The sequence below is a fragment of the Alexandromys fortis genome, unplaced genomic scaffold, assembly GCF_014885135.2.
Source record: "Alexandromys fortis isolate MF-2015 unplaced genomic scaffold, M_Fortis_MF-2015_v1.1 scaffold_35, whole genome shotgun sequence".
NCBI lineage: Eukaryota > Metazoa > Chordata > Mammalia > Rodentia > Cricetidae > Alexandromys > Alexandromys fortis.
In genome coordinates, this window is record NW_026067913.1 from 10,063,007 (window position 1) to 10,135,095 (window position 72,089).

Genomic DNA, 72,089 nt, shown 5'->3' on the forward strand with positions numbered 1-72,089 from the left:
CAACAAATGAACAAGACTGGCATAATTATGGATAATTTTGAAAAGCTATTGCATATATGGATCTACAAATCATTAGAGAACTAACAATAACCTTAAAACATGTCACAGGGAAGTGCTAAGTGCCCAGAGAGGGGAGGAACAAAGTACATATAATCGGGATGGCACACACACTTGTGTCACTTGCACAAGGAAAATGCACAACATGGGGGTAAACCCTCTGCTCATGTCCCAGTGTCTTTCACATCAGTGACAGGAGCTTCCCATAGCTCAGCACACCAGCATGCCCCTCACCTTTACTCTTCACCGGTTAAGAGAACAGTGACCCTCAGAGAATCTGAAGACAATATGGACTTGTGCTTCTGTCAAGAGCACAGTTTCCTGTGTTTCTTGGACACAATAATGCACGTGTAAGTCTGTAAGTCACGTGCAGTCCATGGAAATACTGAAGCATTTTAATTTTGACCTGTAAGGCCCTCCTAATGACTATATCATATGCCAATTTCTACAAGCTCCGACTCTACCTCACCTTCGTGGTTACACAGATTACAAGAGAGTTTTGCAGGGAGGAAGCTGCCCGTTGTCTTCCAAACATCCCTCACCACACCTTATCTTCCAGGCTTCTCTCTGTTTCTCTGCCTGGCACATCATTCTTGGTCTTCTCTGGTTTTATCATTCATCCCATCTGTTTTAAAACTACTTAAATTTTGTCAGTCTCGTGAAGTCTTTCCAAGTCCATGTTCATTGAGGAGAACTTTCAACTGAGTTGTGTGTGTGTGCGCGTGTGTGTGTGTCCATATGCTGTAGGACATGTAATACTTTCCCTCACACTCGGAACAACACAACATCCTTCCAAAGCCAGGCACAGCAGTGAATGCCTGGAATCCCTGGACTTGGGAAGTGGAGGCAGGAAGATCAGGAGTTCAAGATCATCCTTAGCCTCGCAGCATGTTCAGTGTCTATCTGGGCTTAAGTGAGACCTTGTCTCAAAAATCCCCAAATAGGGCGGGAGAGATGGCTCAGCGCTTAAGAGCATTGCCTGCTCTTCCAAAGGTCCTGAGTTCAATTCCCAGCAACCACATGGTGGCTCACAACCATCTGTAATGAGTTCTGGTGCCCTTTTCTGGTGTGCTGGCAAACACGCAGACAGAATATTGTATACATAATAAATAAATAAATATAAAAAAAAACCAATTAGGGGCTTAACAGGTGAGTCAATGACTAAGGTCACTTGTTCTTTCAGAGGACCTGGGTTCAGTTTCTAGCACCCACATAATGGCTTCAAACCCTCTATATAACTCTACTTATACCTTATCCTGACCTCTGGGGGCACCAGGCATGCACGTGATGCAAATACATACATGAAGGGAAAACACTCATAAAACAAAATAAAAGAATCTAAAAATTAAACTAAAAAATACAACCAAGTAAGTATTCTACCACAGGTAAGGACAACAAAACAAAACAGAATACATTTAGTCAGTTCTATCTGGTAGAGTAGCCTTCAGAAATGCAGAGCCAAAGAAACAGGAGAAACTGCATTTTTATGCTTCAGTTAGATGAGAAATGGACAGTTGTATGGTTTAATATGATTAGACAAAAACGGATATGAGCCCACGACAGTAAACTGGGGTGAATTTAGCAGGGCCTGTCATTCAGATTCCTCATGGTGAGCATCCTGTTACTGTTCCTTGCTTCAGGGTACAAGGCTGGACACTGGTTCTCTAAAGTTTAAAAACAACGTCAAAGGCTTCTGCCGCCGGGGTCTCTGGAAGTCCCAACGTGCTGCATTGGGGGCACCATTCTGATGTGGCTTCATCACTTACTGGCCATTAGCATGTATTCTCTTCTGTCCACAAGTGTCAAGTCTGCCTACCTGGACGGCAGCCCTGTCATTTTGTGATATCGGCCTCCGAAGCGAAACGCTGCAGCTACGGACTAAACGCTTCTTCAGGTTGTAGTAAAGTCTTCCAGAAAGCTAACAAAAACCCGCTGAATTTTCTGTAAATTCTGTAAATCTCTGACATAGGGACCTATTTAAAAACAAAACAGCCTTTCAAAATTGTTGATGTGTTGGGGAATTTGGGAGACTCACAGTCATTTGCCACTAGATGGCGGTAGTGATTTTAGTCTGGGACAACTTCCCTTTCTTTGCCTTGCCCTTGGTTATTGTTAGCAATGTACCAGACTGTCCATGTCTTCAAGAAGATTGGTCTTCAAATCACATGAAGGGTAGCTTCTATCTTTCTTTTCAAATTCCCATCCTTGAAAAAGGTAAAACAAAAGGAAAGTAGATATAACCAGGGTGTAATGAAGCGTACTAAATAAATGACTTAAATACACCTTTAGTCTCAGGGCAAACTTCCACATGATTTCATTGTACATTAGCATAATTGATGCCTTTTCATGATGAAATAAATCAGAGTGCTGATGTTTTATAGACCCTTAGAGACGCCATTGTCTTCCCCAGTAACAGACTGCTTGAGGGCCTTCGTAGCCTTTGTTACATGTTTATAACACGCCTGCGCCTTTAGACATGGAGTACATACACATTTGCTTTCACTGACTTCGGTTTTGAAAAGCCCTGCTTTGTGTGTGTGTTTTCTTCTCCCAAAGGGTAAACTTGAAACTCAAAAGAAGGCGAAGCCATGTAACTGTGAATATCACTCCACTAAGGGCAAAATTGATATCATTGCAGTCGGGCAGAAGGTAAAACCCCTCACCTCTCTTGGTTTCTTTCTTTCTTTCCCTTTTCTTTGGTAAATGTTGTTACGTTTCTATAACGGTAGCAGAAATGTTAGAATTATCATAAATGAGCCTTTGCGCACGCTGTTATTTCATCTTCTGTAAAAAAAAATTCAATCATATTCTTAATGTTTCTGTCTCCAAGCCAACTGTTTAATGCTCGGGGCTTTATTGCAGGCTGCAGTTCAGTCTTTTCATTTATGCTAACAGTACGGCTTGAACAATACTGTAAATTAAAGAAAATGTAATTTTAGGATTTGTCTTATAATTTACCATTTTCAAAAAGCACTCTCTGGAGAAATTAATAGCTTAAATATTACCGGAATAATGAGGATCAAGTTTGAGGAAAATATAGCTTGAAAGTCTATTACTGAAAATGACAGAAATAGGCATTTTTGTATTGCTATCTGAGCAAATATAATACCATACCATTTATCTCTAATTATCCCAAGAAAATGCAGAAGAAGCACTGAAGAAACAAAGAGTAAAGATTTCAATGGGTCTGCTATTGTCTTGCTTTCCCTCACCTACTATTTCTGTTATAAATATTAACAGAAATCAGCAAATAGGCGCCGAGAGTGGAAACAGAAGACTGATGCATTCTGGGTCAACAATGAAGTCGGGGCAGCACATCGAGCAATCTTAGGCCTGTTATTCTGGGGAAATATTCTCACAGATAAACCAAATGTTCATTTCCAAATCCATTCCTGTTCACTGAAGTGTGCGACGCTTTTCTATTCAAGTTAAAGAAAGCCAGATTGAGAGTTTATCTAAATCCAGATAATTATATCTGGTCAAGCCCTGTCCTTGGTGCAAATATTCCCCACATCTTAAAACGTTTGTACTTTTAACAGGCTGAGGCTATAGGGGCCATTGGTTGTGGGGGGAAAAAAAAGAAAACTGAATTGCCCTGGCAATACAGAGTGATGGGTGGACCTTTATATCTTGTGTTGTTTTTCCTGTCTAAATAGACGGTGGGATTTATTCAACACATGCATTCTACAAAGGTAAAACAGGGACAAACAGGGTCTGGTTCAGTGTGGTTAGCTCCTGTCTGCAGCTTGCTGAAGTTCGGAATGACACGCTCCTTCTGACAGCCACCTGTGTTGTGCGTCTTATGGCACAGCCGTCATCTTAGCCGCATAGTTTTACCATAGCTCAATTAATTTTAACATTATACCACAAGACATTGGCACAGCATCTTGTTTTGCTTATACCCATGATCTGGAATCATTGAAGCCTCTCTAACCACTGCCCCTCCTAACTCGTGAGCAAGGCTTCTCTCCTGATAGATGCTTAGGAGGCGGAATGGAAACAGGCAGAATTTTATTCCTCTTCTTGCCCGTCCGTATGATTCCATTAAACGTGGAAGATCCAGGTGCCCCAATCAATATAGTTACATAATAATCTTTACCTGTAAGCTAATCACATCACACACCCACTATCAAAAATGTAACAATAAAGCTATTTTTATGATTTTTCTCTTTCAAAGTAATTATATGTAGTTGAGAAACTAGACTGCATTCAGACTAATGTAGTTTCAAGCATTACCTTTCTCATTATGGAACTTCTTACTTTGGGAAGAAAAATTAGTTATAGTGCAGAGACAAAATGGATTTCTCAGGTAGTCACCCGGTACCGTTAGGAAATTGAAGCTGGCATCATTAGCTCCTTGCGTACCAGACAGCAAATGCTCAAGGAAAATCCATCTAAATCATGTTTCGTACATACAGTTCTTTCAAAACGACTTGAAAACTCACAGATTCCAAGAATAAAAGCGAGCTTAGGTAGCAAATGTAAGCACCAGTAAAAGTTCCATAAACCAAAGGACACGAGGATGACTTTTTGATTTTGTAATTAGTTAGCTTTGGAAATGCGTGTGCCTAACTTCTGGCCATGTAAAGGATTCAGTGGTAGAAGAGGAAGCCGTGTAACCTCAGAGGGCACGGGTTTGAATCCAACGCAGGTTGCCACGGAACGTCAGTGTCATTTGACAACTGCTTTGTGAAATGAGCTGGTCTCCGTCCAGTGGACAGATGTCTGTACTACAGAATGCTCTAATTGGCAGTCCGAGCAGGAGAGCCAAGAATTGAATGGACCTGGAATCTGAACCCTTGTCACATTTTCAAGAGGGGCAAACAGAGGTTCACATCTAAGGGATGCTTAGGATTTTCTGGGGGCAAGCTACACACATTTTACAGATAAACAGAGAACTTTGTGTTTCAAAGTCATGGATCTGAGTTTTCAATATATGTAAGCACTTTAAATCAAAAACTTTCAGGTTGAAGCAAATGTTTATTACTCTTTTTCTATAAGTTTATTATCACAAATTAAATATCATTAAAGAAAAACTCAGAGCTGGACAGCAATGTGGCAAAAACAGAATAATATTTTATGCAGGGTTATTGTAATGAGAGGATGCTTCACAGTAGGCATGGGCTCCATTCTGAATACAGCACAGAAAGAAGTGGAGACTTACAGTCAAGGAGCTGAGTGGAGTTAGTGGAGGTAAAATGACCAAGAGGAAACACCTGGGAATGGGGGATTCTGAGTAAAGACAGACTTTTGCTGAAGTAGGGCAGCGTAGGAGTGATTTTGTATTAGCTGGGGCCTGGATGATCTTGGCATAGCAATTTCCTCTAAGATAAAACATTCTGTCTTGGAAGGAATCTAAAGCACAGACAGGATGGTCTAAAGGGAGGCAAAACATGCCACCCTGCAGGGAAGCTCTTTAAATTTAGGAAGTAAACAACTCCTAAGCTTCAGGAAGCACCTGAAACTGACAAGGTTCTCTAGGTCCTTCAGTCTCAAGTGTACATAAGCAGCAAGGACTGCTGAGAGAAATCGGACAAGCTGAGCTTCCTGGAGGAAGCAGAGGCCAGCTGAGCTGCCTAGAAGAGGCACCACTCCCTCCAGCTCACACAAGCTGTCACCCAAGCAGAGTGACGATGAGCGGTCTTTGAGTCATTTCTGCTCCTAAAGCAACCTCTCACCCACATTCCTACATGTAAAACCAACAAATTCATTGATTTTCAAGTTGAACAAGTTAGTGGTATTCTTACTTGGCATTTGTTGTTAGTTCCCTGCCTAGGGTGAGTTGACATTTGTTTAAGTTTCCCTACTAATTTTCTGAAGTGTCCAAAGAGATGAGCTATCAAGGGTGAAGGATTTTCTTTTTCTTTAAAAACATTTTTATTAGTACCCTGAGAATATGGCACAACATGCTTTGGTCATATTTACTCTCCCCAATTCTTCTAAGATCCACCCCACCTTCCCTACTGATGCAACTTTATGTCCTTTTAATATTTTTTAAATTAAACACATCAAGACAAAATTGTGTTACCCACATATTCTTAGGTGTGTGTCCTCCAATCGAACATGGTTAATTTCTGAAAGGTTCCACTTTCAGAGAAAGCTGACTCTCCCTCTTTCAGCAGCTAACAGTTGCCGATAACTCCCTAGCTAGGCATGTGGTTTTGTGCTGACCTCTCCTCTCCTAGACAGCATTTGGTCTGTCTTGGACTTGCACATGTGTTGTGAATGCTATCCCAACCATTGTGAGTTCATATATGCTGCTGCCGTGCTGTGTTCAGAGGACACTGTTTCTCTGTAGGCATCTACTCTTTCTAGCTCTTACACTTGTTCTGCCCCCTCATCTGCAACAATCCCTGAGTCTTGGGAGGAAAAGTTGTAGCATATATATTTATAACAAATAAATAAGTATATTTGGGCATGAGAATTCTGTAGTCTCTTATTCTCTCTACCTTGATCCATTTGGATCTCTGTGTTAATCATCATCTGCTGCAAATAGAAACTCTTTTGATAAGGCCTTTGAGATGTATTTTTTATTATTTCTATGAAATAACTTTTCAAGTAACTTATTTGAAGTCAGTTTAATACTATGTCAACCATAGTAGGTTCTTCTTTTGGGCCAATAATCTGTCTAGTCTTTTTTGTTTGTTTGTTTTAGAATCAATGAAAGCATCAGGTATGGGTTTTATCTTATGGAGTATGACTGAAATCCGATCATAAAGTGGCTGATGACTGTCTTAGTTAGGGTTTTTATTGTTGTGAAGAGACACCATGACCACAGCAACAATGATAAAAAAACATAATTGAGGGGGCGCACTTACAGTTTCAGAGGTTCAGTTTGTTATCAACATGATAGGAGGCATGGCAGCATGCAGGCAGACACGGTGCTGGAAAAGTAGCTGAAGTCCTACATCTTACAGGCAACAGGAAGTCAACTTAGACACGCAGCAGCATCCTGAGCATAGGAACCCTCAAAGCTGTCCCCTGCAAGGACGCCCTTTCTCCAACAAGGCCATACCCACTCCAACAAAGCCCCACCTCCTATAGTGCCACTCCCTGTGAAACTATGGGAGGCAATTACTTTCAAACTACTACATTCTACTCCACGACCCCCACAAGCCTGTAACAGTATCATAATGCAAAATGCATTTAGTTCAACTTCAAAAGTCCCTATAGTTTATCAGTCTCAACAATGTTTAAAAGTTCAAAGTTCAAACTATCTTCTGAGATTCATGTAAACTCTTAACTGTAATCCTTGTAAATTCAAAATAAATAAAACCAGATCACACACTTTCAACATATAATGGCACAGGATATAGAATACCACTCCAAAACTCAGGGAAGGAAGCATAGTGAGGAAACACTGGACCAATGCAAGACCAAAATCCAGCTGGGCAAACTCCAAACTCTGTCTCTCCATGTCCAATGTAGAAATGCTCTTTAGATCTCTGACTGTTCAGCTTTGTTGACTGCAACACGCTTCCTTCTCTTGGGCTGGTTCCACTCCCTGTTAGTAGCTCTCTTTGATAGATATCCCACAACTTTGGCATCTCCAACATCTTGGGTTCTTCAAGGCAATCCAGGGTTCAACTTCACAGCTTCACAAAATGGCCTATCTGCTAGGCTTTTGTTCAGGGACACCCCTGACAAATACCTTGCCTCAGCGACTTTGTTTAGGCATGGTGGAGGCAAATTCCGTAACCCGTTTCTTCTATCCTTAGCTCTAAAGCTAGAACCATGTGGCCAAATGTGCAAGTTCTGCTGCTTACTGTGCCTGGACATGGTCCCCTCATTCAATTACATCTCTGCCAGCTTTCTGCCCTTCACTGTCTAAGCTTGGCTGTCCTAAAACTTGTTCTGTAGACCAAGATGGCCTCAAACTCAGAGACCTCCAGCCTCTGCCTTCCCAGTGCTGGGATTAAAGGTGTGCTTGACCACATTTGGCGTCTAAACTTTTCTTTAGTTTCTTTCCACAAATTGGAAATTTAGCTGAGAGGGATCTTGCCATGAGGCCACCACTCCCTTTATTCCATTTCTTAATTTCTTTATCTCCTCGAACACAGGATGTAGCTCCTTTCTGCTTCTGGTGCTCTTTTTCTCATCAAAATTTTCCTTTTGTAATTTGCCCTGCTCAGCTTTCCCCTTTCCATTATAAATCTTTATAAGCATGAAAACTGGTCATCACTTGACAGAGCCTATAATAGACTGTTCTGTTTTGAGATTTCTTCTGACAATGGAGTTAATATACTTTAGCCTCAGGTATACTCATTGTACAAAGCAAAAAGCAGTCCCTTTCCTCACCAAAATACCCAAGAATGATCTCTAGACCACATATTAATATTCTCTTCTGAAACTTCTTGGGCAAGCCCCCCCCCCCAGTTGTTCAAATCGCATTAATACATTTAATTAATTCCATTCACCTGCTAGTCTGGCCCATTAAGCAGCACTTAAAGAGTTCAATTGCTTTTCTAATTCACAGTTTCAAGGTCCATATTCCTTCAGACAAATGTGTGGTCAGGTCTATCACAGCAACATCCCAATCACTGGTACCAACTTCTGTCTTAACTTGGTTTTTATTGCTGTGAAAAGACACCATGACCACAGCAACTCTTAAAAGGAAAACATTTAATTGAGGGGACTCACTTACAATTTAGAAGATTCAGTCCACTATCATCATGATGGGGAGCATGGAAGCATGCAGCCAGATGTGGTGACGGAAAAGTAGCTGAAGTCCTGAGCATAGAAAACCTCAAGACCCTCCCCACAGTGACATACTTCCTCCAACAAGGCCATATCGACTCCAACAAAGCTATACATCTGTAGTAGCAGAGGCTGCTTTTTCGTCCCTGGCTGCCCAGACCATGATAGAATCACATCGAAACTATATTATTTGCAAAACTGTTTGACCAATAGCTTAAATGTATTTCTGCCTAACTCTTATATCTTAAACTAACTAATCTCCATTAATCTGTGTATCGCCGTGTGGCTGTGGCTTACCAGGTAAGTAAAATTCTGTTGGGCTGCTGTCTCTGGTGGGGCTACATGGCTTCTCCTGACTCTGCCTACTCTCTCTTTATATCTCTTTCAGCCTGGCTTTACTCTGTTAAGCCTTTGGCCAAAAGCAATTTCTTTATTCATTAACAAGTAAAGACAACACATATACAGAAAAACTTTCCACCTCATACCTCCTAAGAGTGCCACTCCCTATGGGCTTGTAGGGCCAATTACATTCGAACTGCCACAGGTTCTGTCCTGTAGGAAGCTCCTCCAGATCAACAAACCTCACCCAGGGACAAATCTGCCACACTCAAAATAGGTGGAGAGTGGTGGCAGTAAGTAAGATAATGTCTTCCAAGATTCAGTCTGAGCTACTCCAACCATATCCACCTAGAGCAACTGGCAGCCCTAAGTCTGAATAGCAGTGGGTTCAGTGAAGTTCTGTCTTGCAGTCATAGCCATGACATTTGCAGGGAAGTTTGCTTCGTAAAAATTCAGAATGGGCTTTGGGCAGCTGTAACCTCAAACTGTAATTTCCTTGCTTCTACCTCTTGTGCTGTGCGCCTTGCCAAGTCAGTGTGTTCCTGATAAAAACTCAAATTTGGGCAGCTCATCAAGATTCTACTTTTTTGAAAAAAATTACTTAAAAATTTTCATTTATTTTAGAAACTGACCAGTGTTTCTCCTCCTTCTCCTCCCAGTCCCACTTCCCTGCCTCTGATCTACCCCACTCCCCATCTACTCCTCCTCTGTCTTGGTTCAGAAAGGGGCAGTCCTCCCATGGGTGCCTGGCACATCAAATTGAGACACGACCAAGCTCCTCCCCTGCATCAAGGCTTGGCAGAGCATCCCAGCAAGGGGAATAGGTTCCCGAAAGCCAGCTCAAGAGCCAGGGCCAGGTCCTGGTCCCACTGCTAGGGGTCCCACAAACAGATAAAGCTGTACAACCATCACACAAATGCAGAGGGCCTAGGTTGGTTCCATGCAGACTCCCTCACTGTTGGTCCAGAGTCTGTGAGCTCTCAGGAGCTCAGGTCAGCTTTCTTTGTGGGTTCCCCTGTCATGACCTTGAACCCCCTGGCTCATCAATCCCTCCTCCTTCTCTTTAACAGTACCCCCTGAGTTTGCTCCATCGCTTGGCTGTGAATCTCTGCATCTGCTTCCATTAGTTACTGGATAAAGGCTCTATGATGACCCATCTGATCACAGGAGGTGGCCAGTTCAGGCACCCTTTCCACTATTGCTAGGAGTCTTATATGGGGTCATCCTTGTGGATTCCTGGGACTTTCCCTGCCACCAGGTTTTTCCCTAACTCAGAAATATCCTCTCCACCAATCAAGACATTTCTTTCATTACTCTCCCCTTCCTTTCTGACTCCAACCTGCCAACATGCCCAACCAGATCCCTTGTACTCCTGCCCCCAGTGCAGGAGTGCAGATTTACAACAGGGTCTTTGATTTGATTCCATTGGTTTGCCTATTTGTTTTTATGTCAATACCATCATGCTTTTATTGCTATTGCTTTATAGTAGAGCTTGAAGTAAGGGATGGTAATACCTCCAGAAGTTTCTTTATTATACAGGATTGTTTTAGATATCCTGGATGTTTTGTTTTTCTATCTGAAGTTGAGTATTGTTCTTTCGAGGTCTGTGAAGAATTGTGTTGGGATTTTGATGGGGATTGCATTGAATCTGTAATATCTGCTTATGAGTGAGTACATACCATGTTTGTCTTTTTGGTTCTGGGTTACCTTACTCATAATGATTTTTCTAGTTCCATCCATTTGCCTGCAAATTTCCATTTTTTTTTACTATGTTAATCCTACCAATCCATGAGCATGGGAGATCTTTCCATTTTTTTCCCTTCTTCAATTTCTTTCTTCAAAGACTTAAAATTCTTGTCATACAGATCTTCCACTTGTTTTGTTAGAGTTGCCACAAGATTAATACTCAGAGTTCTAGCCCATCAATAAGATATCAAAAGGAGATCAAGAGGGATACAAATTCGAAAGGAAGAAGTTAAATTTTTGCTATTTGCAGATGCTATAATAGTATGATCCCAAAAATCTTCCAGGGAATTCCTACAGCTGATAACAAAGCCACAGAGAAACCCTGTCAAAAAAAAAAAAAAAAAAAAAAAAAAAAAAAAAACCCAAAAACCCAAAAAACCAAAAAAACCAAAAAAAACCTCCCAAAAAACCAACCCCCCTCCCCCCAAAAAAACTTCAGTGATATGTCTGGATACAAGACTAACTAAACTAAAAATTCAGTAGCTCTCTTGTATACAAATGATAAACAGGCTGAGTAAGAAATCGGGGAAGCAACACCCTTTACAATAGTCACAAACAATAAGATTCCACTTAGTTTAAACTACTTTCTCCCCAGAATTTCCACTTCTTTCCTTGAGGCTGATCTTTGATAAGTAACAAGTTGCTTGATCTCCATAAGTTTCTTTATTTATGAGATTTTTTCCCCTGTCAGTTTTAAATTTTGTTGCATTGTGAGCAGATAGTATACAAGGAGAGATTTCAATCTCTTTGAATTGGTAAAGGTTTATTTTGCATCCAAGGCTGTGATCTATTTTAGAAAAGCTGTCATGTCCCACTGAGTAGAATGTGTATTCTTTGGTGTTTGGATAAAATATTTTGTAAATATCTGCCTAGCCCCTTTGATGTATGATGTCAATTCATTCTGATGTTTCTCTGCTCATTTTTTGTACAGATGACCTGTCGTTTGGAGAAAATGGGGTATTGAAGTCATTCACTCTTTTTTTTTTATACTTTTTAAAACTTTTAAAATTGTTTTTATTGAACTATATATTTTTCTCTAATTCCTTCCTTTTCTATTCCCTCTCCTTCTACCCTCTCCCATTGTCCTCATGCTCCCAATTTACTCAGGAGATCTTGTCTTTTTCTGAAGTGGTCCTGAATTCCTTGCTCATGTTCTCCTTCCTTCTGCTCTTCATCTGGACCTTGGGAGCTCATTCCAGTGCTCCAATGTGGGTCTCTGTCTCTATCTCCATCTGTCGTTGGACGAGGGCTCTATTCAAGGTGATATTCAAGATAGTCATCAGTCTGACTACAGGACAAGGCCAGTTCAGGCACCCTTTCCTCCACTGCCCAGAGTCCTAGCTGGGGTCATCTCTGTGGACTCCTGGGAACCCTCCAGAGCCAAGCCTCTTGCCAACCTTTAAATGGCTCCCTCAATTAAGATATCTTCTTCCCTTCTCCCATATCTGCCCTTCCTCCATCTCAACCATTCCACTCCCCCAAGCTCTCCCCAACCCTCCCCTCTCCCTTCTCTCTCCTCCTTTCCCCTTCCCCCCATCCTATCCCACCCCTGTGCTACCAACTTTTGCCTTGTGATCTTGTCTGCTTCCAATTTCCAGGAGGATCTATATATGTTTTTCTTTGAGTTCACCTTATTTCTTAGCTTTTCTAGGATCATGAACTATAAGCTCAATATCCTTTGTTTATGGCTAGAATCCACTTATGAGTGAGTACATATCATATTCATCTTTTTGGGTCTGGGTTATCTCACTCAGGATAGTGTTTTCTATTTCCATCCATTTGCATGCAAAATTCAAGATGTCATTGTTTTTTACCGCTGAGTAGTACTCTAATGTGTAGATGTGCCACACTTTATCCATTCTTCCATTGAGGGGCATCTAGGTTGTTTCCAGGTTCTGGCTATTACAAATAATGCTTCAGCAGCGGTCTTTCTCTGTAAACTTGCTTGAGTAACTTGGGCACAGCAAACTAGGGTACAGTATAATTTCCTGTGATCAATTTTCTTTGAAATGTTAATGAGATGAGTAAACACAGTTCAAGTGCTTTAGGTCCAGGTCCTTTTCTCTTGCAATGAGCAGCGTTCCTGTTTGGGATTGTCATGGAGTTCTATGGTCGTACAAGGGACAAGAAGAAAAATCGTTTTCCAGGAAAGGGTCGGTGAGAGTGAGCTCAGTGCTGGCTCTGCTGATACGACTGAGTGACTGGCCTGCACGACTCAGGCCAGCCGTGTTCAGCCTTGCCTGCGCATCAGAATATTGTTGAAATCGGAAGCACTGGTGCCTGAGCCCTTCCCTCACAGGTCTGAGGAGTTTAACTGATGTGGGCAGCACTGAAATCACGGAGATTTCTTTAATCCCCTAGGGATCTGGGCATCCAGCCTGAGTTGGGAATCACTCTGGAGAATCACACGTCTTAACTACGCTGCCACACTCGTGCTGATAGTGCTAATACGTCTCCAACCATGCAGGGATCTGTTATTTACTATTTGACCAGGAAGAGGTAGTTTGTGCTGGAACCACTGACGAGTCACCGGTTGTTGCCTGAGCTAGAATGTAAGCCAGGCTCTGCGCATGACCCGATGCACGGCTGCGTCATGCAACGTGGAACCAGATAAAAGGCAAGCCGCTACCGAGTCACTGCAATTTCTGTCATTTTTCAGAAGCTAAAATGTTTTGATTTTATTACCACTTAGTATTCCAAATCTGGGCTGATGAGGCGGCTTATTCGATAGAGGTGTTTGCTGGCAAGCCTGAAATCGTGACTTTGATCTCTAGAACCCATAAGAACCCTAGAAGGAAAAAAAAAAAAGCTGACTCCAGAAGTTGTCCACATATCTCCATATGCATGCCACAGCATTTGTGTGCTCAGACACACACATTTACACAAATAAATATGTAAATGTAATAGAAACACACATATACACCTGATTTTAACAACCAGGAAATCATATAAGATTTCAGGACCAAAACCAAACTGCTGATTGAGAAGTCAGCACTTTCTTATTTGCAAGAATGCTTGAAAACTCATTGACTCCAGGCCTAGTGAGATATATTTTTGTGGTCCATAAGTATTTCTTAATAGACTTAAATACTATTAGCATTTTGGTCTGTTCTGGATGCCATCACATAAACATTCATGGGCAGAGGGCTTGCCTGGCATAAATGTGTGAACCAGTAACAGTAATAACAGCGCGGTACAGGTTAAATAACACTGCGCAAATGTATCAAGCTGGAACTAGCCTGTGGAAATTCCTGCAGTCATCATCTCTGGAAAACGACGGGCTTTGCTTCTCACTGACTCAATCAAAATGGCATTTCTACCCTGCCAGGTACGATGTATCTGATAATGCAACAGAGGGGATGTCGCACACAGCACACATTTTTCTGTCTTGACAGGAACTATATGAGATTGGATGCAGCTCACATTCCCGTGTTGGTGCTACAGAAGCTTGTAGCAGCGTTAGTGTTCTCTCTATAGATATGACTGTTAAAAACAAGGTTGTGTGAAGAAAGATAAAAATAGAAAGTTGTAAAAGTGGGGGGGGGAGAAGTATTTTAGCATCATGGTAGGCAATTGGATCGCAGAAATCTTGGATTATTGCGTAGTATTGAGATATTTCTAGTATTCCAGCTCTCTGAAGATTTTAGTTTGTTTGGATTGCTTTCACTATAAGTACATGTTTGCTATAGCCTTACCCAGAAGGACCCTGCTATGCGATACACAACAGAACTGCCCATGGGTGGATGACCTTAACTGTCATGGTGATGACCAAATGCTTTCTGATTGGTTTCAGGATTTTTTTTTCCCCACAAGGTCCTTTAAAGCTGGTTGAAATCCCTTGGCTTGGGAGTTCATAGGCCCTAGTGGAAAAGCTATGACAGGGTTTTGCTGCATGGACTTGTGCTGCGAAATCTTAAGAGATCTACACGGTCCCTCTCACTATCTGCGCACCGTTATGGGCAGCGTCTGGCCTGCATCAATATGAATCCATTGGTCCTTTGATCTTAGACTGTGTAGTCTCTGAGCTACAAGAGAAAAACTCCTGCGTATCAGCCACCTATGCTCTGACATTTTGCTGTTACTACCTGAGCAGATTTAGGTGACTGATGACATTCAGTTCTTCCAGGTGACATAAAATTTAATGTTCTATCTATAGTTTTATGTTAACTTGACAGAAGCTGAAGCCAGCTGAGAGGAAAGAACCTTAATTAAGAAGGGAGGAGAGCTTTGATGGAGACAACCATTAGGGCTGAGTGTTCCAAGGTCTCTTACTCTCTGCCTATTGTCCCACTGTGGATCTGATTTTGTTCCCATCTACCGTAAGAGGAAGCTTCTCTGATGATAGTTGAGCAAGACACCGATCTGTGAGTATAGAGAATGTTGCTAGGAGTTGTTTCCTTGCTGTGTTCCTTTAGTAGAACAACAGTGTTTGGATTTCCTCTAGGTCCTTGGCCTATCTAGCCTTAGGTTCTTAGCCACCCAGGCAGTGTCTGGTATGGGTTTCATCTCATGGAGTAGGCCTTAAATCCAGTCAGATATCGGTTGGCTACAAGCTTCATGCTACTGCTGTACCAGTGTGTTTGCAGGCAGGCACCACTGTAGATGGAAGGGTTTAAAGCTGGGTTGGTGCTTACCTTTCTCCTCTGGTAGTGTGTAGAGTACCTCCCATTACCATGAACACTAGTAAGTTGGTAGGGGTGAAGGCTCTAGGTAGCTACCAGCTCAACTTCTCAGTGTTCAGTGACTTGTGTGGTGTGTCCTCAGCTATAGGGCCTTACTCTAAGTCTGTGGAGAACAAACAATAGCCTGGGTGGATGGGAGAATTTCCATGGGACCCCTTTGGCGAACAACGTGATTAGATATAAGCTATTCTGGAACTGGGGGTTTCATTTGGTGACAAGAGATGTCTACTCGGGGCTTTGTCTTCCCCACTATTTGGTAGCTCCATTGAGGTTTATTTCTTATATGTACATATTTTAAGAAACTTCTTGTGTTAGGTTTCCACATGACCCTTAGTTTTAGCTGATGGGAAATGAGTACTTTGCCAATGGGAAGGAGTATTTTGCCAATGAGAAAAGAACACTCTATCTAGTAGAAAGAATACTATCAAACCTCAGGAACACCAAGGTAGTAAGTAAGGCTACATCTGAGCAGCAAGCACATGGCTGAGAAAGGGTCTCTGTGGTAGGATGAAGTGTCCTTTGGGCAGATACCAAAGAGTGGTATCTTAGGGTAGATCTAGTCTCATCTTCCTAAGAACCACTACGCTGATTTTCATGGTGGCTGTGATATAAGCATATCACATGTTCTTTTGGAGATAAGAGTCTCTGTAGCCTCTTCCATCTCAGCCTGTCATGATGGAAAATCAAGCTTTTGAAGTCCTCTGCAGCTAGAGTTATAGACTGTGAACCACAATCGCAGGTGACTATCCAGAACACTGATGAATAGCTGCACAGTTTATTGTTCATATGTACTCCAAATAAGAAGACGGTTGTTGCCATCCAATGTTGACTTTGCAGTGACAATTTTAGTCACATCTGTTTTCTTCCTTCTTTAAAATGTGTTCTGTTTAACAAGGAACTTTAAATTTTCTTGGGCTTGTGATGCTTCTCAGAACTGTTGATTCCTTTTCAAGGGTCATGTTTTTGGTGTCAAAAAACTATAGTTTTTGATGGAAAAATTTTGTGTGATTTTTATAAATCAACATGGTTGTCTGGTAGTTGTCAAATTTTCCTCCACATAGTAAGTGACCTGTTTTTGTCCTGATGTCTCTTTCCAGACTCAGGCTCCTCCTCTACTGTCAGCACACAATGTAGGAATGTAGGTCTAACTTCCGAGTTTATTTTCTCACAGCTTTTGCTAAAAATCCATTGCTGAAATCTCTGTCAATGCTCAGCCAATCTATTTTCTTTCACTGAGTGCAGTTCCTTCTTTATCTGATTTCTTATTACAAATGATTAAAGCCTGAGATTGCATTGAAATTTCCATAGTTTCTACAAACACGGAACTAAACGTAGGCATTCTGGAATCCTGTGCAAGGGCTGTTCGTGGTGTCCGTTAGTGCCACATACCACATTAACAATGATTGCTTCTGGCTCTTGGCATTCTAGGCTATTGTTTTTCACTTTCCATCTTTTAATCATTTCCGATTTCTTATGCCAGATATTTTTTTAGTCAGCAATCAGCTATGGTGTGTTAGAACTTGGTAGAACTTGTTTTTCTTGTTTCTAGGACTAGATCACATATACCTGCCTAGGTTCCCATCTGGTGACCTGGTGTTGCTAATTTGAGTTCAGCTGTGTGAGAGAATTACTGCCATGGAAATTGACAACATGGAAATCAGAGGCTTGGCCTTTAGAATGTGCTCCACAGCACACCACAGACAATCAGAACTTCTGTAAGAGCCCAAAGAGTGGACTTTGATTGTCTAAAAGCAACTAAAATCCAACACTTTCATAGATCACTGATTTCAGGAAGACTCAGTGTTGCACAAGCTTGACAGTGGTGGGCTCACCGGAAATGGTAACAGCAAGTTGCATGAGGTTTGGTAGTGAAACTGGGCATAAAGAATAATTAAAGTTTTCATTTCTTTGGCTCTTAGAAATAAGGCCACCAATTATGAATTACTAAGTTTCTTATGAGAAGACCTCTGATGTTCTAGCTACCTTTATTGAGGACCAAGCTTATTTTCAGCAGGACTTGCAATTTGAGTTATGTATTTATTAAGTCTTATAAATCACTAGAACACAGACAACATCAATCAACTCAACTGTCCTTGTTTGGAAACTATTTAGATGCTGCAACAATGACTTTGAAAGTTTTTTCTTTCTTTTTCTTTCTCAGAAGAGAAATTATAGAGTGTGTGCGTTCACGGCTTCTTTTGTACCTACAATTTTTTAAAGTATGTTTTCAATTGAGTCAGAATTCCATCATCTCCTCACCCTCTTTCCTTTCTTTTATAGCTTTCAGCAATCCTCCTGTGAACCCCTCCGATGGGCTCCTCAAGTTAATAACCTCTCTTCTTTTTCTTTGGTTATTAGTGTTATGGAATATATGGGCATATGCATGTATGTGATGCATAAATATGCAGTCTAACCTGCTGAGTCCATTTTTGTTGGTGGTCTGCATATGGTTTTCAAGGCCGACCACTCTTCATTGGACAATTGGGCATAATCTTTAAAAATTGAATTATATTTGCCTAAAAATAAGTCATCAGGGAAATGCAGGTCTTTCTATGTTGTTTGTTCACCTTGACATTTTCAGGGAGTGAGACCACTGCATGACAGCCGTCGTTCTTATTCCCAGGAATGGTTAATAATAGACATGGTGACGCTTGCATTTAACACCCTTATCAAAGCAATTGGAAACTGTGGAAGAGGAGAAGTCTCAATTTCTAAGCACAAAAGACATCCAACCAAACACTGCGCAGGAAATGTGTTAAAATGTACTGATTAGACTGCTGTGTTTAGAAGGATTTTTCACTAAGATTGCCATTTGGTTCCATTAACAGACCTTGGTGCTGTGCTGTTTCATGTGGGGGTTGCAGTTTTATAAACTGGAGATTCCTAAGGATGAATGCAGTATGGGCTCCTGAGGTCGAGGCAGAGCCAGATGGATTACCCTGTGAACAGAAAGAGCTGCCATTGTTTAAGATTTATCCAAGTCTTAACTCCACCAGCTTCGTGGCATTTTATAACGTGTGCCTGGCTGCTGAGGTGATCAGAACTCTGCGAAAGCAGGCTGCTTGGTTGTCTGCCATCATCATGTGATAATTAGTACGCATCACATATTTTTACATGACAAAATGATTAGTAAACTCAGGAAAAATCCAGTTATATAATATAATTAAAACATTACTTAAATTGTTTTGTAAAATTCAAAGCAAACAGGAAATCATTTTAATAAAATGTCTGCTGAGTTTGTGCGAGTCCATAGTTGTTTTTCTGATTATTACTGGATCCTTGATGGAATGACTAACATGAACCACGGAATCTGAAAATACTTCCGTTGTGATAGAGAAGGTAGCAAGATAGACATGGCATCTTGTGCAGGCCACGGAAGTGACAGGAGCCACCTATCGAAATCTAGACAGGAGGAGTCATGGCTTGGCTTTTGCATCCATGCTATTCTTGTTTTGAGAAGTTGATCCTGTACTCTTAGGTCAAGGGCTGGGTGATGAGAAGAACACAGCTAAGCTGTTTTCTATGAAGAGAATGCGAATTCAGAAAAGATGTATTTATTTTTTGGTTTACGTTTATAAAGAAGAGGTTAGTTGTTTTCTGTGAGTGGGTGGGTTATTAAACATATTTTTCTGCATTTCTTGAGGGTTCTGTGTGGTAGGCATGGTAATTAATACCACTTAGCTTCTTAAGGAGGCAGGGAGTAAAGAAACCATTTCATAAAGGATTGGAGATACTGAAGGAAAACTAATTTTTTTTTTTTTTTTTCAAGACAGGGTTTCTCTGTGGCTTTGGGGCCTGTCCTGGAATTAGCTCTAGCAGACCAGGCTGGCCTCGAACTCACAGAGATCTGCCTAGCTTCGCCTCCTGAGTGCTGAGATTAAAGGCGTGCATCACAATGGCCCAGTTTGAGAACTAATTTTCATAAGAAAACCAAGCAGTATTTAAAAGTTTTTTGTGTTCTTTCTTGATCACCTCACTTTAGGAGGCTCTTGGGTTTGTAACACCTTTCCCATCCATAGTTCTGATTACACAGGAGCCAGCCTAGATGGGCAGTTTCAAAAGGTAGTGAAGTTCTGTGCAATAAACCAGTTTTATTGACTTACTTTTTGGACAATGAAGTACAGAAGAGAAAAACCAGATCAACAAAGATGCTCAAATTTGCCTGGATGAAACTACAGATACAACTCCTCTCCTCTCCTCTCCTCTCCTCTCCTCTCCTCTCCTCTCCTCTCCTCTCCTCTCCTCTCCTCTCCTCTCCTCTCCTCTCCTCTCCTCTCCTCTCCCTCTTCCCTATCCTTCCCTTCTCCTCCCCTTTCCCCCTTCTTCCCTCCCCTTCCCAGCATGGGTACCTGGAAGTCGGTAGGGATAACGACAATATTAGTTACTTTTCCTGATGCCGTGATAAACTATCCTAACATAACAAAAGCCACTTAAGAGGAAAAGGGATTATTTTGGCTCACACTTTGAGGGTACTGTCCATTCTGGCAGCGCAGTGATGTCAGCAGGAGCTTGAAGTGGTCAGTCACATGGCCTCTGCAGTCGGGAAGCAGAGGAGGAGATGGACACTGTACCGAGTTCTTTCTACTTTTATCTACTGTGCAGCACATGGAACGGTACCACTCACACTTAGGGTGTGCCTTGCCCTCTCAGTCAACCCAATAACCTCTCACAGATGTGCCCAGAGGTTTGTCTCTCTGGTGATTTTCCATCTTGCCAAGCAGACAACTAATGCTGACTGTCACACCTTCTACCTCACAGTTACAGGCTTCTTGCCTACACCGTCCTGGTTTATTCTTGAATATACAAATCATTATGTCATAAAATCATGAGAAGGGGAGAAACAGAGCAATCAGTTCACCTGCAAGGCTCACCAGGAACTAGTTAGACTTGTTGACAGTTGGGAGGACAAACAAAATCCAGAGCTTTTTGGCAGCATCCTCCCCACACCCCTGGGAGGAGACCAGTGATGACTTGGTCTAGAGTAACGTTACCTCTTCACTGTACCCAAGACTTTTCAGGGCAACGCCTGAGAACTTGGGGGAAGCCTCTCCACAGCAAGTCAGATTGAAGACGGCATCAGTTTCAGTATCCATTTCAGAAAGTCTGTTGGCGGCTCATTGTGTAGGTGTACTGTCGATGTACAGATACAAATCTAGCTTCTAGTTCATCTAATTAGTTCTATGGGAAGAACTCCGAGGCGTTTAAAAGGAAAGTATGTTTTTTTTTAATGTTCAATGCTGGTGATATTTATAATAAGTAGACTTCGAATAAAGAATATGTTTGTATGCATGCAAAATGGTATTTTATTGAAGAATGCAAGGTAGGTTGTCATGGAGATTAAAAGCCTTGAAGTGCTATTCACTGGGGCTAGTTGTCATTGTTGGGCACTGTGGTATTAGGTTCTGGCACCCTGAATCTTCCATTGTTGTAGAAATAATTGTACTTTTATCTTCGTTGTAAAGGCTACTCAGGCAGGATAAATAAATACAGACACACGAGCAAGGCTAACTTAGAGGTAAATATAGCAACCTTATGACCCATCCTGGTGCAAAATTATGCAGCTGTGGCTACTATACCATCAAACTGCTTGATTTTCATTGCAGGACCATTGAGGCTGTTTATAAGGTGAAATTACAAAATGCACAAAATGTACACTTACATTAAAAGGCATAAAAAGAATGAAAGCTATTGACCATTACCGTGGTCACTGTTAAAACACAAAGGTTTCCCTTTGGAAGCAGAGCAAACAAATAAAAAGCTTGTTATATGTTTTGCTAGCATTTGCTTGAAATACTGTATTTATATGAAATTTCCAACCTTACTTTGACTCCATGTAAAGCTCAAAGTGGTTTTTCTGGTGTTCCTTTTTTTTCTCTGACAATTAGATGAAATGATCTTGACAAGTTTACCTTGGCAAGCAAGAAAGAGAACACTTATGCCTGCCGCATCAGAGTGGATATTTTCTTAACCAATAAATCAATAGAGAGGCTAGCAGTATAGCAAACTATGAAACATATACATTACAACACTGAAGTCTGAATCATAAGTAATATTATAAGTAGTATTCATAAGTAATAAAATTTTCAGAACGGCCTTAAGTGATGAGTAAGTAGAATTATATATATTTATATTTAAACCGACACCACAGAATCCTTTGAAGTCCTGACAGATACGTGGAATATTTAAATGTAGTAATTACAGTTGCTAGGCCTCCTGGGGCTAACCTGCTGGAGAGACAGTGACATCTTCCACAGAAATAAATGACTTATATCGCAGAACAAAAAAAACCCAAATTGAAGTAATTCCACTTATATTTTCTATAACCCGTTGGAAGGTAAGTTCATTGTCACTAGTGAATTGGTGGTATTCTGTAATAAGCAACCACATGATCAGTTTTATGATTTGTGTAAATATGGGCACAGAATTCTGTTTTCGTCACACGGATCATTGGGTTTCACAACAGAGCACAGTCCCTGAAAGCCAAACAGAATGAGAACAGTAGATGAACTCCCGCTTGATGCTGATGGTGGGTCGGCATTTTGGGCTTATGTTTAGGCTCCATGCTCACCTATTTCCCAGTGCTGGGATGATGCTGATGAGCAGGTGCTGGGAGCCATGTGTTTTCTTCAGGGGACAAGGCCTGAGAATAGCACAAGCAAGTTCTCCTTGTGGCAAGGCCATGGAGAATTTAACCTATTTTTGGCAAGGCCGATGGATAGTTTGTTGCAAAATTCTGGACTTGGCCCAAGCAGCCTGTGTGCTACCTGCTCTTCTTGCCTCCCTTATACAAATTGTTACTGGCAGCCTCTAGTTTCACTGTCTTAGAACTATGGATGAAATGACTTTTACATAGGGAAAACTTCTCTCTGATGACTCTCCTCTGGGTGAGGAGGAAATATACAGTAGACCTGATTTAGCTCCTAAAGCCTTTGGTGTTTCAAGGGCGAACATGAATTCGGGATTCCAAAGCACAGGATGCTGTCTTTCCAACACACCTCGTGATTAGCCTGAAAGAGTCACAGTAAATACTTCATGACATTACTAATCTGCAGAACTTTTTGGGAGAGAATGATTTTAGCCACCAGGGTCTAGAAGAAATACTGATCGTAGATGATATCGAGAGTTAGTGGGAACAGTCTGAGAATAGGAAGTGAAGCAGGATCGTAGAAACCCACAATGCCCTCACTTCTGTAGCTGTGCCAATACTCTAGGAGCCAGCACTGTAGGAAGCTGAGAGGAAGGGGACATGAGAACAAGAGACAAGCAGTGCCAACTATTACGAGTGAGCTTCTTAGTTATGTAGTTTACAGAAAACCTGGTGTATCCACCATAGGAGAAAGAATGCTACAGAATGAAGAACAAATTGATTCAGTCTTGGCTGATTAGCTGATTGTGAGAGCTTAGACTTCACCAGAGGTAAAAAACATTAACCATTAGAGGCAAAACTTTGTTTTACTTTGCATGACAACTGCAACCGCAAATGTTGCCAACTGGGCACACTGGTCCACCTGCAGGTGTGCCTGGTTAGAAAACTTCCTTTGTTGCTTGCTAGACTGCTTATGCTTTTAATATTAAAACTATGCACCAAGTAGGTAATGGTTACCCGGTGGGAAAGTTGGGGGACAGAAGAAGAATGAAGTAAGGAAGCAAACTGTAACCATTATTAGAAACTTAAGAAAACAAACTTGATTGAAAAGCTGTTCATGCAAACTGTTGAAACTGTAAAACTAAAAACCACTCAGGCTATTCAGGGCCACTTGTTTGAAACAGGTGGTCTGAGTTTTGTCTTTGCACTGACTTCACACATCTGTCCTAGGTCATCGGACCCACTGGGAATTAGGAGTTAGTCTCCTAGCAAGCAGGAGAATTAGAAAGGAAGATAGTGTTGATAGGCTTTCCTAAAAGTCAGTTATTTAACAAGACACAGTGCTGCCTCTTATCTGTAGATAGAAGATGTGCAGTAATAGAAACTGGCTGTTGTCCTGATGCTCAGAACTTCTGGAGAACCGGGCTGGAGAGACAACTCAGTGGTTAAGAGCTCTTGCTGCTCTTGCAGAGGGCTGGAATTTGGTTCCCACATCCACATATAGATAACTTTGGCTTCAGGGAATCGAATGCCCTCTCTAGACACCTACAAACACATGTGCACACGCACATGCATGCACACGCACATACACATAGACGTATGAAATATTAAAATGTCAAAAACCTGAGGAAGTTCTTTGACTTGAGCAATACAATATAATAAAGTATTCTCATTAACTTTCAGAGTTGATTTTAGTGAGTTAATAAAATATAGTCTTTATGTATTAAAATATGTTGCGATAGGAGTGGCATGGCTGCGTCCCCGGCACCCGGCCGCCCGCATGGCTAGGTTATGCCCCGAAATAATTACACGGAAACTGTATTCTTTCAAACACTGCCTGGCCCGGCTAGTTCCAGCTTCTTATTGGCTAGCTCTTACATATTGTTCTAACCCATTTCTAATATTCTGTGTAGCCCACGAGCTGGCTTACCAGGGAGGATCTTAACCTGCGTCTGTCTGGAGTGGGAGAATCATGGCGACTCCCTACTCAGCTTCTTTCTCCCAGAATTCTCTTCTGTATACTCCGCCTACCTAACTTTCTATCCAATAAAATGGGCCAAGGCAGTTTCTTTATTATAATTAACCAATGTCCTTCCTACATCAAAAGTAGAAAAAGAAGACAAAATATATATTTAGATGGACACTTTGAGAGTGTAAGGCTCCCTGGCTTTTCAATATCATATTGTGTCTCAAAAGATTTCAAGTGTTTTTCAAAAGTTGCTGAGTTTGGTTATCCCAGCCAACCGAATGGTTTAGAACAATGTGTTCGCTCCAATGATAGAGCAAATTTGACTATGCAATGCTAATTTCTACTGTGGCTGTTATTAGTAGCACTGACGAGAAGGTGTACATCTCTAATGAACAACCCATGCCAGTATTTCCCAGTCTCATGGTCTGAGTCCCTGCACTGTACAGCCTCGTGATTCTCTTGCTAAGGAGGGATAGACTGTCTTCATGAACTGAGCAGCCACGTGAGAGTCAGCCAGCAGCAAAGACCAAGATAAACAGAGACCACAAATATCTTGAAACAGATTCTTACCCCAAAATGACCCCAACGCACTGGACTGAAATCTCAAGGTCCAAGTCAGGAGCCCAAGGAGAGAGAGCACGAGCAAGGAACTCAGGACTGCAAGGGGTGCACCCACACACTGAGACAATGGGATGTTCTATCGGGAACTCACCAAGGCCAGCTGGCCTGGGTCTGAAAAAGCCTGGGTTAAAACAGGTCTCACTGAACATAGCGGACAATGAGGGCTACTGAGACCTCAAGAACAATGGCAATGGGTTTTTGAGCCTACTGCACGTATTGGCTTTGTGGGAGCCTAGGCAGTTTGGATGCTCACCTTACGAGACCTGGATGGAGGAGGGTGGTCCTTGGACTTCCCACAGGGCAGAGAACCCTGATTGCTCTTTGGGCTGATGAGGGAGGGGGACTTGATTGGGGGAGGGGGAGGGAAAGGGGAGGCGGAGGTGGGGAAGAGACAGAAATCTTTAATAAATTAAAAAAAAAGTCACTCAGAATATAAACCTCTAGGCATGTCCGTGAGGGAGTTTCCAGACAGGAGTAGCATCATTTTGGTAGTGAGCCTAACCTTTAATGCGTGAGCCATCTCTCTGCAGGAGTAACTAAGATGAGAAGGCCTTCCGTAACTGTGAGTGGGGCCATTCCGTGGGCTGAGGTCCAGGACTGCACAAAAGGAGAAACATGCTGAGTATCTTCATCCATTCCTCTTTCCTGCCTGTGATGTAATACAGCTAACTCCTCTGCACTGTTGCTGTGATGTAGTGCAGTTAACTCCTCTGCACTGCCTGTGATGCAATGCAGCTAACTCCTCTGCACTGCTCCTGTGATGCAATACAGTTAACTCCTCTGTACTGCCTGTGATGCAATGCAGCTAACTCCTCTGCACTGCCTGTGATGCAATACAGCTAACTCCTCTGCACTGCCTGTGATGCAATGCAGCTAACTCCTCTGCACTGCCTGTGATGCAATGCAGCTAACTCCTCTGCACTGTTGCTGACATGATTTTTCTCAACCCCATGGAGTTTTCCTTCAAATGGTGAGCAAAAGGAAACCCTTTCTTTCTTAAGCTGTCTTTGTTGCAGCAATGAGAAAAGTAACTAATAAAATTCCTTTGCAAGAGAATGAGAATCTTGACAGATGCATTCTGGTTGACTCCATTTAGAGATGGCATGCTGTGATGGTCTAAAATCTGAAGTTGGTGTGTACTATAGGTGGTTGTACTATAGGTGTTTTTTTCGAGCCCTCAAATGCTAGCATCTATAGATATTTGGGTAAGGGATGATCACTTTATTACTTTCTTCCAGTTTCTTGCTTGAAGGGTATAAACTTGGCTGCCAATATTCTGGAGCCAAATGAGGAAGGGTTCTGAAGAACCCTGTCATGTAGCAAATGGACTTTTAGTCAATTTCTTTTTAATTATAATATCTTTGCCCTTTGTGGATGTTTTAAGACAAGAGTTCTTAGGTTAACTCCCCAGACAGTAATTATGCTTTTTCTGAACAGTTGAGTTCTGGGTTCTAAACACCCATCTGGTGATACCTCCTTTTTTATTTTTTATTTTATTTCTATTTTGCATTTGTAGACTGTCTTCCTTCACTGTCATTCAGAAGAGAGTTAAAACAAACTTGAACTTAATCTGGCGTGTTTAAGAGCAATGTGGTTTCTACAAAGTACTCACTATAATTATTGTATCGTAATGTGATAGTTTAATAAAATACATAATCTAATTTCCTTCCATCATTTAGAATCTTGTTGTAAAGGTACACTCCATAAACTCAGAGAACATTTTTTTTCAAATGATTTTGCAATTGTTTTCATGGTGTTAGTGCAGCGTGTACCTTTAGGCATCTTTGTTTTTCTAAAGTCCCTCTGCATCAGATAATTGCTAAATTAATGAAGGCATATTTACATAAAACATTTTTTTAGGTAAAGAGGAAATGTTGTCTTAAAAATGTGCTCAGGTAAAGCTGCTGGAAGTTGGAAGGACAAGGACAGAAACCTCCAGGCTGAGTTAACCTTCACCTTGTGGAATAAGCTGACAGAGAATAATGAAATTGAGACCTCATGGTACTACAGATTTAAGCTCGGCCAGTCTAAACCTGACAGTGGGACTTAGCTTGGGCACCAGGTAGTGAAGATGATTGGATGACTCAGAAATCATTCAACATGTCAAGGCTTGAAGAAATATAACAGGCTTAAAGAAACAACTGAAGATCATATGTGGTTTTTCTTCTCATGACTTCTACCCTACTACCAAATGTTTTGTGGCACCCGTTCTATGTACTACTGAGTAGACTAAGTCAACTGAGAGTCTTGGCTCTCAGGGTGGTCCTGGGCAGATGGTACCATTCATGTGTCCTCCCAAAAGCATAGTCATCCTTTAAACAGAATCAGAAGTTGCTTGTAAAATGGAGTTTTTCAGGACAGAGCACAGTCTCAAAAATTATGTTTTGTTATTGTCATTGTTTTTGTTATTCAAAACAGAGTAACTTAGTTCAGGGCGCAACCTGATTTCAACAGCCAGGTTTATGCTTAACCTCTGATATACACTTTTAAGGAAATGTCCCAACTCTTAAACTATACCTTCTTGAGCTAACGTGGCTATAGAACACTTGCTTAGTTTGTGAGCAGCCTGAGTTTGATCCTAAAACTTCTTGCTATCATTCTTGTTTGTATTGCTTATTGTTTTTATTTAAGCGTATCTGTTTGATATTCTTGCTACCAGTTTTGCTCGAGTTGGTATGCATTGTTCAAACTGCTGTTCTTTATTACAGTGGTCAGGCTCCCCCACCCCCAGGTGTCTGAGGGTTCTTGCTGTTGAGATCAAGTTGTTTGGGGTGGATGGAGTGACTGGAGTAACTTCTCCCTTTTACAGTGGCAGGGTCAGCCATCATTCTGTATTTCTTCTGGAGAGTTTGTAAAATACTAGCTGAGTCCTTTGGTAAGCATCCTTGGGAACGTCAAGACCCTTGGCCCTTTCCGGCAGCTCTTCCTATGAGGACACATCTTTCTTATGTTTTCAGGAGCAAGCCAGTCTCCATCAGCTCTGAGATTTCGAAGAGATGCTCAATCGTATGCATAACTCCATGTCTTCCTACCCAGAAACGTCTCCAAGCAACCGTAATATGTCCTGCTTTTCCTGGCAGTCTGAACACAGTTGCCGCATGTATGGGGCCAGCAGACATTCTCCTGAGGTGAGGAAGAGAGAGAAAGGAAGAAAGTGGGAAAAGAGCTCACATGTTTGCTAAAGGAGACTTTCTACTTTGTGCAGCTCTTGTCTAGGGACTGCCACACTCTGCCATCTCCATAACAACCGGTTCTAATCAGCTGAGGTGGCTGAAGGACCACGGACAGGTGACACGCACCCTACTTCAGTGACATCACATCTTTACCAGACCTGCCTCAAACCTTACCTAACTGATAAACATGTCTTATTTTGACTTCAGGATTTGTTACCACCATAGATAAAGATGGGGCCCCTCTCCATTTCCTAGCATTTAAAAGTCCCTGACCTTTATCATTAAGGAGGCACCCAGTTTGTTTTTGGTTTGTGTCATTTAATTGACGGGGTTAAATCCAATCTGTCTTGTAAGGGCTCCTCGCTGCCCTCCGCCCCAGCTGTAATTATGTTTCTTGACCCAGTTCCTAGGTGCTTTCAGTTGACTCTGGGTTCTTTATGATTTTCTCTCTTGGCTCTTACTTTGCTGAGTTTTAATATTCTTCTCAATTCTTTTCTTCCCCCAAGTGGATGGACTAAACTATTTCATTCTTTTGAAAGACTGGAGATTTTTTGACCTAATAAATAAAATTCCTTCCTATGCCCCAAGAGAAGTTTTGGAAGTACCGTCTTAAATGTCTATTTTCATACTCTATCTTCTTTAGGACCATGAAGCACCAGTACCTTGCCTCTAGGGCTTCTACCACTTGGCGTGTTCATGTCTCTATCCACTTACTTTTCTGTAATAAGTACATGACCTAGCTCATGACAATGGTGACTTTGCAGCTCACTTTACAATAAAGAGGCTTTAGCACCTAAAATGATGACCTCTATGCTAGTCACCTCATTTGTGCTCCTTCATTGGCAACTACGGGTCAATTCAGTAGGTTTTTGTTGTTGTTGTTGCTAATGAGAAATTTCATTTCCAGCTTTCTACTCTTTCACCTTTGGCTCATGCAAAACACCACCGAAGTTAGGCTATTAATAAAGTTGGCTGAGTTTCTGGCTTATGGTGTTATAGGAGATCACAACTATTTATTTACTTTATGTGCATGCATGTTTTGTCTGCATAGAACATGCACATCTTATGTGCATGAAAAGGGCCTCAGCTTCCTTGAAACTGAAGCTACAAGTCATCGTAAACCACCTGTGGTTGTTGGGAATCTAGCTGGGATCCTTTGGAAGAGCAGCTGGTGCCCTTAACTTCTGAGCCATCTTTCCAGCTCCCAAGATCATGACTTCCACATAGTTTTAATGGCATCTTGAAGTGTGGAAAGAAGAGGTAATATATGGTTTTGAGGTTCTGGTATAAAACAGGGCTTTCAGTGTGTGGGGTTTGATGAGAGGGCTGGGTAAAATTACAATGTAGTTTTACATTGGTAGGTACAATGAGCTGAAGGTTTTTGAGGTGAAGTTTAAAGAGTCAATAGTAATTTGATGAGCTTAGTTGAACTGCGTACTGTCCTGAATCAGGTGCTTATTGTTGTAGCAAGGACAAGTTGAGCAATCTACTGTTTGAATTGCATTATTTGCAACTTCACTTCCCTCGGCAAGAGTTTCCGGGAATAATGGCCAAAATAAAGTGCACAGAGAGGTAAGTGGGTATACATGGTTTCATTTCTGGAGTTCCCATTCCTCTATGATTGTTCTTCCACTTGCACAAACAGGCTAGCAGCATCGGAGACAGCCTTAACTAAAAGGCATACGTCTGAGAATGAGATCTTTGTGCTCATTATAGATAGAAAGGATTCATTATGTTGGCATTTAAAAGCCCTGTAGACCATAATTCGCCTTAGTGGGTGCCCTAGAGTCACACATTCCATTGGCGAGTTTTATGTTTTAACCACTTGGCATATGGAGTCTTCATTCATGCCTTTGCTATTCTATTGAAAAGTCATTACTATCTATAAAGTTATCTAGATTTCCTTCAGCGTTATCTTCCAGGAGTTTTGTAGTTTTGCATTTTACATTTAGTTCCATAATTCATTTTGAGTTGGTTTTTGTGAACTATGTAAGGTATGTGTATTTTTATATGCAGATGGTCAGTTGTTTCAGCAAAATTAGTTGAAAGTATGATATTTTACTAATGGATTGCCTTGGTTGGCTGTATTTGTGTGTGCATATTTTAGGGTTTTCTCAGATGCTGTTCCTCTTATTTATTTGCCCATGCCTTTGGTTATTCCGTGTCAACTGATTACCATCCCCTTCTTGCGAGAACTGAAGTCATAAGGCGTCAGTCCTCTTAACATAGCTCCCCTTCGATATTGTGTTGTCCCTTGAATGCTATCTCTTCGTGTCACAGTTAGAAATAAGTATATTTATAAAACACATCGCTGGGATTTTTGCTTGGGATCACCTCAAATCTATAGATTGAAGTTGGGAAGAACTGACATCTTGGCAGCCTTGAGTCTTCCTACCATGAACATGGGGCATTGCCTCATTTACATAGTACTTTGGTTCTCTTCATCAGAGTTCTGCGGTTGTCTTACATGTTTTGCATTTGCTTTGTTAGATTTATACCTATATGTTTCATTTGTGGATCTATTATATTTTCATCTCACATTTTCCTTGTTCTTTGCTGAAATACGGGGAAGTTACTGACTTTGTCTATCTTTGTAGCTTGCAACTTTGGTCTAATCAGTTATTAGGGTTTTGTTGTTTCGTTCTTCTTGTCAGTTATCCTGATATCTAATAACGAAGGCAGTTTTGTTTTCACCTTTTCTGTTTAATTTGGTGGACTGTTGTTTTGCACTAGCAGGCCTTTCGATATGATGTTGTAGGGGGCTAATGAGAAGGGTCGCGGTGTTCCTATTGTGACCATGGTGAGGAAGCCTTGAGTTCCTCTGCAGAATGTGGCATTAGCTGTAGGTTTCTGTAGATGTTCCTTACCAGGTTGAGGTGGGTGGCTGCTCTTGCTAGTGTGCTCAAAGTTTCTTTGTCTCCTATAAACGTTGGACTTGTAATATTTCATCTATTCATATGAGTGTGTGTTTTTTTCTTATCTTATTGACGTGATCAATTACCTCAATTGGTTTTGAATATTGAGCTAATTTTGCATATACTCACCATCGAGCCCACCTGGATCTGCTGCTTTCTGTTTGGAAAGGTTCTTCATTACTGATCCAATTTCTTTACAAACAGGACCTGTTTAGATTGCCCTGTGTAAATTCTAGCAGAAAATGTTCTAGGAGTTGGCCCATTCTACCTATTTTTATCAGATTTGTGGGCTACAGCTTTACAGCATCTTTACTGTCTTTTCAACACCCTTGGGGCCTGCATGCTGTCTTTTCTTCCTGGTACTCAAACGTGTGTCCTCTCTATTTTCTCAGCCTGGCTGAGGCTGCCAATTTTATTCATCTTTCTAAAAGACCAGCCTTTGGTTTTGTTCACTTTCTTTGATTTTAATTTTATTGACATTAAAAATATTTATTTATGTGCTTTTAGCCTTCACAGTACTCAAAATTTTAATTATTATTTTGTTAACTATTACTAATGACTTTTCTTATGCTTACTTTGGTTTAAGTTTCTGTTCTTTTTAGTAATTTCCCAAGTAGATTACTGGCACTTCGATCTTTCATATCTTTTTAATGCATGCATTCAGTGCTTTGGATTCCCTCTAAGCACAGTGTATGTATACTAAATCAGACAATTAAAAATATTTATTTATTCATATATGTGCTTTTAACCTTCACAGTATTCAAAATTTTAATTTTTCAACCTATGGCCTACTCCTTAAAAAGCTTATTATTCAGTTGATATGTACTTTGGGAACTCTCAGTTGTTTTTCTGTTGTTAATTTGTGGTCTGAAGACAGATTTATTTGATTTCTTCTTTTTTAAAAATTTGTTAAGATGTGTTCCTGAACGTAGTGATCTGTACTTGACAAGTAATCCAGGTGATTATTGCATTCAGCTATGTCCTTTCTGGTTTTATATCACTGCACCTGTCTGGTTTGGGGACAGATAAGTTGACCTCCAATCATAAGAGTGGGTCAGTCCATTTCTTCTGCTGTTTCATGAGTTTTTGCTTTACGTAGCTTACTGGGCTGCTGTTAAATGCACATTGTCATGTCTCAGGAAACGGACCTCAATATTAGGTGCAATCTTCCCCATTGTTGACCTCTTTGCTTACTTCAAAATCAGCTTTGTCTGAAAATAGAATAACTTAGGTTCACTCCTAAAAACTAGTGCATTGTCTATTTTCTCCATAAATTTGTTTTCAGCTAGTATGTGTTTAAAGATCTTTTTGTTTGTTTGTTTTAGACAGCATGTAGTTAAGTTTTGTTTTTCTTTTTTTTCTACTTTGACAATTAGTCTTTAAATTAGTCCACCAGACTGGTCACGCTCAGACCGACACAGAGTGTCATCTACCATGCTTGTTACAGCTTCATATTTTTGCTCTTGTTCTTGTAGTTTTGATTTCAACAGTTTTTCTATTTTTTTCTTAGTTTTTTTTTTTTTAAAGCACATTAAAGCGCCTGCACAGTAGGATGTTTCGTGAGTCAGGAAAGGGGCTGGAGATTGAAAAACACACAGAGACACGGGTTACTCTTGAAACCTTAAGAATGACAATTTTATTGTGTTCCAGGTCAGCTTATATAGGGCTCTCTGTAACTAATGGTCATGCCCCGGCTCTTGGGATTTTCATCTGTAAACCCACCAGAAACCACTCCCCTGCCATCAGGAACTCACGAGGGTCTTGTGCTCAGAGCAGCTGTAAGCACAGGAAAACAAGCTGTTCAGTCTGGCAGGCAAAGGGTCATAGAAAGTTCAGGGTCTTAGGGTCTGCAGTCCCCAACAGCACATTGCATTTATGTAGTTAAAGTTTTATATTTATTTATTCACTTGTGTGTGGTAGGTAAGTGTCACGGCACATGTGTGGAGGTCAGAGGATAACCTGCAGTAACCAATTCTCTACTTCCACCATGTATGTTCTGGGCCTCAAACTCAGGTCATCAGGCTTGGTGGCTGGTGCATTTAATCCACCGAGCCGGCTCTCTGTCCATCTCCTGCTCCCTACCTATTAAGTTTTAACTGAGCATACTATATGATTCTCTTTTCTGTCTTTTATTAAAACCTGCCCCCACCCCTCTCCTGTTATCCTACAAATCCATATGATACTACTATATTACTCTCTGGAAGTTACTAAATGTAGTGTAACAGAACAAAATAATCCTATGTCCCTCATCCTGTGCCTTATATAATGGTCATCAATATTGTTTGGTTCTGAGCACTCTCAAGGCATGTATGTGTACATGCAATTAAACATATTATTACTGTGGTTGTTTTGATAGACTTTTCTCTGTCGACCAATCAAGGATAAGGAAAATGAAAGTTTGTGTTTCCTATTATTCTCCCAGATTATTTCTTTATTATTATTATTTCCTATGATTTCTTAGCAGATGTTAGTTTATGGTCTGTGTAATTTTCTTAACTTAAAAGGACTTGTTTTTAATGATACCTGGGAGACAAGTCTGCTGACAACAAACTTGCTGAGCTGTGTCTTGTCTGAGGAAGTCTTCATTTCTGTCTCAGCCTTGAAGCATGGTTTAGAGTATAGTGCTTTAGATTGGAATGTTTTTCCCCTTAGTTCTTTAAATACCTCTGCTCTCTCTTGCTTGCATGCTTTCTAGTGAGAAGTCACATTCAATTCTTTTTTTTTTTTTTCAGATTTAGTTCTTATTGCTATTTTGTAACTAAGATACTTTCCCTTTTGGCTTTCTTTGGGACTTTCATCGTCTTTAGTTTTTTATTGTTTGATTATGACATGCCTGTATGTATTTTTCTGCTTGTTCTTTTACATTTATTCTGCCTTGGGATGTCTAAGCCTCTTGTATTCATAGTTTCATGTTTGGCATTAATTTGGGAAAATTCTCAGTCATTATTATCTAAAACACTTCTTCATTTTTCCTCCCTTTCTTCATTCCCCTATTGTTATGATAGGCACCCTTTGTAGCTGTCCCAGTCCTTGGATAGTCTTTTCTTTTTGTTTGCTTATCTTGGTTTTCTTTGTTTTTCAGTTTTGGAAGTTTCTAATTTTTTAAACTTTATTTGTGTTTGTGTGTATGTGTCTCTCTGTGCATATGACTGTGTGATGTGTGTTATATATATGATGTGTATGTATGTGCATGTGTGTGTGTGTATGTGTGTGAGAGAGTGCGGAGGGGTGGGTATGCATGCAATGGCATTTATGTGCAGGTCAGAGAACAACTTGGTGGAACTGATTCTTTCTGTCTTTATATGGTTTCTTGGGATTAAACTCAGGTCACTAAGCTTTTATAGGAAGCCCCTTTACTTGTGAGCCATCTTGCTGGTCTAGAAGTTTCTATCCTAAATTTCTCTAGTTTTCTTGGACTTTGCATCTCCTACTCATACTCAATTATCCATTGAGCATGTTTAGAGCTCTTAACCATTAACAATGGTTTTCCCTGTTTGGTAATTTCATTGTCTTTGCCATGCTTGGGTCTAAAGCTTGCTTGGTTACTTCAGATTGTGGGGCTTTTTTCCCTTGCCTGGGTTTGCCTGGAAGTTTCATTCACAGTCTTTCTATTTATTTTACTTTTTAAAGATTTACCTATATATTTTTAAAGATTTTTATTTATTATGTAGTCAATGTTCTGTCTGCATGTATGTCTGCAGGCCAGAAGAGGGTGCCAGATCTCATTACAGATGGTCATGAGTCACCAGGTGGTTGCTGGGACTTGAACTCAGGACCTCTGGAAGGGCAGCCAATGCTTTTAACCACTGAGACATCCCTCCAGCCCCCTGTTTTACTTTTTATACCCAATTTTTACATTTAATATCCTTGAACCATTTGCTGTGTATATTGGGGTTTTTGCAGTTTATTTTTGGAAATGACACTAAATTCCTCCGTGAACTTCTACCTGACCTAGGCTTTGAGAAGGTTATGACAATGGCGCTTCCTGTAGAATGCTGCCAGAAATGAAAACCAACCATGACAGTTTTTCCTGTTCTGAGGTACGCTTAATTGAATGTTGAGCATTATCACCTAGCTAGAAAGGTGAGAAAGTAGGTCAGGAGGCAAGAAAGGGCAGAAGGAAACTTAGGAACAGCAGAGAAAAGAACTGTAGGGCAGTCATTTGTTTCAAGTTGAGATTTGAGGTACTTTGGAGAGATCTAGTTTTAAGTTGAATTTTTTTCCCTTTTGATTAGTCAAGGAATGCTTTAGCAAAAAATTTAGAATCTGAATTCTTAAGGAAGTTCTTCATATCACAAAACCAGACCACGATGGCACTTTTTGTGGTTGCTCTGTGATACCCTTTGCCTCAGTCACTTTTTTTATTGCTGTGAAGAGACACCATTGGTCAAGGCAATCTATAGAAGACAGGTTTGCTGGGGCTTACAGTTTCAGATGGTTAGAGTCTGTGACTTTGATGGAGGGGAGCCTGGCAGCAGGCAGGCAGACAAGGCATTGGAACAGCAGCTGAGAGCTCACATCATAATCCACAAACATGAAGCAGGAAGAGAACTAACTGGGAAGGGAATGGGCTTTTGAATCCTCAATCCCCACCTCCAGTGACACACCTCCTCCAACAAAGCCACACCTCCTAATCTTTCCAAAACACTTCCACCAGGGAGGGAGGGACCAAGTATTCAAATCTATGAGCCTATGAGGGCCATTCTCATTCAAACCACCACATCCTTCAAATAAACAGTTTTGCTTATAAGCAGAGTAAAATGAGTGCAGTAAATTCAGCATCATGATACAATGCTACTTGGTAAAAGTAAGTAAAGGGTTTCAGTATCTGTTGATGGATAGAAAGGTTAGGGAGAGACTCTTAGGAACAGTTTAAGACTGAGGAAAGATTTCAGGATGTCATGAAAAGTGACCCAAGGCAGAGTTGATCTGAAGGATGCTACGCTAAGAAAACATTATCTGAGTGTCTGCATCTTCAGAAAGGGTCCATGAACCCATATTCTACTCTTCCCACAGAACTTCTGATGGCTAAACATAAAAACCCAAGGAGATGGATAAATTAAATCGTAGTAATTAGTCAGCGTTCCACTTAGGGAAAAATGATTTGTAAATCCAGATAAGAAATTTCTATATTTGGTTTTTGTAGTAGTTTGAATGCGAAATGTCTCCCATAGACTCAGGCATTTGAACGCTTGGTCTCTGTTAACGGTGCTGTGTGAGGAGACACAGACAGAGGGTGCAATCTTGCTGAAAGAAATACATCAACGGGAGTGGGCTTTGAGAGTTTATAGTCTTGCCTCCCTTCCAGTTCATTCTTTCTGCTTCATTTGTTCTTTTCTTAATTTCCAGCTCCTGCCCCTTTCTCTTCCCCTGGAACCCTCAGCTCAAGGGAACTCTGTTTTTTAAGCTGCCTTTGGCCATGGCATTGTATCACAGCAACAGAAAGAAAAGTGATTAAGACAGTGCTCTAGGAATAAAAATAAACAATATTTGGGGACTTTATTAGAAAGAAAGGAAACTGAAGTTCAAACCCAATGTTGGCACACCTCACCTCTATAACAAGGAGACACACTGGGAAGGGGTTCAAGGTCTTTGAGGAACACTGTTTTCTTGTTCCTAGTCTTGACCTCTGCTGTCAGCCGAGCTCCAGTGCACGTTGGTGGCAGCTCTAAGACTGTCGAACACTGGCTTCCCGAAAACGCTGCTGAGATACGTTGTTCAGAAAGCACAGCCAGTTTTATTGGTTACTCCATGGTCTTGGGGACAGTCTTGCTAAGGGTATCAGTAGCGTATGTGTAAAGTGTGCAGGGTTTACCCCAGAACTCGTAATTCCTGGTTAGCTCTGACAAACCTAGTTCCCGAAAGCTTGAGTTTCCAGGCAAATATTGAAAAGGAAGCCATTATCTGAGGAGTTTAATTAGGGTATCTGGCGTGAGAGAAGGTAAATTGATTTAGTGGCCAGATGGGTGGAATTTTGGTACATTCCCAATAGTTATAGCAATGATAATTATAATCTCCCTGGCAAGCGCTTCCTGTAACAGTGAGTTTATGTTAGTGCAGACAGTTGAATCGCTGCGTGCTGTGGACGGAAAGTTGTACAGAGGGTTTCAGTTGTCAATACTTCCCCCCAACACACACACAGTGTTTTTTCTTGTTGAGACTTTGGGAATTTCGGTTCAGGAGGCATATGAAATGTTGCATCAGTTTGCAAAGTTCTTTCTGTTTTCGGTGACACTTTTTCGTTTAGTTGACTTAGAATTTGCTTTATTCTGTTGTCAGTTGAGATTTATTTTGTAAAATGAAATTAAAATGCCAACAGAGCATTTAGAGTGCATAATGGCCTCTAAAACGAGAGCATCCAGGCATGATCAACATAACTTTTTCCATTTTAAGTCATGGTCAAAATTGGAAGGAAAAAATTTCAAAGTATGATTTTTTTCCCTCCCAGCAGGCATTATTAAATATAGAAAGCTTAAAATTTCAGAAGCAGTCTATGTGAGCATAATTTAAATAAAATATTCTGTTAAGATAATTTAAAAAATAAAAATCTGGGGTAATCTTTATGCTATATTTTCATTGTACACTTTAAAAAACATTTTTTTGCCACATTCAAAATCGGTTAAAAAAATTGAAGAGCAGACTTAGTTTCTTGCTTCCAGATGATTTGTTGAAAATAACATTTTTTGATTTTAAAAGCAAAGAAAGTCCTATTATAACACTTGAGAAAAATTTAAAAAGTACAAACAAGAAAAGAGGATTTTTAAAGCATACTACTGTCTAAGAGACAAACTTAGCGGCTAAGACAACGGCACACACTTCTGTGGTTTCTATAGGCTAGACTTCTCCACAAGGTGTTGCTGGATTCTGCCTTTTGGCCTCGTCGCGATGCACACGTGGGCTGGCTGGCTGTGTTCTCAGCTGAGGCTCACCTAGGGAATAAATCTACTTCTGAGCTCATTCAGGTGCTGGCGGAATTTATTTCCTTGCAGCCACAAGCCCGAGGGCCCTGGATTTTCCCCGACTGTTCGCTGAACTCTTTCTCCGAGTCCTAGAGGCTGTCCGCAGTTCCTTGCCATGTGTTGGCTTGAAGCTTCAAAGCCTGCAGGGTAGCCTTTCTCTCTCCAGTCTGCTAATGCGGCCTTACATCATGCATGATAACCATGAAAGGGACATTGCGTCCTTCCCTTTGCCGTATTTATTGGTCAGAATCAAGTAATGAGTTCTGCTTTGATTAGAGTCAGGGATTATACAAATGCGTGAACCATCAGTTTAGGGTGGACATCGGGGTGGGAATCTTGCGTGGTGTTTTAGATGGTTGCACACTAAGAGTGTATTATACACTCTTATACAGTATTATAAATGGATTTAAATCTGTCAAAAATGTTTAAGAATCTATTTTTAAGCATTAAATAGTAATTAAAAAGTACATATATACATGTAGCACCTGTATCTGCATGATATATATATACTACATATATTTAGATATATTTAGTGCATACACACATATTTGCTATAGCATGTAATGCTGTCATAATTTCTAATTAACTTTAAAATAATAAGTAATAATCATCCCAACAGAAGAATACTGTATCCAATATCAAACCCAATCATAAGAGATTGCTTATACACCTTTTAATTTTACATAATTTCCTACTATGGATGAAGACTACTTCTGACTTTCCTTCTGAACTCTTGAGACAGGACTTCACTCTCTAGCTCACGCTGGCCTCAATCTCGAGCCCCTGCTGCCTCACCATCCCCAGTGCGGGGATGACAGACACGTGTGCCCCGCCACACTCAGCGAATTAATATTGCTTCAAATTTCCCTCTGTTATATGCAGTTCTTCAACGGAAAAACTGATGACAACCTATGTCTATCAAAAAGCTCTTTTAGGACAAACCTATTGCAGAACAATGACTAGGTCTTATGAAGACATCCTAAAGGGTTTGAATGTGTAATCCCAAATGAACGGTTGGGATGTCAATACAAATTTAAACTCCTCCCACTCTGCAGCATTTTGCAGATCTGATTAAGTCAAAAAATGACATCTGGCTTTACTTCTTTCTGTTTTCCCCTATAAGTGAGCAGAGTATTTCCCATATGACTTACTTCTTATTTACACTTGCTCCTTTTAGGACAACCTGATAATTTGTTATTTTTTTTCCTGCTAGGTTTTTTTAGGTTTGTTTGTTTGTTTTTAATAAAGGAAGTACATTGCAGGATAGGAGGATACATGAAAATCTTGCTTGTTTGTTTTCGCAAATGATAAATGTTTTAAAACCAGCTTTTAAATATATAGATGGCACAGTGAAATCCAGAACCTTATAACATTGCCCACCGAAACACTAAAATGTACAAAAGTTCACAACATATTGTAAGGAAAATTCGAGAATCTGTTCAGTTATCTCAGAGGTACCAGACATACCATATGCTGTGTCTAGGAGTTGCTATGGCAACTACTTTTAAAATTTAAGAGCAGGGTAAATTGTTGCCTAAAATCTCCATAACTTAGTAAGTCAATTAAAATCTCTTTAGAACGCCACATTCCTTTTGCTACCTGGATGCTTCCTGACTTGGAGCTGGGGAGCAGGAAAGGTCTATGGGTCAGGGAAGAATGCTCTTGGCTGTTTAAGGTCCTGGAGACAGTTTGTCATTTGGTACTTTTTATGAATCATTAATGAATCATCGAAAGGAAGGCAGAAGGAATAGCTTCGCTAAGCCGAATGGATCTGAGCATATGAGTGTAAAACTGAAGGCAATTTTTAGCTCAGATTTCAAATAAGGAAACCAAAGCAGAGAGACATAACCTTTTAGAGTTTGGAACGCTGGGATTAGATTCTGCCCCTCTCGGTATACCATCAAGCTGCCATCAGTCCACAGCTTACTCACTTTAGAATTCTTTTTTTTTTTTTTTTTTTGGTTTTTCAAGACAGGGTTTCTCTGTGGCTTTGGAGCCTGTCCTGGAACTAGGTCTTGTAGACCAGGCTGGTCTCGAACTCACAGAGATCCACCTGCCTCTGCCTCCCGAGTGCTGGGATTAAAGGCGTGTGCCACCACCGCCCTGCTCACTTTAGAATTCTTATCCTTATTTATTTTCAAGACAGTTTTCCTTAATACTAGGTTCCTTTGGTTGGCCTTGAACTCTTGGACTCAAGTGATCCTCTTGCCTCAGTCTTTTGCATAGCTGGGGGTACAGCCACAGACCACCGCCCCATCACCCTGTTGTTGTTGTTTCGGAGAACTAAGTTCTGCTTATTTTCATCTGTGTGTGTGTGTTTGTGTACACATGTTCTATAACATACATGTGAGTCAGAGGGCAGTTTGTGGGAGTTGGCTTCTCACTTCCACGGTGTGTATCCCAGGGACCAAACTCAGGGCGTCAGGTTTGGAGGCCTGTTGAGCCATTTTGTTGGACCCTAAATTCTATCTTTAATCAAGATAACATATATTAACTTATCAATGTTCTTAAAGTGAGCTCAAAATTTTGTAATAAAATTATCGGTGTCTGACCCTTCAAAATACTCTGCTAAACTTAATTCATTAAGGTTGATATTCTGTTAGTAACAAAGGGTTTAGGTATTTCTAAACTTTCTCTTCCGCCCCTTGTACTCTCAAAATAGATATTTAATGATGTTTAGTTGCTATACTTGCCAAAATTAAGAAGTTGCAGTCTTAATAAACCATTGTTGACTGAGGTGGCAAGTAGTTCCTTTCTTATGAAACCTTTTGTTTTCTCTGAAGTTAATAATTGTGCTCTGTAATTTTTTTAACTCTTATATTCTCATTGGTATTGTTTTTGGTCAGACATTGTTTTAATCAGACATTTATTGCATTTAAAAAGACAGCAAAATGCAGTTCTAAACATGATGGCAGTTTACTCATCTGTCCCGAGCCTCCTTTTTGAGGATGCCCTTATCCCTTGTTCAGTCTGGATCATGTGCCTTCTGATCGCTGCCTAGCCATTGATGTTTACTTTCTTGCTTTTCAATGCTTGTTACTTCCTGTTTCTATCCTGTCGCTGAAGTATGTTTTCCAGCAGCTTCCTAGCAAAAGTGCACAAGTAAGCGATTTATCCACAGCATTGGCAAAACAAGAACCAAATTCAAATCATAATTTACAAAACTAAGAGAGGAAAACTATGTGGTCAATAAAACATCTTCAGATTCATTCATTCATTCAAGTATGTATGTATGCATTTATTTAGTTCTGTTCTCATATATTATATCCTGACTGCAGTTCCCAATTCCCTCCACTCTTCCCAGTTCTCCCTTTTTACCCTGGGTCCACACTTACTCTGCCTCCCCTCAGAAAAGAGCAGGCTTTCCAGGGATATCAACCAAACATGGCATAACAAGCTACAATAAGATCAGGCACATACCTCCACATCAGCTCCCATTGACAGCCACATTCAGAGAGTCTGGTTTGATCACATCCATCAGTCCCAGTCCAGCTGGCCTTGGTGAGCTCCCATTAGATCAGTCCCACTGCCTCAGTGGGTGGACGCACCCCTCGCAGTCCTGCCTTCCTAGCTCATGTTCTCCCTCCTTCTGCTCCTCATTTGGACCTTGGGAGCTCAGTCCAGTGCTCCAGCGTGGGTCTCTGTCTCTATCTTCATCCATCGCCAGATGAAGGTTCTCTGATGATATGCAAGATATTCATCAGTGTGGCTATAGGATAAGGCCAGTTCAGGCACCCTCTCCTCTGCTGCCCAAGGAACAAGCTGGGGACATCTTCTTGGGCACCTGGAAACCCCTCTAAAGTCAAGTCTCTTGCCAACCCTAAAATGGCTCCCTTAATTAAGATATCTACTTCCCTGCTCCTATATCCACCCTTCCTCCATCCCAACCATCCCATCCCCCCAAACTCTCCCCAATCCTCCTCTTCTCCCTTCTCTCTCCCCATCTACCCTTACCCCCACTCATCCCCACCCCCATGCTCCCAACTTTTGTATTTATTATTATTATTATTATTATTGTTTCTATTTGTGTGTGTGTGTGTGTGTGTGTGTGTGTGTGTGTGTGATGCATGCATGCATGCCAGGATACATATGTGGAGTTCAGAGGACAACTTGCTGAAGTCAGTTCTCTTCTTTCAGCATGTGGACTCCAGGGACTGAACTCAGGTTGTTAGACTTGGTGGCAAGAACTTTTAACCTCTGAGTCATGTAACTGGTGCCAGGTGTAGCCCAGTCTGGTCTTGAACTTGTGACCCTCCAACCCTTCCACTTCTTCAGCACAATGTACCAATGCAGACCATCATAACTAGTAGTGCTGAGAATTTTTAACTCTTTTTCTACTGTCTTATTTACAAACATAATTTCCTAATCAACCTTTCTCCATAACAACAATATAGTGTTTAATAAAAGTACAGGAACAATTAGTTACAAATCTTTATAAAATTGAATATGAAAATATTTCTTATAATATTATAAGGCATTATGACAAGTTGTGCTTAAATATCAAAATATTTGTATCTATCAAATCTGGGAAATGCTTTAGTATTGTAAGGGGCAGCTTGTTTCCCGGCTGCCCGGAATAATCACACAGAAACTACATTATTTAAATCACTGCTTGGCCCATTAGCTCTAGTTCTTATGGCTAACTCTTATATTTTAATTCAACCCATTTCTAGTAATCTGTGTATCACCATGAGGCTGTGGCTTACTGGGTAAAGAACAAGCATCTGTGTCCGATGAGGCTACATGGCTTCTCTCTGACTCCACTTCCCTTCTCCCAGCATTCAGTTTAGTTTTCCCCGCCTAGCTCTGTTCTACCCTATCAGGCCAAGCCAGTTCCTATATTAACCAATGGTATTCACAGCATACAGAGGGGACTCCCATATCACATTAGGCTAACAGGGGAAATACAATATAATCTGTACCTCAAATTGTATTCCTTTTACCCAGTATACCTAGAAACAATGTTTCTATGCTGGTAATTAGTGACAATTTGACAGTGAGGGCCATTGGTTTCATTTTTTCTTTCTATTACTTGATTTCTTTAAAATGATGAGATTTAACAACATTCATTTAACACTGGCTAATTTAGCTTTTTGATATTACTTTTTAAACATTCTAAGATTGAGACCAAAACCAAGTACCCCTGCATCCCCTCATATTTTACAGTATGAGTGTTTGTGGGTCTCTCTTTTTCTCTCTCTCTAAATATGAATCGAATCCAGGTCCTTGAACATGACCAGTAAGCATGCTACCACTGAGATATACCCTCATTCCAAGGATTTGTTCTTATTTTGAATTCTGTTTAAAAGTCAAATCCAGGCAAGGCAGCTCTCCTTCCCACAATCCCTTGCACTCTTTCTTTCCAACTTAGGCCCTGCAGAATGGCTCCTGCAAAGAAGGGAGGTGAGAAGAAGGGTTCGGCCATCCACTAAGTGATGACCTGAGAATACAGCATTCACATGTTCATCTACAGAGTGGGCTTCAAGAAGCCTGTCCCTTGGACACACAGTGAAATCTGGAAATTTGCCCTGAAGGAGATGGGGACTCCAGATGTGAACATGGATACCAAGTACAACAAAGCCAACTGGGACACAGGAATCAGGAATGTTCCATATCATATTCATGTACACTTGCCTAGAAAACCTAATGGGGATGAGGAATCACCAAACAAACTCTACCTGCTGATAGCTTGTGTGCCTGTAATTGCATTCAGAAATTGATAGACAGCCAACGTGGGTGAGAACTGACCTGCTGAATGCCAATAAGGTTGCAGAACTCAGAAGGAAAAGTCAAAATCAGTCAGGGTGTACCAGGTTCCTTTGGTTTGATTAGTGCAGAAGCTGCAGTCCCCAAACATGGCTCGACATGTAGTTCGTTACTTCCTGTATCTCTCCGTCGGTGCTTTTTTTGGCTTTAAGACCCCACACGATTTCTGTTCTTGATCATGGTTTTACTGAATGGAAGAAAAGTTCTGAGAAAGAATGAAATGTTCAAGGACTGAAAGAGAAGCTGGCTGCAGTTGAGGCTAAGCAAGTAAGTGTGTACTTGAGGTGTAGCTGAACACTGCCCAACTCTGGTCCTGCCAGTTTTAGGAAAAGCCTGAGCTTTGCGTAAATGGAGACTGCTCATCATTCCCGGCTGCCCAGACCCGAATAATCACACAGAAACTATATTAATTACAACATTGCTTGGCCTATTAGCTCAGGCTCCTTATTAACTAACTCTTATAACTTAAATTAACCCATCTCTATTAATCTGTGTATCAGCACAAGACTATGGCTTACTGGCAAGGATCTGATGTATTTTTCCTTTGGAAGCTATATGGCATCTCCTTGACTCTGCCTTCTCTCTCTCTCTCTCTCTCTCTCTCTCTCTCTCTCTCTCTCTCTCTCTCTCTCTCTCTCTATATATATATATATATATATATATATATTTACTCTGCTAAGCCATTGGCTGAAACAGCTTCTTTATTAACCAATGGTAATAAAACATATTCACAGCATGCAGAGGGGAATCCCACATCAGCTTTGCAACAGGGTCATCAGTAGACTGGCTCTTCTGGGAAAGCAGATCCTGGCTACCGAGGTTTCATAGTACAGTGAGTCGAGTTATTTTAAGCCACTGTTTTCACCTTCTCCATACACTCTGCACTTGTCATTTGTCAAATGGGGGTAATGCCTACCTTAGCACACTGTTTTGAAGATTACAATTAGCTAATGGATTTGAAAGTACTGTAGCAAGTTAAAAATGATCTGCAAAGGTAAGGCATTTAGCACAGTCTTCAAGGGCTCTGTGCTATTCTGATGGGAGGGAGGGGCATCTTCTCTAGCACCTCGCTGGCCAAGATCAGTGGCGGTTTCCCACAGAGGTGTCAACTCAAGACTTGGACTGCTAACAAGATATGCTGTCTTGTTTTCTCTTGATTTCAGAGCAGTTGTAGAGACAGTTTCTAGTTTGGGGAAAGATTGGGGGCAGGAAAGAGGCTATAATATTAAAATAAATGAAATGATATTTCATCCATCCAATGAAACCTAGGCTCAACAATCACAGATGATTACTGTGCTAACACATAAAATGGATAGCCTGTTACCAAAACCAGAGAGCCCATGGCAATACATTAGTTACTGTTCAATCAGAGCTCAGAAAGGCTACTGGGTCTCCAGTTCTCCTTCATTCTCCCACATTGCTGTCCTCACTACTGGTTCCTTATGAAGGCTGATGCCACAGAAAACCAGAGATGAAAGAAATGAAGGCAGACCTTAATCAGAAACTATGTCAGCAGAGGAAAAAGCCCTCAGAGTAGAGTAGGTTTGATGCTGAATTTACCAATGAAAAGTGAGGATTTCTTTATCTATCTATCTATCTATCTATCTATCTATCTATCTATCTATCTATCTATTTATTGAAGATTTCTGTCTCTTCCCTGCCACCGCCTCCCATTTCCCTCCCCCTCCCCTAAACAAGTCCCCCTCCCTCGTCAGCCCAAAGATCAACCAGGGTCCCTGCCCTGTGGGAAGTCCAAGGACCACCCACCTCCATCCAGGTCTAGTAAGGTGAGCATCCAAACTGCCTAGGCTCCCACAAAGCCAGTATGTGCAGTAGGATCAAAAACCCATTGCCATTGTTCTTGAGTTCTCAGTAGTCCTCATTGTCCACTGTGTTCAGCGAGTCGGTTTTATCCCAGGCCAGCTGGCCTTGGTGAGTTCCCAATAGAACATCCCCATTGTCTCAGTGTGTGGGTGCACCCCTTGCGGTCCTGAGTTCCTTGCTCGTGCTCTCTCTCCTTCTGCTCCTGATTTGGACCTTGAGATGTCAGTCCGGTGCTCCAATGTGGGTCTCTGTCTCTGTCTCCTTTCATCGCCTGATGAAGGTTAATATTCAGGAGGATGCCTATATGTTTTTCTTTGGGTTCTCCTTCTTATTTAGCTTCTCTAAGAACCCGAATTATAGGCTCAATGTCCTTTATTTATGGCTAGAAACCAAATATGAGTGAGTACATCCCATGTTCCTCTTTTTGGGTCTGGCTTACCTCACTCAAGATAGTGTTTTCTATTTCCATCCATTTGTATGCAAAATTCAAGAAGTCATTATTTTTTACTGCTGAGTAGTACTCTAATATGTATATATTCCATACTTTCTTCATCCATTCTTCCATTGAAGGGCATCTAGGTTGTTTCCAGGTCCTGGCTATTACAAACAATGCTGCTATGAACATAGTTGAGCATATACTTTTGTTGTATGATAGGGCCTCTTTTGCGTATATTCCCAAGAGTGGTATTGCTGGGTCCAGGGGTAGGTTGATCCTGAATTTCCTGAGAAACCAGTGAGGATTTCTTATCAAGAAGCAGGGTGGTGGTAGCAGGTGGGTAAATACTTGCTATGAGGTGAAGGAACTCTTTGCTAGGCTGATCTGGTGGATTCTTGGTGAAGGCAGGTCAGAGTGATAAGATATTATCTGAAGGAAGGAGGGACATTTGGTCAGATATCAAAATTGATCAGATATTACAGATGGAAGAGTCTGGCTAAAACAAATTCTACAGGGATTAGAACTGAAGGCCAAGATTGAGAACAGGAGAGGGCTCTGTAACATGGAGGGCCAGGCCTACTTGTTTGTTCTTTTCTGTCCCGCCTGGTACACACTGAGGGGCTGGCCTGCTTCTTGTTGGGATTTTCTGTCCTCCCACCAGGTCCCCCACAACTGTTTTGCCCCAAAGAAAATCACACAAAGATCTCTGTAAGTTATAAAGCTGATTGGCCCATTAGCTCTAGCCTCTCACTGGCTAACTCTCACATCTTGATTAACCCATTTTTCTGATCTATGTTAGCCATGTGGCTCAGTACCATTTTCCAGCTGGGCAGGTCACATCCTGCTGCTTTGGTGGTCTGGGCAGGAGTGGGAGGAATCAATTTCCTCCTTCCCAGAATTTTCCTGTTCTCATTACATCATTTCTACTTCCTGTCTGGTTTTCCCGCCTATACTTTCTGCCTGGCCAATCAGAGTTTATTTATAACATGATTGACAGAATACAGACAATTCTCCCACAGGGCTCAAAGGAGTGTGACTGAAGTTTGATCTGTGGAAAGATGGCGGAGAGGCTAAGAGCACATACTGCTCTAAGTTTGGTTCCCAGCACCCATACTGGGTGGCTCACAATTGCCTGCAACTGACTCATTGAAAGAATCCCATACACCTGACCCCTGTAAGCATGTGTACTCACACACACACACACACACACACACACACACACACACTAACACATAGACACATAATTGAAAACAATAAAAATAAATTTTAGAAAAAGTTTGGTCCTGTATAGAACGTTTGTGACTGTTCACCTTTGTATCCCAAAGAAGTTGTCACAATGCTAAGTTTCCTACCCCGACAATAGCCTCCAGGGTACAGTGAACTGCAATCTCTTCTTGTCACAATGCTAAGTTTCCTACCCCGACAATAGCCTCCAGGGTACAGTGAACTGCAATCTCTTCTTAGGGATTTCCCAGAAGCTTCAACTCGTTGTCCTTCATTCAAAATGGCCACTCCAGACTAAGAACTAATAAGATAGTTACAATCTCACCAGTCAGTCACAATACTCCCTACTAGTGGCATGAGTATTGTTTAAGCTGATATAGAAATATCCTAACTTTTCCATCTTGAATTTAAAGTTCTCTTTTGATTGCTAGATCTGGTAAGACTTTGCAGTTATACACAAGGCAATAGTGTGGATACAGATACAACACAACTTGCAGCTGGCTTCTGGCTAGCATCAGCCCTTGTTTTCAAATTGGGTAAACCAAATACTTACCTGCTGAGGAAGGAGAAGGGATTTGAGGGTGAGGAATGACAAAACTGGGTGGAAATATATGGGAGGTAGAAGCAAAAGGCAGGTCACCATTTTCTCTGGGTTCTTTCTGCCATGCTCTCTAGATATTATTCTGAGCCACTGGCACTCCTTTGTCAATTACAGCTAACCATACAGCTCAGAATGAGTAGGAAAGCACAACCTATGCATGATAAGCTATTAGAAACAAGGCAAATTTAGAATGGCTAGCAGTTCCCAGGGCTTCTGGTTGGCTTGGTAGACAGAAACCATTCTTGACTTTACTGGGTCACAGCCATGTAGAGAACATTTCACATGCTTGCTGCTTTAAAAACATGTATTCTGTCAGAACCCATTGCCTTTGGTCTCGGTTCTTCAGAGACATAATGGCATGTAATACAATGGGCAGAGGGCATACAAAGGCATAGTTTTATTTATTGTAACCTTGAGATATTGGTAATTTCTAGCATCTTTGCCAGAAAATCTAAACTGAATATAAGAGAAAAAGGGTAGTAGGAGAGAAAAAAGAGAACAGATAGCAGGGTACAAAAATGCAGAAATTAGAGATGATTGTCCTGGGAAAGTTACCCAAAAGAAACAGAGCTTCTAAAAAGGTATGCATTCCAAATGATCATAGTAAAAATTTTAACTGACCATGAGTAAAACACTGAATGGAAGAAAGCTACCACGTGATGAGAGGCCATTGTAGCATCCCTTAGACTGGTTTTTCTAGGGAAACAGAAGCAACAGAATGTCAGAATGTACCAACATAGACAGAAAGATTGCCTCACTAAACAACAAGGCTGAAAAGTCCCGAAACTGGGCAAGGCCCAGGGAAACCGATAGTGTGGTTCCAATTTAAGCTCAAAGGCCCGGGACTTCATGATATATCAAAACAAGAAACATGATCACTGATGTCTGTGGATGGAAGAGACTTTTCCCAGCTCAAAACAGAGTGTGAATACTCTGTGTTTCTATTTTTTTAAATTTTGTTTCAGTCCCAGTCTCAATGGATGGGATGATACCTTTGTGTGATGCTGTGGAATCTTCAGTGCTAAGTCCACTGATTCAAATACTGACTTCCTCTGAGAACACCCAGAAAGAATGTCTTACCACTTACCTGGGCATTCCTTAGTGCAGATACATTACGCAGAAATGAACAGCTGTGAATCTGACTAACTTGCCTCATAAGTGGGTAAACAGTAACATAACTGGGCATCGGTGGCCCTAGTAAAGTGTTATCATGAGCTAATTCTTGGAAAAATGGATTTTCTACCCATATTTATTCAATATTGATGAAATACATGATTTTTATACTATTGTAGAATAGCTGAATAGACCTTGTGCTGCATGGTTTATGTAGCTGCTGTTTTTATTTGTTTTAAAGTAACTCTAAGCTGTAAGAGGTAGCGCATAACTGTAGTCATAGCTGCTGAGGAGTATCTTGAACCCATAGGTTTGGTCTAGCACCACGACATAACAGTGAAACCATGTCTTAAGGCAGTATCATTGAGATAGAATTTATATAACATAAGAGTTACCCATTGTAATTGTGTGCACCAGTCAGAATTCTCCAGAGGAATAGAGTCAATAGAATGACTATATTAAGACTTTATTAAATCAATTTACATCACAATAGTAACAACTGTTGTCTCATAGCCAAGAGGCTAGGAAACTGATAGTTGCATGGTCCATGAGGCTGTGTGCCTTAGCTGTTCCATTCTGTTGCCAAAAATGTAGAAGACTGGAGAGCTGCTGGTCCTGAGTCAATCATGGAAACCTGGAAAGGCTGGTTCTGATGTCAGTGAAAGTCACCATCATCATTGTCGTCACCCTCATCATTGTCATTGTCATCATCATTGGCATCATTATCGTGGTCATCATCATCATTGTTATCATCACCATTGTCATTGTTATCATCACCACTGTCATCATCATCGACATTGATCATCCTCATTACCATCATCGTTGTCATCGTCATCATCATCATTGTTATCATCAACATTGTCATCATCGTCATTGATTGTCATCATTACCATCATCATTGTCATCGTCATCGTCGTCATCACCATCAACAACAACAAAGTAGATCACCATCACAGCAAAAGTGGATTTATTCTGTCCCATCTTGTACAAAATTTCTTCAACCTGGGCTGCTACCAAATGGTGCCATCGCACATGGATGGGCCTTCCCATATCAGTTAAGGCAATTGGAACAATTACCAGGTGAGGGTCCCTCCTCAGGTGATTCTGATTGGTGGCCAAGTTGCCATTAAAACAAGCTATCACATTGTATAATTCAATAATTTGGAGCAAATAGAAGTTTGAGTAAGCTTTACCATGCTCAATCCTAGTGCATATTTCTAACCCTAAAACGTTTCCCGATGCTCTTTTGTAGTCGCCCTCATCCCTCTCAGCCCTAGGGGAAAATGTATCTGCTTCCCACCTCTGTAAATTGGCCTCTTATGGAGTTTCACACAAGCAGAGCCACATAATATGTAGTGTTTTGCATGGGGATTCTTAAAAAATGGCCCGTTTTCAGTGTTTAGCCAAGTAGAAGGTAGCACGTGTTTGAAGTTCAGTCCTTTTATTGCTTAATAGTATTTCATTTCATGGACTTCTACATTTTTTTTTGATTAATCAATTTATGGCCACTTAGATTGCTTACAGTTTTTGGCTGTTACAAATAACACCACTATGAATATTGATGCACAATTTTTTTGTGTCTGTTTTCATTTGGGAGGATATATGTCTTGAAGTAGTATTGCTAGCGCATATGGTAATCCTAGATTTTACCTCTTAAGGAACTGCCAAACTCTTCATTCCAATTGACTGTACCACTTCACAATCTTACTGGTGATGTTGGAGCGTGGCAATTTCTCAGCATCCTTGTCATTATCTAAGATTGTCACCTTGGCAATTTTAGTGTGTGGTTATGCTTGCTATTCACTGTGGTTTTAGATGATTTCCCTAAGGACTAATAAATAGACAATCCCTCTCTCTCTCTCTCTCTCTCTCTCTCTCTCTCTCTCTCTCTCTCTCTCTCCTTCTTGTTGAGTTATAAGAACACCACACACACACACACATGCCAGCCACAAGTCCTCTATTTTCAGACATATGACATGCACAGAGCTTTTCTACCCTGTAATTGGCTAGAGTAAGTAGTTGGCATGCACAGACTGGAAAGAAGAGGGTGTTGTGTGGCGCCACTTCTTTTGTGGATAGGTGGATCCTGAGCAGCTGCTTAGGCAAGGAGTTAAATTTGAGTTAACCAGGAAATCCCAGGGTTGTGTCTCGGCAGCTGTGTCTCCTAATGGTTGAAATACTATGCTTTGGTCATATTTCGAAGCTGTACATAGGCTCTTCCTCCTGTGCCAGAAATTGAGCTGCCAGACCAGTGGCCACCAAATATCCTGATGAGCCAAGAATGAAAACCCTACTGGGGCATGCATAACACAATGTAAGTGAAGGCAGTGACCAAGGCAGGGCAGGGGACATCATCCAGTAAGCTTTATCACCGGGAGAAGAGAAGAAAAAGCAACAGAATAGCTTTCCTATACCCACATGGAGTTCATTCTTCTTAAATGGGTCCTTCCCCACGTTACGATCACTGACAGTGACCCTTATTCCAGTTCCTTCAGTTTTGAATGTGACTCACTGCACTGATCCTCCAGGGAACCTTGAGGCTTTCTGCCTCCCACTGGTGTTGCACCCTATTTCCCCCACTTTCTTCTGAAGCCTCTAATCTGTTTGAACAGAGGAGCTGGAAGATGTGGTGGGGCTGTGTAGGCCAACCTGGTAGATTCCCTTTTGGAATTTTATATAGGCTCTATTTTTTTAGGTAACCCTGAATCACACAAATACAGAAAAAAGTTTTGGGGTAGGATATGGGGAGAAGGGGATCCCTGAACATTAATGGTGGAATATAAATTAATACTGTCATTATGAAAAAAAACAATGGAATTTTCTTAAGGAATTAAGCAAAGATTAAACCATATGGTTCAGCAATCCTAATTTGCGGCACATATTAAAGAAAATGATATCAGTACGTTGAAGAGCCATCTAAATTCTCATGTTCATTGTAGTACTGTTCATAATGGAAACAGCTTAAATGTTTATTAAATGATGAATGGATAAAAAAAGGGGAACACTGTTACAATGGAATATTATGCAGTCTTGAGAAGAATTAAAGCCTGCCATTTGCAACATCAGGGATAGAACTGGAGATTATATGTCCAACAAAATCAGCTAGGGGCAGAAAAACAAGTGTCACATGATCTCAGTGATATGTGGGATTTGGGGGAGTGGCCTCATAGCCTTTGAGAGTAAAATAGCGCTTACCAGAGGGCAAGTGAAGTGAAGAAAGGGCATGGGGAGGCGCTGAGCCCTGAATACTAAGTTACAGTTGGCAGAAGGAAGTTCTGCTCAGGTATAGATAGTAATAATAGTCGATATGTTTCCACAAACTGGAAGAAAAGGTTTTGCAAGTTTCAACCGCAAAAAAAACTGATAAATATTTGAAGAGACACATATATTTAACCTGATTTAGCATTACACAGTACAGTTATCAAAATATTGCAATACCCCATTAATATTTGTAATTGTGAGGCATATATATTTGATTGTTTATTGAGACACAGTTTCTCTGTGTAACAGTCTTGACTGTTCTGGAACTATTTTTGTAGACCAGGCTGGCCTGGAACTACAGATAAACCTGTCTCTGCCTCCCAAGTGCTGGGATCAAAGGAGTGTGCCCTCACTACTTAGCTTATGTAAAATTTTTCAGAAGTAAAAAATTTCCTAATGCTCCTAGTGATTTGTCGGCTGTAAGCATGTGGACGTATCTGTAAGTATGTGGCTGTATCTGTAAGCATATGACTGTATCTGTAAGTATGTAGCTGTATCTGTAGGCATGTGGACGTATCTGTGTGTGGCTGTATCTGTAAGCATATGACTGTATCTGTAAATATGTAGCTGTATCTGTAGGCATGTGGACAAATCTGTAAGTATGTGGCTGTATCTGTAAGGCATGTGTGTGAACGTATCTCTAGTCCTAAACCACTTCCTAGCTTTCTTTCTACCTTTGCAACCCCTGAACTGCCTTCATTTCACAGCTTTGTATTAAGTTCTGAACTGCATAGTAGAAGTTATTTCAATTTGTTCTCTTAAAAAGTTATTTGTGCTCATCTATGTCCTTTGAGTTTCTTTTTCATCTTAAGATCATGTTGCATTTTTATCTGAACTGTTACAAATCCGTGACATTTAAGAAAATTGCGGATCAGTGCCTTATCCAGTCATCATCAGAGAGGCTTCCTCTGGCAGCAGATGGGAACAGATGCAGAGACCCACAGCCAGACTTTATGTGGAGAGAGAGTCTAAATTGGAGGTCTCCATCAAATCCCTCCCCTAGAGTTCAGGGAACCTTGTGAAAGAGGGAGGGGGAAGAGTCTAAGAGTCAGAGGGGTGGAGGACACCTTGAGAACAAGGCCTCTCAATCAACTAAGCAAGGTGCATATGAGCTCACGGAGATCGAAGCAGAAAGCAAAGGGCCCACATGGGTCTACACCAGGTCCTTGAGTATATATGATAGCTATTAGCCTAGTATTTTTTTTAAATATTTATTTATTATGTATACGATGTTCTGTCTGTGTGATGCCTGCAGGCCAGAAGAGGGCACCAGACCTCATTACAGATGATTGTGAGCCATCATGTGGTTGCTGGGAATTGAACTCAGGACCTTCGGAAGAGCAAGCAATGCTCTTAACCACTGAGCCATCTCTCCAGCCCCTAGCCTAGTATTTTTAAGGGACTCCTGACTGTGAGAATGAGTGGGTCTCTGGCTCTTGTGCCAATTCTTGGGATTCTTTTCTTCCTTTTGGGTTGCAGTGTCCAACTTCAATATGATAATTTAAAAAATATTATATTTTATTTTGTCATGTTTGGCTGTTATCCCTTAGAAGCCTGTTGTTTTCTAATAAGAGACAGAAAGGGAGTAGATCTGGAGAAGGCAGGTGTGGAGGAACAGGAAGGAGTAAAGGAACGGGAAATTATAATTAAGGAATATTTTATGAGAAAAGAATCTATTTTTAATATAAAAAGGTGTAAAAAGTTTCTATCTCAGTAATGTAGAAGCTTCTACTTCATGAACAGGAAATATAATTCCATTTATTTAGCTCTTTAACTTCTCTCAGACTTATTTATAGTTTTCAAAGGAGAAATATACTGCTGTTAAATTTGTCCTTAAATATTATCTTATTAATTATGAGATCTTTATATAATTCTGTTTTGGATTATTTGTTCCTGTTACATAGAAATAAAACACTTGACTTTTGAACATTGGTCTTATGGTCTGTGACATTGTCAAGTTTTTTTTTTTTTTTTTTTTTTTTTTAGTTTTAGTAGGGTCAGATGTTGCACTACTGTGATGGACAGTCTAGATCCTTTTCAACTTGACTGGGTTTGGAATCACTTGGGAGACACACCTCTGGGGATGTTGGGTTGACACATCTCTGGGGATGCTGGGTTTGGAATCCCCCAGGAGACACACCTCTGGGGATGCTGGGTTTGGAATCCCCCGGGAGACACACCTCTGGGGATGCTGGGTTTGGAGTCCCCCGGAAGACACACCTCTGGGGATGTCTGTTTCGGTGAGGAGTGAGGATGCACTCTGACCGCAGTCAAGACCATCCTATGACTTGGGGTCTCAGACTTAAACATTTAAGAAGGGGGTGGGGAGGAGAGAAAGAAAATAAGATGAGCATCAGCAACCCCTTCCTCCCACTTCCCAACTGCTGATTCAATGTTCCCAGTTGCCTCGTGCTCCAACAGCCCTGCCTGCCCTGCCAGCCCCCTCCTAAACTGCAAGCAAAGACAAACCCTGCTTCTCTAAATTAATGTCAGATATTTTGTGACAGCAATGAGTTCCGTTTTGGTCATGTTGACTGTGAATGGAGACAGTGTATGGATTCATCTCCTAGGTGCTTTCCTTGTCTGATTGCCTGGGACAAGATGCAGTTTATGAATAAGAGTGGTAAGAGTCTAGAAACTTCTGCACTTCTAATCCTGGGTAAAGAGGGCAGAGTGTGTTATTGTTGGGGTCCTGAGGAAGTTACTTCCCACTTCTGGCTTTTTGAGTATATGCCCTTCAGATGTCATGACGAAGAAATTGGTTTCATTTGATCACAGGTCAAATGGTTTAGAGAAGTAATTCATAGCGGGTACGGAAGTGGGTAGAGACTGGAGATAGGAAAGCCAGCTCAAAGTTACCAGTAAATAGTTACCTGTAACAATTCAGGTTCTCAAAGTTTAGCTTACATCAGAATTATCTGGAGGTCTCGCTAGGAGTCATCTTTCTGGCTTCATCTGCAGTCTCAGCTTCAGTGAGTCTGAGGTGGGGCCTGAGTCAGTGGTACTAAGGAGTCCACAGGTTAACTCTACACTGTCAGTTCACACAAGGACCGCTGGTTCGGGCAAATTAAACAAATGCTTGATCTTGTGTGGTGGCAAAAGGATGGAAGGCTATCAGAGTGGAAAAACTGACCTCTGAGTAAGGAGTTTATGGGACGTGAGGAATAGTCTTGGGGAATGATGCCAGGAGTTCATGGTAGCACATACAGAATTTAGATGTGTGTGCCTGTGAGTTCTGTAAGTAATCGTTCCCAGGAGAAGTGGGCTGCTGTTGCATTCATTTAGACATACAAGACTTGAGTTGCTAGAAAAGGTACTTAGGTGGAGAGGATCAGCACACATTTGAAAGTGTGAAATTCTCATCCACAATAGGCTGGCGCCAGAAATGGAAGCTTCAGTCTTAAGGCTTGAGGCTGTGGCAGTGGTTGAGGGTATAGCCAAATTGGAAGGCCCAAGCCAAGAAGAAAGCATAAAGACTTGTACATTCGGGAAGTGAGAGGAATAAGATGCAGTATCTAACAGAGTGTGTGCCGTGGTCTCGTGTGGACAGGAATACACAGCCGCTGCTAATAAAGAGCTCGTAGGATGGAAACTCCCCGGCTTTGTTAGATTCCTGATGAAGCAGTTGTGACCCTTCAGAGACAGATAAACAAGGAAGGTGGAGAGACACGGTGATCAAAGTAATGCCACATGAACAACATGTACTGGGAGAAGAAAATCCCTTCTCTGCATTCTTAAAGGTCACCAGAATGAACGGATGGCAGAGATTCACAGAAAGAAACCTTCCCATGCTTATTACCACGCTCAGAGGGCGCCACGGAGTTTAAATCGCCCACCAGTGCAGCATGATTCAGAAGCTCATGGGCCCCTTTCTGAAGAGTAGCCGAAGACTGGGGAGTACAGACAAATTTTAGGGAGACTGTAAACAGTTTTTAGGGAACTTCAGTGGACTCAGAGAATGTACAGCATCCTAGGAAAAAAGCTCACAGAACGGACAGCGGCTTGTGAATAATGCGCTTTGGCAGACCCGACTGGAACTGAAACATGTTGACAGACCTCAGTCTTTCTAATACCAGCCTGATCGTCTGACTATTGGAATTTCAGTAAGGAAAGTAAAGGCAATTGTGTGCTTTCTTTGATGCATTTACTGGATAAATAAGGAGATTTTTTCAAAAAGCTGTGTCCTCTGTGGGGTAGACAGGACCAAGACAGGGCCACAGGTCTTGAATCTGAAGCAGCCACAGGGGCCTCAGAACATGAAATCAAACAGCCATTGGGAGTGTAATTTTGCTGAACTCCAACAACCACTAGGATAGGCAAATATGAAGCTGAACCAAATGGAAATTCAAAAAGTGGTATGCACACACCTGCAACCCCCTTTTGTACATATGCATGCCAAGATCCCAGGTGGGAAAAACTCAGTGAAGACTGCGACGCAGAGGGCCTTTTAGACACCAGGAAACACCTGTAGGTTCCTATAGACTTTGGAAGACTAGCTTCTAGAAGTTGGGCGGAATCAGGGGGAGCAGTATTTAGCAACAGAAACACAGACAAAAAGCAAGAAGCAGAGCAGAGGTCCAGGATGATCCAAGGTGTGCAGAGGAAGAAGAAAGGTGTGAGAAAAAGGAGAAGTAAAAATGGCCGCATCGTGTCACTGAGGATATTAGAGGGAAAACGTGAGTTTTCTTTACTGTTGCTAGTTTTATAGTTGAGGCCCCCAAACAAAAGATGGATTAGCAAGGAAAAAGCATATTGGATTTCGCTCAGTGTAGGTTTTATGTGACAGAATCTTAAGACCCAAAGAGCCAGGAAAGCTCTACATTTCTATGGTAAGGACAATGGAGAAGTGGGTAGTTATGAAAAAATATGGTTTAAATGGTTGTATAATTGGCATAGTCAAATGATAATAAACCGGGGTGGAGCAGTTTATCCGTGGCTTGCTTGTGAAATTCTCTGTCTCAGCACCCTCTTTTTTCCTCCTGAGGGTGTGTGAAGGTCTGATGAAGAGAACGGTCAGATTCCCAAATTAGTTTTAGTAACTTTCCTTATTCCTATGACAAAATTCATGAAAACATCAATCTAAAGCAGGAAGGTTTTTTTTTTAATTTAATTTAATTTTTTTTTTCTGGTTCACAGAGGGAACAAGGCATTATGTCAGGGAAAGCATGGCAGAGGGTTACCCTGGATCCATGGTCAGGAAGCTGATAAGGATGAATGCTACTTTTTGGCTTTTTTTTTTTTTTTTTTTTGGTTCAGCCCATGGAATAGTGCCATCCATAATTAGGGTGGGTCTTCCCATCTCAAGCAATTCATCCTAGACACTTCCTCATAGACATACTCAGAGGTTTATCTTCTATGTGATTTTTCCATTCTGTCAAGGTGACAAACCACCCCACCTACTTTAGGGTGGAAGGGAGGGTTAAAATCAGACCCCTTTGCACCTTCTATTTCTACAGATGTCGAGGTACGGTAGTGTGGGCAGTGTTTCTTGAACCTCAACAGAAGCTACATGATGGGCGGAAATGCTCTGGCAGCTGCAGGACTACCCTGGTTTATCACCACTACCCGGTGATAAAAAGACTGTTTTTTTTTTAAATTTCTAGAATTTTCTTTTAGATATACTTCTTTTTTATTTATTTTTAATTAATTTATTTTTTAAATTTCATTTTACATTCCAACAACTGTTCTTCCTCCCACCCCTTCTCTCGTCCCTTCTCCTTTCCCTGAGCCCACCCCCATCCACTCCTTCCAATGGGTAAGGGCTCCAATGAGGAGTCAACAATGTATGGCACATTAAGTTGGGGAGGACCAAGCCCTTTCCTCCTGCATTAAGGCTGAGCATGGCATCCCGTAGGGAATGGGATCAAACAAGCTAGCTTATGCTTAGGGACAGATCCTGGTTCTACTGCCAGGGGCCCCTCAGATAGTATAAGCTTCACTACTGTCTCCTACATATGGAGGGCTTAGTTTGGTCCCATGGATGCTCCACAGCTGTTGGTCTCGAGTTCATGAATTTCCACGAGCTTGGTTCAGCTGTCTGTAGATTTCTCTATCATGATCTCGACTCCCTTGCTCATGATATACTTGGTTCTTAACAGTGAACAATTAGTAGCATTTTTTCTTACCTTCAAGTACAGCTCATCAATATCTAAAGAGTGAAAAGAAAGCCATTAAATTAATACCGAGATGCTGTGCTTTCACAGAACCGCATATACAACAATGTGATGTGATCTGGTAGGCTTCCCCGCTGTTTTCTGAAATGGTGGGAGTGTTGGGATTGATGAGAACTGTGGGAATCAGTCATGTACCCCAAAGAAATCGGAGTCTAAATGCACTTTATGAGGAAAACAATCGAGAAAAGCACCTCTGTCTCCGTCTGCATCTTCCCCATCTCCTCGGTGCTAGGTCTGACTTCCCCAGGACCTGTGATCTTTTCCCATGCTCAAAGACAGAGTATCAAGCTGCCTTTCATGCTCAGTGTGCCTTAAAGAGCTGGCGTTCACAGTACAGCTGAGAGCTGGTGGAAATGAAGTAATCTGTATCGACACATTTGGAAGTTTTGCATCTTTTCCCACTTACCAAGCTAACGTGATAATCGTTAGGTTGATGATTTTTCCAGTGACACAGCTCTCTCTGTCAATATTTAGACCTGTGTATAGAAAGCTTATCTAACACACCTGGCTAATTTTCACTTCATTTAAAAATAAACGGAACGTGTTTTGCTTGCTGGGTTAGGACAAGAGAGAGAGAGAGAGAGAGAGAGAGAGAGAGAGAGAGAGAGAGAGAGAGAGAGAGAGAGAGANAAAGAGAGAGAGAGAGAGAGAGAGAGAGAGAGAGAGAGAGAGAGAGAGAGAGAGAGAGAGAGAGATTTCATAAATAACATTCCCAAAGCACCTTTATTATAATAAGAAAATAATTATAAGAAGTAATTTTCTTCAATAAATGTGTGATGAGATTTAAAGTTTTAGCTGAAGTTTGTGGAAGATCATCATAAGGATTGGGGCCCTTCACACGCTTGGTTTCTTTCCCTCTGGGAAAAGCAGAAGATTGTTTTGCACCTGAAGTCCGCATACAGCCAGTTGTCCCTATTCCTCAGGCCTTTGCTGGGGCGAGAACGTGGGCAGTGTCCATGGTGGGAAAGTCCAGGGGAGGGAAATGGAGATCTTAGCCAGCTTTCTGATTGGCTCATCTTCATCACATGTGGGATTTTGCTGCCCCTCCCATTCCCTCTCCTTTCCTTTCCATGAGGTCTAATTACTGCTTTATAATGTAAGTCTGGCTTTCTTTTGGAATGTAGAATCACACTGACAGTAAATGGGTTCCCTGGATTTCGGTCTTTTCAGAGAACACCTCAAATGTGTGGATTACTGGGCTCATTCTTTCTTACAGCTAACGACACACAGCCTTCCGGTTCGCTGGTGTGTAGCATTATCTTTGTACTGTAGTTTCGTCATTCTGTTTGAGTGTCCATCCTTTCTCTTTCTCTTGAATTCTTGCTGAAATGGCAGCAAAAATGACCTAGCTGAAGCTAGTGGGCAACCCAAGACAAAATAAGGAGAGCGCCGTCCCCGGATTCCTTCCTTCAGCATGGGCTTCCTTTGTGGATATTTAGATGGAAAAGCGAAGATCAGGTATACTGAGAACGGTCCCCCTTCCCTCATCTTTTCAGATTGGATTATCAAGCATCCTATTCTTCATCTACTAAAACCTCTAGGTATTTGATGTAGTGGATCAAGAAATCATTGAAGATGGACGTTTTGTTGAGTTAAATGATAAACCTTAAAATCACGCTCAAACTTCAATGTTGGAACTGTAAGTAGCCACATGGGTGGCTAAACGTGGCAAGCTGTTCTGGAAGGCCAACTCTAAAAACTGAACAAATTTAATAGCAGATGTTCTAGCTTAAGAGTGGGTGACGGAATGAAGACCATATCATAAAATCCCACTTGTTTTATGGTTTGTCATAGCCCATGAGAAGAGAGCCTCTAAAATACTACCTACACTTTTTTTTTCATGGTGATACAATTAAAAATAAAGCACATTTGAAGGATAGTGTTCTAAAACTTCTGTTAATTTCATAGGTTTTCATTTTTTTAAATAGAAACAGAAGCATCACTATTTTGGATTTACTATTTTGGAAAAAAAAAACAAGATTGGCAATAAAACTATAAGAAGGAATTTTTTAGACCTGGATTTTGATTGGGACATCAGTGAAAAAATGAAGTAAGCACAGAGAAATGAATAGCAAGAAAAAAGTTGTGTCATTTGAGTGAACTTAGTTGTGTTCCTTTTCACGTTTAGCGTGAGATGTAACGGAGATCTTCTTCCCCCTTTTCTTTAAAATTTACTAGTCTTTTGTTATAGGCAAAATTAGTACGAACCAAAGATGTGTTTGAAGAGTTGCTTGGTAGGCCAGTTATCAAGCAAATAAAATTAAGTTGTATGGTGTTTAGGGGTAGCAGGAAGGCAGCTTGAACTATCCTCGCATGGGTCTGTCGGTAGAGTCATGTACTTAAAGATCTGTGAGCATTGTTCTTTCTGTCTTGGAAAACATTTAGAAGCATTTTTAGCTACTTTCCTCCTTTTATGTTTTGTTATTGTTGTCCCTGAATCCCCCCCCCCCCCCATTGCTCATGCTCTTCCTAGGGAAGAGTGATGTCATGTGATCAAGACTGATGACATTCAGGGTCTCTCATTCACGTTACATGGCTTCTGTTGGGTACAGGTCTATAATTTAGTCTACAGTGAGTTAACTGTGTGTTTCTGTATCATCCTGGGGGAGATTTCAGTGCAGATTCCAGGGCTATCAATAATTTAACACTTTCAGTAGCTCAAAGATGGGACCAGGGACAGGTGGTTGTTGCAGGCAATTCTGTTCCCAGAAAAAATTGAGGAGTTTTTTCATGGTTACCACATGATACCAAGGAAATTGGGGTCCCTTCTTGGGGTTCTTAGTTTCATTAATAATAGAATTTCAGAATGGGCTCAAACAGAAGCTTGAGATCAATGTTATCAGAGATATAAAACAACTTCAGGGCAAGTAGATTGTAAATCTTGGCAGCTTCCTAGAGGAGTCAATGAGTTCCCACTAGCTTGGGTCAGCTGTCTCTGTGGGTTTTCCCATCTTGATCTTGACCCCTTTGCTCATATAATCTTTCCTCCCTCTCTTTTGCTGGACTCAGGGAGCTCAGCCCTGCAATACCACTCATTTTTGAGAATATACCCAAAGGATGCACATTCACACCACAGGGATATTTGCTCAACTATTTTCATAGTAGCATTATTCATAATAGCCAGAACCTGGGAACAATCAGGATACCCTTCAACCAAAGAATGGATAAGGAAAATGAGGTATGTTTACATAAGGGAGTACTACTCAGTGGTAAAAACAATGATATCTTGAAATTTGCAGGCAAATGGATGGAACTAGGAAAAAACCATCCTCAAGCTAAGCACTGGGCCGAACTCCTGGTGTCCAGTCAGAGAGGAAGGAATGATATTATGAGCAAAGGACCAAGACCATGATGGGGAAACCCACAGAAACAGCTGACTCAAGCTAGTGGGAGCTCACTGACCCCGGACTGACAGATGGGGAACCAGTATAAGACCGAACTAGCCCTCTGAATGTGGGTGACAGTTGAGATGCCATTTTGCTAGTTTTAGCTTATGTTAATTCCTTTATGCAGCTATGTGATGGTTAATTTTTATTGAATTTAAAGAGGCCAAGAGATTAGTCAAGCGTATTTCTGGATTTGTCTATGAATATTTCCAGAGGTGACTGACATGTGGGACAGCATCTGAGAGGAAGACCAGGAATGTGGTCACACACAGCTTGGAAGCCTAGATGGTGAAAGAGGAAGAGGGGGGCTTCCAGTACCAGGAAGCTGCTCTTGCCTATATCATTGCTGCCAATAACTACAGTCGTTTGATTCTATCCCCTTGACCTTTCAATGTGTAAACACACCTTGACTTTCTAGGGACCTTCTAAGTCTTCAGTCTTGGACAGTGGCTGTATTGTTGGCACACATTGTTCTGAGATTTCTACCTTCTTAGACTAAGCAACTATTGTCTCCTGATTCTCCTGCTTGTAGAAAATCATTGTGGGATTATCCAGCCTCAGACTGTATAATCCAATCTGATAAACAAATTATCTTTTATTACACACACACACACTGAGTACCTTGACTAACATAAAATGCGTCAGTTTCTATTAGTCTCACTTGTATCTGTTTATTTTTTGGTATAATATTTCCATTTGAAGATTTTCAGGAGCTCTTGATATTTGTATGTCGAGTCCTTCCTTAAAACTCTTGCCTTTCATTGGTTTCCAATGTTTTTTTTTTTTTAACAAATGAACCATTCAGAATTATTTCAAAAATAAAAAAAAGATTAAAAAATTCGCTGGTGCTTTGTTAGGATTCTGATGAGTGTGTAACTTGATGAACAATGCTAACCTGATCACACTGGGTGTTTGTGCAAATGAGCATGGTAGTATTTCTGTCTGAGAATCATATTTCTCTCCTTTCCAAGTTCTGGAATTATTTCACTATAGTTCTCATATACTAAAAGGTTAGACATTGAACATATTGATATTGTTTTCTCAAGGCAAAGATGTAACCTTTACTGATACAGAGAGTGGGCACATGGTAAAGATTTGATTTATCTGGTAAGTTCTGAGGGAGTCAGTAAGATGCTACATTAGCAGGAAGATATTTGATAGGAGATTTATCGAGTCATTGGTTTAGAGACAAAGTGAGTTAATATCCATGTTTTTATGGGCTTCTGACACATTATTTGCATCTGAAGAAAGCATCTATCTTTAGTCTCTGGCCCCAGAGAACTGGAAAATAACTCACTGAAAGGCAATCTAACTCTTTTGCCTATTTTAAAATTTTAGACAAATTTTTCCTGACAAAACATTAAATAAAACAGTGTCTATTTTAAAATTTAATATTCATTTGGTTGGAGTTTTTAATCATGTGTTATTAATGTTTTGAAGTCAGGCCCTTCTTATTGATGATGCATTTTGGATGATGAATTTCTAATAATTATTTGTATACAAATTAAGAAAGGCATTGCATTCATTCAAAATTGTCTTCTTGTGTTGGGCACTCTTTTTTTTAAAAAAAAAAATTTATTATGTATATAATATTCTGTCTGTGTGTATGTCTGCAGGCCAGAAGAGGGCACCAGACTTCATTACAGATGGTTGTGAGCCACCATGTGGTTGCCAGGAATTGAACTCAGGACCTCTGGAAGAGCAGGCAATGCTCTTAACCACTGAGCCATCTCTCCAGCCCCCTGGGCACTCTTTTAAGTTCTTAAAAATATATATTCATTCTTTGACAGTTTTATAGGTTGCGTTTTGATTTTATTCACATTCTAACTCTTCCCAGGTCTACCCCTACTTCATACCCATCCACCTATCCTCCCCCGTTCCCCCTCGCTTTTAAAGCCATTCAAGAACACTTTGTGCTGCTCACATAGTCTTTGACTGCGGTCTTCCACCAGAGTGTGACTGACTCACCAGGGAACTGCCACTCCCTCTCTGAGCAGCTATCAGTTGCCAGTAACTCATGACCAGAGGTGGGAGTGTGAACCCACCTCCCATTCTCATGATTGGATTTGGTCTGGCTTGGGCTTGCACAAGTATTTTGTGTGCTCTTTCAGGAATTGTGGGTTTGTATGTGCAATTTCTCAACTGTGTCCAGAAGATGCTGTTTCCTTTTAGTCATCCACCACCTCTGGCTCTTACACTCATTCTAAACATTTGAAAAAGACATATGGAAACCTGTTACTATAGAAGTCTCAAACATTTCTATGTATCTATATGTCTCATCTATCTATCATCTATCTATCTATCTATCTATCTATCTATCTATCTATCTATCTATCTTCTATCATCTATCCATCCATCTATCAATCATCTTTCTATAGTTAAAAATGGAGTTACCCTATAGCTGGACAACAATGCCCCTATTAGGCACCAGAGACTACCAAATAAAAAGCCCATTGCCAGGACTCGTTTACTGCTTTTGGAGTAGTTGGCCAAAGAGGTGTCAAATACCCACTGCCAAACATTGCAGGCCATTGCCAATGCTCTTGTTACCTTCCAAGAGTACTTGCTGTTAAGATTGATGAATACACCATATATTTGAGAACTAACTAGAACATGGAGAAGTCTATGTGGCGTACCTGGAAGCTTCATACCTACTGGCTAGCTCTCATAGGGATGAAAGGGTTTTTTTTATATGCACCACCAGGGGTGAAAAGTACTCACCAACCGTACCCAGCTATGAGCGGTGTGAATTCCAATAATGACAGGAAAGGCAACTCCATTGGTGTAATCGTGGCACAAGCATCATGGAAATGACTAACCACTTTCCGATTAGATTTTCTATCTAACTCTGCAAGATAATACCATACGTGGCACCATTGTTAGGTTGTGAACATGTAGAAAGACTGGTCGTAAGTCTGTGGAGGAATGTATTACTATTCATTGTTCTGAAATGGACCTGGTATTAAACTTACTCCTAATGACTTACTCTGTATCCATGGATCCGTGCACTTCTCAGCTCTCATCTGAGAAGTTTCTATTTGCAGTAACTGGTGATTAACACCAAGACTTACAGTTGTCCAAGGTGCAGAAAACAAGATTTTACAGAATAGTTATCACTAAATGGAACATATACACCACACTACACCCCTCCTAAGGCTCAGGGATCGTTATGGAAGAGGGGGAAAAAGACTCTTTCAGGTTCTTGAAGTAGAACAGTGAGCAAAAAAGAGACTTTTTTGTCTGTTGGTCTTGCAGTTTGTCTGAGTGAGATAATCCATAAACAAAAATTTTAACCATAAAGGGTCTAGCATGTGGGATGTGCAGAAGGAGAAAGCACAGGATAGGTCGGTCTGGAGAGAGGTGAGGAGGATGCAGTTTTAAACAGAGTGGTTAGGGTAGGTTTCCTTGTCACATTGTTGTGGGCCAAGTCTTGAAGGAGGTAAGGTAGTGAACCACATGGGAATCTGGAGCAAGCACACTATAGCAGATGTCACGGCAATAGCCATGTTCTAAATAAGAGTTTTCCATGTAGGCGTGAAGATCAGCAGAGAGACCAACGTGAACAACACACGACCAGGCCAGAGGAGGCTGGGAGCCTTTCATGCAGTCTTACTGCCCATGTCCAGCTTTGAATTTTATTCAGAGTGAGACAAGAAGCAAGGGAGTTATTTGTTATTAAATATTTGAAAGAATTTCTTCGGCTCTTGTGCTGAAAATAGATTTAGCAAAGGGATTACAGTAGAAAAGTCTGGGGTGGGGATACTGTCCATCAAATTTAGTGCTTGCCAGGCATTCACAAATCCTTGAATACAGTCCATTAGCAACCCTGCACAGAAGGGGGGGAGTGGAAACAGAAATAAAACCAGGAAAGATATTTTATTGATTTAAACTAGGGAGTGAATCATTGAGGAGGCAAGAAAAGTTTGGATTCTAGATATCATTTGAACGTAGAATCAATGCGGCTTGGTAGGGAGGGGATAAGGGGGCCTAGAAGAAAACGTGAGTGATGACGGCTTTTGGGTTTAGTTACGGATCCAGTTGCCATCAACAAGATGGAAAATGCTATGGGAGGGAAAGGGTTGGTGAGTTCAAATTAAGAGCTTGGTTTGAGAGCTGTTGACTATGACTATTAGACCTCAAGTGGAAATTAATTCAGGCAATTAGACTCAATTCCTCTGGCCAGGAGGGAGGACTCTGTTGAATTTCCTGGCAGTTGATCGATTACAACTGGATATGAAGCCGAGATGAAAACTTGCAGATGTAAAAGTAAGGATTGGTCCTTAGACTCCTCTAAAATGAAAGAAGTCAGTTCTTGATATGACCAAAGCAATCTGTATTTGATTAGTATCAACTGAGATTTGATCTTTATATCAAAGGCAAAACAGAGCTGAGGTTTCTCCACCGCCCATTGCTGACTAAAAGTTAGAGTTTATGGAGAGTCAAATCCTTCTGCCATTTCAGAAAGTAGAACCATGAGTAAGCAAGTAAGAAAAACTCTACTCAAAATAAACAGCAACTTGGCATTTTAGTATCTAAAGAGATTCGGTCTCTTACAGAGAAACATATGTTCTGTGCTTAGCTTCATTTCATATAATATTAAGCATTTTAGGCTCACCAGAGAAACACAGTGGATATGTAATATCTACCTTGACCTTTGGAACCCATTGTCTAAATGTTACACAGGTCCGTAGATGCAATTACAGCATTAGGCTGTCCCAGATATTTGATAGCCTTTGCAGAAAAGACCTGCTAGTTAACAAAACCTCTATTATGTGTACCGTGTAATTACGCTGAGGACACGGACTGTCCTTGGGGGAGGAGGTGAGTGTGTGTCGTCTATATACAGCTCTCTGATTTGGTCGTGCTGAGCACTGTTTGAGGGAGAGCCAAGCACGCTCGGCGAAGAGCGACGCGGCCTCTGGAAATAGCTTAATAACTAATAGCTTACATATTTTTTGTTCTCCCACAAGATGGGTGTTCTCAGAAGCCCATAGGTACTTGGCATGGCAGCTCCGAAGGCGTCTTTGCCCTCCTCAGGGCTGATACCATGACTCGTTGTGTATTTTCTGCTTGTGAACATGCCTGTAAGGATTAAAACTGTCTGCTGCTAACATCTGAAAACAAACTAGAAACTGTTTTTATTTAATTCATAGCAATATGATGAAGAAAAATTATACAGCCAAAGTGTGGGGGGGGAGACATTTTGACTCATACAAATATAGTCATATTTTGCCATATTAAAAATCCATATTAAAAATCAGAAAGGTTGGTGAGATGACTTAGTGGATTAACGCCCTTGCTGATAATCCTGATGGCCTGAGTTCAATCTTTGGGACCCTCATGGTGGAAACAGAGCAATATCCTCTCTTCCCTACTTGTGAGCTGTGGTACATTGCCCACACAGAGAAGTAAATATGTAGAATCAACTTTATAATGGAAACAGCTACTAAATGGCCATTCCTGTTCTAATCAGACACTTAAGCAATTTCCAGTCTAAATTCCTAACTGGTGTGGCAATTCCAAGCTTATACTTACTATCTTTCCCTTAGATGATGTCATAGACTGAACTCTAACTTCCCATGGGACTGTGTTTGGAGATTGGGCTCTGAATGAGACATTAAAAAAAAGGTTCTATGGGCCGAGCTGTGGTGTGCATGCTTTTAATCCCAGCACTGGGGACGCAGAGGTAGACAGATCTGTGAGTTTGAGGCCAGCCTGGTCTATAGAGCTAGTTCCAGGACAGCCAGAGTTACACAGAGAAACCCTGTCTCACTACCACCCACCCCCGCCAAAAAAATTCAATGAGGTTATAAAAGCAGGTTCCTGTGTCAGTTACTTTTGTATATCTGTTATCAAAATACAATTTTAAGATTATTTTTATTGAGCTCTACATTTTTCTCTGCTCCCCTCCCTACCTCTCCACTCCCCTTCAACGCTCTTCCAAGGTCCCCATGCTCCCAATTTACTCAGGAGATCTTGTCTTTTTCTACTTCCCATGTAGATTAGATCTATGTATATCTCTCTCAGGGTCCTCATTGTTGTCTAGGTTCTCTGGAATTGTGATTTGTGGGCTGGTTTTCTTTGCTTTATGTTAAGAAACCACTTATGAATGAATACATGTGATAATTGTCGTTCTGTATCTTGGTTACCTCACTCAAAATATGTTTTCTAGCTCCATCAATTTGCCTGTGAAATTCAAGATGTCGTTTTTTGTTTGTTTGTTTTGTTTTGTTTTGTTTTGTTTTGCTGTGTAGTACTCCATTGTGTAAATGTATCACATTTTCCTTATCCATTCTTTGGTCGAAGGGCATTTAGGTTGTTTCCAGTTTCTGGCTATGACAAACAATGCTGCTATGAACATAGAATGGTACTAAACTTCATATGGAAAAGCAAAAAACCCAGGATAGCATAATAATCCTGTCCAATAAAAGAACTTTGGGAGGCATCACAATCCCTGACTTCAAATTCTACTACAGAGCTACAGTACTGAAAACAGCCTGGTATTGGCATAAGAACAGAAAAGAGAACCAATGGAACTGAATAGAAGACCCAGATATTAATCCACACATCTACGATCACCTGATTTTTTGACAAAGAAGCAAAAAATATCAAATGAGAAAAAGAAAGCATATTTAATAAATGGTGCTGGCGTAACTGGATATCAACATGTAGAAGAATGAAAATAGACCCATATCTATCACCATGTACAAAACTCAAGTCCAAATGGATCAAAGTCCTCAACATAAAGCCAGCCACACTGAACTTTATAGAAGAGAAAGTGGGAAGTACACTTGAACACATTGGCACAGGAGATCACTTCCTAAATATAACCCCAGTAGCACAGACACTGAGAGAATCAATTAATAAATGGGACCTCCTGAAACTGAAAAGCTTCTGAAAAGCAAAGGACACGATCAACAGGACAAAATGACAGTCTACAGAATGGGAAAAGATTTTCACTAACCCAACATCAGACAGAGGTCTGATCTCCAAAATATACAGAGAACTCAAGAAATTGGTCATCAAAAGAACACATAAACCAATAAAAAAGTGGAGTACAGACCTAAACAGAGAACTCTCAACAGAGGAATCTAAAATGGCTGAAAGACACTTAAGGAAATGCTCAACATCCTTAGTAATCAGAGAAATGCAAATCAAAACAACTCTGAGATTCCATCTTACACCTGAAAGAATGGCAAAGATCAAAACACTCATGACAGCTTATGCTGGAGAGGTTGTGGGGAAAAGGGAACACTCCTGCATTGCTGGTGGGAATGCAAGCTGGTGGGAATACAACTCCTTTGGATGTTAGTCTGGTGATTTCTCAGGAAATTAGGAAACAACCTTCCTCAAGACTCAACAATACTACTTTTGGGTATATATCCAAAGGATGCTCAATCGTGCCACAAATCATGTGACCAAAATGCAATTTAAAGGAGGGAAGATTGCTTGTTCCCGCTGTCGTCATATATCTGGGATGTATGGTACCGGAGGCTCTTCAACCCATGGCAGACAGAACAATGAGAAGGGAGAGACTGGCCTCGAACTCACAGGTGCTTCCTTCAGTGACCTGCTTTCTCCAGACAGTCACCACCTACATTTCTAGACCCTCCCAAAACAGGCTTCACCAACTGGGAACCAAGCATCCAAAACACGTGCTTTGGGAGGCGATTTCATTTTCAAGCCCCATCAGAACAGGCCTGGCATCACCGTAAGAAGGGAGGAGACACCTGCCCCCCTTTTTTCCTTTCTTCCCCACAGAGACAGGGCTATGTGATGGCACATTGTTGGTAGATGTTTATAGTCCAGGGAGGCCTCACCAGACACCAACTCTTACGGTGCCTTAATCTTGGACTTGTAGCCTTTACAATTGTGAGCAAACCAGTGTCTGACATTTAAGTTCCTAGTCTGTGACATCAGACCATGGTGACCTAGGAAAAAGGATGTGTCTGTTTTGTTTTTCTTTAAAAGTCACCACGTGACTTAAGGTCAGTTTGCACGTCTGTGCTATTGTGGAGAGGAAGCTGGTGCAGTGGCAGATGCTGTCCATCCCAGCTAGTCATTTTGCCCTTTCTCGTTGCACATCCCTTGTCTGTTACATGGTCTTTGAGGACAGGCACTTGCCACCATGGCTTCCCCCAGAAGTAATATCTAAGGCAAGGAGTCAGATACAGGACATACTTGTAGAACAATAGGGAGTGACTGAAAGAGGAAAACATAGCCCATAAAGAAGGCGGCATCAGGCCAGGTATCACGTGCACAACCGGAACTGAATCCTGTGGGGAGACCCCGGGAAAGGGACGACACATGTATGAGCTGCTCACCCTGAGGGGTAAGGGTGCTTAGTTCCCAGCTTTTGAGAGCTGTCGCTGCACCACTACAGGCCATGTGGACTCTCATGGTTCCAGGTGCTGTTTTTCTCAGAGGCTGAGAGTCTGAGACTCCCTAGGAACAGAGGTAGGCCCTTGCTGTGTTCGCCACAGCCCTAGTTCTTCAGTCTATTGGACACAAACTGCCTTGCAGTAAGTATGCTTATCGACAGAGGGAGGGATGGCAGATCGTTCTTGCCTTTGAAATCTTAGTTCTCTTATTCGATGAGAAAACAAAGCTTCGTCAGTAAAGAGCAATGGAAGCAGACCTAAAAGTTCACTCCCATCTCATTCAAAACTGCTCCATAATTTTATCCATAAATACAAGCTGTAGCTCAGTAATCTACAAGTACTCGTTGGATATATAGGGTGTTTTGGTTTTCAAGTTAATGACCATGGGATCAAAGTCCTGGGCTCCGTGTCCCTGGTTTGACCTCCCACTTAGGCAATGACATTTTCTCTTAAGCTCAGTACTGGCATCAAACCTGGGTGTCATTCAATACCAGGTTTTACAAAAAACTCCACCTCCCTTTAGTTATTTTTTTCTTAGATGAAGCTTTTAAAAAAATGTTAATCTATAGATCCTCCTCCTCCGTAATTACACTTGCCAGAGGAGTAGGAGCCAAACAATTAAATTCCCCATAGGTGCTGGGTGTAATAATTCCTTATGAATCAGAAGATTAAGCGGGGCACAACAAATGGAACAAGATGGCCTGAGCTCTGTTTTTCCTGCAGAACAGCACAGAGTTGCAAATCAAAAAGCCGTTCTCCTTAATTACCACCGTATGTGGCACTGGGCTAAAAGCAGGTTCATTTGGTAATGTTTGCTGTGTGGCTCCAGTAAGCACACACAGCGCGGGCCTCAAGGCACTGTCTAACAGACAATATTATATACTAGGGTTCTGTCGACAGTCATTTGAGGTGGAGACACAACTGGTACACCCAGGACCCTGGCCTCCGAGCCGTGTGCACACAGAATGGAAGGAAGAGTTTTGCTTGCTCCAGCCAGGCAGGACTATTTATACTTAAACACATTCTTCACGACTTACAACAGCTGTACCGCGTGCCAGTCCGGGAGCAGGACAGGCCGCAATCAAGGGCTGTAATCTCAGGGAGCCCTACAAGCCAGGGCTTGTAGGGAGCTTCACCAAGTTGACACGTTTTCTCTCTCTCTTTCTTCTGGAGTCAGCAACCCTGCTGCCCTGTAGACCTTGGGGACAGGCACTCTGACAGCAGGAACCAGAAGAACTTGGGTAAGGAAAGGAACGGCCGAGCTGCAGTGGTTTAGCCCCCTTCTTTGCTCCTCAAATTAGACCTACTTGTTTGTCGAGATTGGTCAAATAGTTTAATTAGCATTCTGTGTTTTTTGTTTCTTTAATCAAGGTTTCTAACAGAACAAGGCAGCAAGCCAGGCCCGTAATGAGTCCCCTCCACCTACTCTTAAGTTGAATGCTTGCTGAGACTCCCGTTGGTTTCCAGGGATGACTCGGCACGGATGCATTCTCCCTTATCATCAGGGTCACGGGGCCCTGCTCATAAATGCATGCTAATTGGCAGTAGGTGATGTATATATTTATGTAAATTCATCTTCTGTATGGGTACCCATAAAGCATACTTTTTTTCTTCTTAAAGTGAGAAGAGTTGAGTGTTTTTGCAATGAATCTGTGACACTGTGAGGACTATCTATGGGGACAGATGACTCACAAGATCTGCTGACTCATGTCTGAAAACCCATGCATTAACCTTCTGCTTCTATGAAGTTCATTTGAGATATAATAAGCAAGAATTAAAAAAGAAAACTTGTTGAGGACAAAGTGCTCAAGGAGGTGATTGCTGAGGCTCCGTAACGAGCGGAGGTGTATGGAGGGGCACCAAAGGTCAGGCACACAGTTTTATTCTGTGTCACCCCAAACCCTGTCCTACTTGGAGGTGCAAATGTAGACAACTTAAGCAGTGTTAAAGAAATTATGCAAATTCTAATTGCACACAGTTTTCCTTTTAGCTTTTTTTTTTACATTCAGACTAACTGTACTAATTATTTGAAAACCTTTTCATATCCCGCACTTAATAAAAGGAAATTTTATGCAAACAATGAAAGAGAATTTCAAAGCAGTAAATGAGGGTGATAGTGGTTTGCTTCAGGGGCCAATGGCGCTGAAGAGGAGTTTATTTCTCATCTTCAGACTTTCCGT